The following is a 66,089-nucleotide window of genomic DNA, read 5'->3' on the forward strand; positions in this document are numbered from 1 at the left end:
ACCATACCTTTGTCTTTACATTATACCTTGAAGCTATTTTATTGCCCCCAGAAACCTCCTTTTACTCTCTGTTCCAAACGTTCTAGACGACCAATTCTCATAGCTTTTAGCCGTACCCTTATCCTACACCTCCTCTGTTCCTCTGGTGATGTAGAGGGGAATCCAGGCCCTGCAGTGCCAAGCTCCACTCCTATTCCCCATGCGCTCTCTTTTGAATACTTCTGTAACCTCCAGGACACCTACACCACCCGATGTCACAGGAAGGCCATAAAGATCATCAAGGACATCAACCACCCGAGCCACTGCCTGTTCACCCCGCTATCATCCAGAAGGCGAGGTCAGTACAGGTGCATCAAAGCTGGGACCGAGAGACTGAAAAACAGCTTCTATCTCAAGGCCATCAGACTGTTAAACAGCCACCACTAACATTGAGTGGCTGCTGCCAACACACTGACACAACTCCAGCCACTTTGATAATGGGAATTGATGGGAAATGATGTAAATATATCACTAGCCACTTTAAACAATGCTACCTTATATAATGTTACTTACCCTACATTATTCATCTCATATGCATACGTATATACTGTACTCTATACCATCGACTGTATTCTTATGTAATACATGTATCACTAGCCACTTTAACTATGCCACTTTGTTTACATACTCATCTCATATGTATATACTGTACTCGAAACCATCTACTGTATCTTGCCTATGCTGCTCTGTACCATCACTCATTCATATATCCTTATGTACATATTCTTTATCCCCTTACACTGTGTACAAGACAGTAGTTTTGGAATTGTTAGTTAGATTACTTGTTGGTTATTACTGCATTGTCGGAACTAGAAGCACAAGCATTTCGCTACACTCCCATTAACATCTGCTAACCATGTGTATGTGACAAATAAAATGTGATTTGATTTGATTTAACCGTAATAGCCTTGGTTTCATGCATGTTAACATTAGAAGCCTCCTCCCAAAGTTTGTTTTATTCACTGCTTTAGCACACTCTGCCAGCCCGGATGTTCTTGCCGTGTTTGAATCCTGGCTTAGGAAGACCACCAAAAATTCTGAAATTTTCATCCGTAACTACAACATTTTCAGACAAGATAGAACGGCCAAAGGGGGGCGGTGTTGCAATCTACTACAAATATAGCCTGCAGACTTCTGTCCTACTATCCAGGTCTGTACCCAAACAATTTGAACTTCTACTTTTAAAAATCCACCTCTCTAAAAACAAGTCTCTCACCGTTGCCCCCAGCTGTGCTCTGATCACCATATGTGAACTGATTGCCTCCCATCTATCTTCAGAGCTCGTGCTGCTAGGCGACCTAAACTAGAACATGCTTAACACCCCTGCCATCCTACAATCTAAGCTTGATGCCCTCAATCTCACACAAATTATCAATGAACCAGGTACCACCCCAAAGCCGTAAACACGGGCACCCTCATAGATATCATCCTAACCAACTTGCCCTCTAAATACACCTCTGCTGTTTTCAACCAAGATCTCAGCGATCACTGCCTCATTGCCTGCATCCGTAATGGGTTTGCGGTCAAACGACCTCCACTCATCACTGTAAAACGCTCCCTGAAGCACTTCAGCGAGCAGGCCTTTCTAATCGACCTGGCCGGGGTATCCTGGAAGGATATTGATCTCATCCCGTCAGTAGAGGATGCCTGGTTATTTTTTTTAAATGCCTTCCTCACCATCTTAAATAAGCATGCCCCATTCAATAAATTTAGAACCAGGAACAGATATAGCAGATATATAGGAGGTTTCTGGGGGCGATAAAATAGCATCAAGGTATAATGTACAGACAAAGGTAAGGTAGGATGTGAATACAGTGGAGGTAAACCTAGGTATTGAGTGATGAAGAGAGAGATATTGTCTCTAGAAACATCATTGAAACCAGGAGATGTCATTGCATGTGTGGGTGGTGGAACTAATAGGTTGGATAAGGTATAATGAGCAGGACTAGAGGCTCTACAGTGAAATAAGCCAATAAACACTAACCAGAACAGCAATGGACAAGGCATATTGACATGAAGGAGAGGCATGCTCAGTCGAGTGATCAAAAGGGTCCAGTGAGTGGAGAGGTTGGTTGGGGGTCACGGCGATTTAGACAGCTAAATCGGTAGCAGCTAGCATAGGAGCAAGCTAGCATAAGATGGAGGTCTGTTATTAGCCAACTCTTGCGTTCCGTCAGTAGATTAGTGGGTTTCCGTGTGGTAGAGGGGATGAATCCAAATCACACAACAACAACAAAAATAAAAACAATAGATATAGTTATAGAGGCCCAAGAAGAAAAATAAATAAATAAAATAAAATAAAAATTGTCCGATTGTCTATTCAGATAGCAGCCGATAAGATAGCCAACGGCTAGCAGGCCGCAGATGGGCGCCCAGGCAACGTTGCGCCGGAGGAGCCAGCCGGACAGTTCCCTCAGGTAGACAACGTCGGCAGTCTAGCCGTGAAGGCCCGGTGGGGCTCCGCGTAGGCAGCAAAACGGGTCCGGATAGGTGACTGCAGCCCAGGAGTGATTGATGGAACTCTTCAGCTGGCTAGCTCCGGAACAATTGATGGAGGAGAGTGTTCTGAAGATGAGTTTTTGGAAAATTAAAAATGTATGTGAAAAAAAAAGTTGTAAACATATATATATACGGGACACGACAGGACGAGGACAAAAATACGTCTGAACTGCTATGCCATCTTGGGAGGAATATAATAATATATAATAAATAAAAAAATAAAATAAAAAAAGGTACAAATTAAAGGTACAACATATTATATTCAAAGTTTGCTTATGCTGAAATTTGGTTACCATGATGACATTACCCTGTGGTTGACATTTCACCCTTTTTTCAATTCCAATGTATTTTCTACGTAACAATACATTGACAAATTACATTGAAACAACGGATTCAACCAGTTTGTGTCCAGTGTGTGGCTACTGGGACCACTTAACAGCACTCAAAACCGAAAATTCCTTTCACAATATCCAATCATTACAGGCCAAGTCAAGCTGAATTTGTGTACTGTATTTATGAATCATCAAGCTGGGGTGGCACACACATAATTACAAGGTGTCTGTATGCATAAAACAACAGGATATTCCATCTCATTTTCATATTCTAGACTTAAGATCCTTTGATTGCTGTTTATACACTACAGGCAGGATGTCCTTCCTAGCAAACCTCACCAAACATCTTACTCATTCTATTTCTGTAGTGTTATATCAAACTAGAGTATTCTGACTTGCTCCACGCATCTCATACTTAGGTTAATGACACACTGGGTGCCGATAGCAGCCACGATGCAATATGATTCATAATAGATTCTCCACAGTTTTTGTTGTATTCCACATTTGACAGATAGGAGCAGTTATGTTTATTTTTAGAGAAAATCTCAGAGGGAAAATGTTTACATAAACAGTAATGTAAATAGTGAATTGACTTAAATAGATATCTGTTTTTGAGTATTTTGTGGCGAATGCCTGGTGATCAGAAGGTAGAGTGATTTTTATTTGTCCCCCCCCAATCCTACCCCTTCCTATACATGTACAGTAGACCTAAGTAAGTTCCATTGGAAAACCCACACCCTATAGGAAGAGATGCTTTGGCTTCTTCCCCAGGAATTCACCAACCCATAGGGCAAGTGATACAGTAACATCTATCACTGCCCCCTTTCCCTACCTAACTTGAAGAAATGCAAGCAGTGTAGAGTTCACATGAGCGTCACACTTCTACAATAAAAGGTGATCCTCTTTTCTACAGCTTATTTAGACTAGAGAACTACCCGAGAGAAGATAGTCACAGACACACAGACAGAGATTAATCAAGGGGGAGGGACTGGAGGTTTATCACTTCATACAAACGCCCCACAGACACAGGTGAGCTGATAAGGCTGTCCGGGGCGCTCATTCAAACACAGAACGTCTGGAGAGCTGTGTGTTCTAACCCAACAGAGAAGAGTGAAATATATTGAGTGAGCATAAAGTTACCTCAGGATATAAAGACAGACACAGGTAAACTTTCAAGACTTTTAAGCAATAAGTGAATGAACGCCATGCTTCAGAAAGAAAGGTGCTATCTAGAACCTAAAAGGGTTCTTCTGTTGTTCCCATAGGAGAACGCTTTGAAGAACCCTTTTTGGTTCCAGGCAGAACCCTTTTTGTTTTCAGGTAGAACTCTTTTTGGTTCCAGGTAGAACCATTTCCACAGAGGGTTCTACATGGAACCTAAAAGGGTTCTACCTAGAGCCAAAAAGGGGACAGCCGAATAATCCTTTTGGAACCGTTTTTTTCTAAGCGTGTACAGTAAAGGTTTTTCCTCACTACAACTTGATCAAACGGTGTGGCCTATACACGGCTTTAGTTAGTGGTTACCGTGTTGACTTTGTCAGTAGAACAACTAACTTTCCAAAGAAATTGTTTATATTAATCTGGAAACAGCATAACAAGTTGTCAGTCCTACTGGATTTGAATCATACCAGCCACCTCAGTTTACCTGAGGCAGTATCTGACACATTGTCCTCATAGCTGCAGTAAGTAACTAACCACTATCAAATATCCCGATCTCTGAGAAACCTTTAAAAGCCACATACAAATCTTAGATAAATAATTGGGTCTCCATTGGAGCTAATTTGTTGAGGATCCATAATTGGAACTATCATGAAGTTTGTTGAATCTTGTACTAACTGTACAGAACTGTACAACTTGGATTTCTGTATTGTCTGAAAGATAGGGCAAATTCCTTAAAAGCAGCATTTTTTTTTGGGGGGGGGGGGGGGGTTGACTAACAATACAAGCAAGACAACATAACCTTCACATTTTAGACAAATGAAGAAAGTCCCTAACCAGTTTGTCTTCCAGTCAGGAGTGAACGTTTTCCTTAGAATTCCCAACTGTTGTTCCATTACAGGTATATGAATATGAAACACTAACCTTGGGGAAAAAATATGATCTTTCCAATCTTAATCTGAGTGAAATGTGGAACTACCAGTTAGAACAAGCCATGATTGCAACACTATCTCAAAAGTTCAAGGAGCTTTAGACACATATGGTGTGAACCAGTGGAGGCTGCTGAGGGGAGTACGGCTCATAATAATAGCTGGAACGGAGCAAATGGAATGGCATCAAACACATGGAAACTTCAGCCATTACCTCGAGCCTGTCCTTCCCAATTAAGGTGCCACCAACCTCCTGTGGTGTGAATGATGACATTGAGTGAAATCAAATCTAATGTAATCATAGCAACATTCAAAGAAAAAAACGTTTTTTAATGCTTTAAAGTAATAAAAGCAAGCCTCCAAGATTACTTATTAACAAACTAAGGTACCCCAGTGTTCACGTTCCAGTACAAGAGGTCAGAGGAGGCTGGTGGGAGGAGCTTTAGGATCAATGTAATGGCTGGAATGGAATCAATGGAACAGAGTCAAACACGTTATTTCCAGGTACCCTTCCATTGTTTCCATTGCAGCCATTAACATTGAGCCCCATCCTCCTATAGCTCCTCCCCAGCCTCCTCTGTACGAGGTTGTTTAGACTTTTCCCTCTGTGAGACAATTAATTCAACATTTTTTAAGCATCAACTCTTACTAGATTAACCTTTGTGCAGAAAGCTATGTGTGTGAAGTTAGAAGAGTATTACAGTGTGTTAGCTTTGACATGCACAATAAAAACGGGTTCCTATATTATACAGTCACTGCTGCAGGAACCAGTCCATAAATGGACCAATCTCAACCTGGAATCCAAGGTCATGGCAATTGGTTGGAATTTGGGGTGTATCTATGAAATGCCAAAATGAAAAATAAAACTATGGAATGATTATCAGATAATTATAAATGAGTTTTCTCTATCTATTTTGTTTGTCCTCACAATTTCAGAGTTGCCCAAAGGCCAACTTGACCCTTCAACTGAGTGACCTTGAACTCACTAACTGACGTTACACACAATCAAGTCAATGCCTCTGAAGAATTCCCTGTACTTGAAATCGGCCACGATGCGCTGGCCCCGCAAGCAGAAGCGCCGTGAGCTTCTGTCAGTCAACATGATCAGCCTACCACTGGGCGACTTCCGTCACCTCTCCCACATCGGATTGGATGCCCACGGTGATACCTTCGGCGACCTCACAGCCTTTCACCGGACTGGTAGTCTCATCCTCCACAGCTCTCAAAGCCACCAGGACCTCTACTGCAAAGGGACCTCCCCAGCCCCACCCAAGCCCCCACGACTCCTCAGCCCAGAAGAGATGGATGCACAGTCCGCCGAAGCCAGAACCCTACCCCATGCTTTCAGGCACAATAAGTGCCACTCCCTGCCTTTACTGGATGATGTGGAGGTGGTGGAGCATGATGGGTTGTACCAACGAGAGGAGGTAAAGCAGGAGCAGGAAGAGGAGGGAGGGTTAACTATGGGTCCGGATGGATTTGAATTAAATGCGGCCCCCCAGCAGGTTCCTTGTCCCCCAGTGGAGGCCTCTCCAGTGGTCGAGGAAGACTCATCTTTTGCCCTGAACCTTGACCTGGGGCCATCCATACTAGAAGATGTCCTGCAGGTGATGGACCAGCTTTACCAGTGAGACTTTGAGAATGGTGCCCCTCATACATATGATTGTAATATATTTTGTTCTAAGGGCCTTTCAATAAACCCAAGACACTGTACCAGACACTATACATAGGGAGAACTCCAAACTCCTTCCTTTCTAATGGGAATTGAAAGAGTTTGTGCCATGGATGGACAAATTGGCTGAATCATTGTCAACTGTCAGGATGCTAATCGGCACAATTGTTTTCAATTACTGCCTACATAGAGGACAGATTGTATAATATTTCCTTCTTTTGGATGCAATATTATATCATTAGAGGGATGTGTCATATCTGGGTCAACGCATTGGACATTTACCCTTCTCAGGTGAAAGCTCTGTGAGCCAATGACACCACTCCACCTGGGTCATGTGACCTAATGACAGACAATGTCACATATTTGTATCTAGAGGAGACATGTTGTGAAAGGGAAGAAAGACAGACTGTAAACTATGAGACAGGGCTGTGAGACAGACATTTATGACTGAAGCTTGTCTGACAACTTCTGTGGTGAAACACCGAAAGAACACTGGTTGCTAATGAGAACTAGCTCTCCCATAGTATCTAAGTCAGCTACAGTATGACTCACTCAAGTGTATACGTATAGACCTATCTCTTGTTTTTCTTACCAAGTACTCAAGGGGAAAGTTCACTAACAAACCTTTATAAATATACTACTGTATACGTCTTTATGACATGGTTTATGGCTTGACTGTGAATAGTATCAGTCTATAAAAGTTTCTTCGGAAAAGCAAAGATCACCAACAATCATTTTCCCATATCATAATCTGTTAGACTAAAGTGGAGCATGAACTCTGCCCAGCACAATGAAAGCACATTGTGTTTAAACTCTATAGAATAAGCTTTCATTTGTGAAATAAAAAACAGAAAGGTAAGATAGTGCTTACTTTTTGCATCTGAGCCACTTTATTCTTTAACATCACTGCTTCCTCCTGGTGGCCCATCTTGTAACAACTATCACATCCATTTGTCTTTCTACACCACCTGAAGGAGATATTTCACAGCCTTATATTGGCTGGCATGTGCATCTTCAGTACTTCATGGTCCAATGGGTCAATGTCCATTATTTAAATATATTAGTTTTATAAATCTCCCTCAAGCTTTTTGACAGAAACTATCAAGAATAATCCAGAGCAAATTACAGTTGAGTACCTACTTGTTTTACTTGTTTTTACTAGGGACCACAACGCTACTTTGCCCCATAACAAATATACATTTAATAAGATCTATAGTCAGTATGGCCATCCATGTTATTATAATGTATTCTTTATTTATCACACTCATTTCACTCCCTGTATCCTATGTAATATCCTCCATTTTGTTCCCTCGACTCTTGGGATTCATGCAATCTCAACAATGGGACTGAGGCACAACCACACCAATTATTGTGTTCTGCATCTGTGTGAGATAACATGAATCAGCTTGTTGTCTGTGGAAGATACACTGTGTTTACCCGCTGCAAACCCATTCAAATACACGGCTGTTCTCAACAAGTCTTTTTGAGCAGACTCTCCTTCACATGCTTGGTAGAAGCCTGGGCACGGCATAGGTTGTCAGAAAACCGACGCTGTTCCAAAAACATCCGTTGTGAATGTTGACATGGCCATTTTATTGGAATAATTCATCCAGGCTACTGTTTTATGGGTTGGCTTAAATAAAGGTAACTGATGAAGGGTTATCGTACAGTTTTATTGACTGAAATTGTATTGGTCACATACACATGGCCAGCAGATGTTAATGTGAGTGCAGTGAAATGCTTGTGGTTCTACTTCCGACAGTGCAGTAATATCTAACAAGTAATCTAGCAATTCCACAACAACTATCTAATACACACAAATCTAAAGGGATGGAATAAGAATATGTACATATACATACTGTATGGATGAGCGATGGCCGAGCGGCATAGGCAAGATGGAATAGATGGTATAAGATACAGTTGAAGTTGGAAGTTTACCTTGGCCAAATACATTTAAACTCAGTTTTTCACAATTCCTGACATTTAATCCTAGTAAAGATTGCCTGTTTTAGGTCAATTAGGATCACCACTTTATTTTAAGAATGTGAAATGTCAGAATAATAGTAGAGAGAATGATTCATTTCAGCTTTTATTTCTTTCATCACATTCCCAGTGTGTCAGAATTTTGGCCCATTCCTCCTGACAGAGCTGGTGTAATTGAGTCAGGTTTGTAGGCCTCCTTGCTTGCACACATTTTTTCAGTTCTGCCCACAAATTTTCTACAGGATTGAGGTCAGGGCTTTGTGATGGCCACTCCAATACGTTGACTTTGTAGTCCTTAAACCATTTGCCACAACTTTGGAAGAATGCTTGGGGTCATTGTCCATTTGGAAGACCCATTTGCGACCAAGCTTTAACTTCCTGACTTATGTCTTGAGATGTTGCTTCAATATGTCCACATGATTTTCCTGCCTCATGATACCATCTAGTTTGTGAAGTGCACCAGTTCCTCCTGCAGCAAAGCAACCACACAACATGATGCTGCCACCCTCGTGATTCATGGTTGGGATGGTGTTCTTCAGCTTGCAAGCATCCCCCTTTTTCCTCCAAACATAACGATGGTCATTATGGCCAAACAGTTCTATTTTTGTTTCATCAGACCAGAGGACATTTCTCCAAAAAGTACGATCTTCGTCCCCATGTGCAGTTGCAAACTGTGTCTGGCTTTTTTATGGCAATTTTGGAGCAGTGGCTTCTTCCTTGCTGAGTGGCCTTTCAGGTTATGTCGATATAGGACTAGTTTTTACTGTGGATATAGATACTTTTGTACCTGTTTCCTCCAGCATCTTCACAAGGTCCTTTGCTGTTGTTCTGGGATTGATTTGCACTTCTCACACCAAAGAATGTTCATCACTAGGAGACATAACGCGCCTCCTTCCTGAGCAGTATGACAGCTGCATGGTCCTATCATGTTTATACTTGCGTACTATTGTTTGTACAGATGAACGCGGTACCTTCAGGTGTTTGGAAATTGCTCCCAATGATGAAGCAGACTTGTGGAGGTCTACAATTTTTTTTCTGAGGTCTTGGCTGATTTCTTTTCATTTTCCCATGATGTCAAGCAAAAAGACACTGAGTTTGAAGGTAGGCCTTGAAATACGTCCACAGGTACACTTCCAATTGACTCAAATTATGTCAATTAGCCTATCAGAAGCTTATAAAGCCATGACATCCTTTTCTGGAATTTTCCAAGTTGTTTAAAGGCACAGTCAACTTAGTGTGTGTAAACTTCTGACCCATTGGAATTGTGATACAGTGAATTATAAGTAAAATAATCTATCTGTAAACAATTGTTGGAAAAATTACTTGTGCCTTGCACAAAGTAGATGTCCGAACCGACTTGCCAAAACAATAGTTTGTTAACAAGAAATTTGTGGAGTGGTTAAAAAAACAGTTTTATTGACTCCAACTTAAGTGTATGTAAACTTCCGACTTCAACTGTACATATGAGATGCGTAATGTAAGATATGTAAACATTGTTAAAGTGGCATTAATTAAAGTGAGTAGTGATCCATTTATTATAGTGGCCAATGATTTGAGTCTGTATCTAGGCAGCAGCCTCTCTGAGTTAGTGATTGTTGTTTAACAGACTGATGGCCTTGAGATAGAAGCTGTTTTTCAGTCTCTTTCAGCTTTGATGCAACTGTTCTGGCCTCGCCTTCTGGATGGTAGCGGGGAGAACAGGCAGCGGCTCGGGTGGTTGTTGTCCTTGATGATCTTTTTGGCCTTCCTGTGACATCAGGTGCTGTAGGTGTCCTGGAGGGCAGGTAGTTTGCCACCGGTGATGCATTGTCCATCCTCTGGAGAACCTTGCGGTTGAGGGCAGTGCAGTTGCCTTACCAGGCGGTGATACATTCCCAACAGGATGCTCTCAATTGTGCATCTGTAAAACGTTTGTCAGGTTTTTAGGTGACAAGCCAAATTTCTTCAGCCTCCTGAGGTTGAAGTGGTGCTGTTGCGCCTTCTTCACCAGTCTGTCTGTGTTGGTGGACCATTTCAGTTTGTCTGTAAAGTGTAGCCCGAGGATCTTTCCACCTTCACCACTACTGTCCCGTCGATGTGGATAGGGGGTGCTCCCTCTGCTGTTTCTTGAAGTCCACAATCCTCTCCTTTGTTTTGTTGATGTTGAGGAAGAGGTTGTTTTCCTGACACCCCACACGAGTGCTCTCACCTCCTCCCTGTAGGCTGTCTTGTCATTGTTGGTAATCAAGCCCACTACTGTAGTGTCGTCTGCAAACTGGATGATCGAGTTGGAGGCGTGCATGGCCATGCAGTCATGGGTGAACAGGGAGTACAGGAGGGGGCTGAGCACGCAACCTTGCGGGGCCCCAGTGTTGAGGATCAGCGAAGTGGAGATGTTGTTTCCTACCTTCACCACCTAGGGGCGGCCCGTGAAGAAAGTCCAGGACCCAATTGTACAGGGCAGGATTGAGACCCAGGGCCTCAAGCTTAATGATGAGCTTGGAGGGTACTATGGTGTGGAATGCTGAGCTGTAGTCAATGAATAGCATTCTTACATAGGTGTTCCTCTTGTCCAGATGGGATAGGGCGAGGGTTAGCCTTGCGAGGGTTAGCACGTTTAAATGTCTTACTCACGTCGGCCACGGAGAAGGAGAGGGGGGTCCTTGGTAGCGCGGCGCGTCGGTGGCACTGTATTATCCTCAAAGCGGGCAAAGAAGGTGTTTTAGTTTGTCTGGAAGCAAGATGTCGGTGTCCGTGACGTGGCTGGTTTTCTTTTTATAGTCCGTAATTGCCTGTAGATCTGGCCACAAACGTCTAATATCTGAGCCGTTGAATTGCGACACCACTTTGTCCCTATACCGACATTTCAGTTGTTTGACTGCCTTGCGGAGAGAATAACTACACTGTTTATATTCGGCCATATACCCTGTCATCTTTCCATGGTTAAATGAGGTGGTTCGCGCTTTCAGTTTTGTTCAAATGCCGCCATCTATCCACGGTTTCTGGTTAGGGTAGGTTTTAATAGTCACAGTGGGTACATCTCCAATGCACTTCCTTATATACTCACTCACTGAGTCAACATATAAATCGATGTTATTCTCTGAGGCTTCCCGGAACATTTCCCAGTCCATGTGATCAAAACAATATTGAAGCGTGGATTCCAATTGATCAGACCAGCGTTGGATGGTTCTAGTCACGGGTACATCCTGTTTGAGTTTCTACCTATAGGACGGCAGGAGCAAAATGGAGTCCTGATCGAATTTGATGCTGTTCTGAAGCCGAAAGGGGGGTCTTCCTAATGTTTGGTATACTCAGTGTGTGATCGAAGAATGTTGCTATTATACAGTCTGTAATGGGATCTGTATTTGGAACTTTTGTGCTGACATCATGAGAAATAATGATTGCAGTAAGCATGACTCAATGTTCACACACCCACGGCTGAAAAATCTATTCAGCTTCTATCAAATTTGGAAGTTAAAGTAGTGTTCCTTTTACAGGTGCATTGACACAAAGTTTCAAATACAGATCCCATTACAGACTGTATAAGAGCTACATCTTTTGATCACAGACTGAGTATACCAAACATTAGGAACACCCCCTTTGGCTTCAGAACAGCCTCAATTCGTTGGGGCATGGACTCTAAAATGTGCTGAAAGCGTTTCACAGGGATGTGGCCCATGTTGACTCCAATTTTTCCCATAGCTGTGTACATCTGGCTAGATGTCTTTTGGGTGGTGGACCATTCATGATCCACATGGGACACTGTTGAGCGACGGACACTGTCTCATCGACGGGCTGTGGTGGAACAGGTTGAGAGCTTCAAGTTCCTTGGTGTCCACATCACCAACAAACTATCATGGTCCAAACACACCAAGACAGTTGTGAAGAGGGCATGACAACGCCTATTCCCCCTCCAGGAGAATGAAAGATTTGGCATGGGTCCTCAGATTCGGAAAAAGTTATACAGCTGCACCATCGAGAGCATCCTGACCGCCTGGTACGACAACTGCTGTAAGTTACATTTTGCTTCTTGAAAATCCTATATCTTGAAAACTTGACTGCTGACATGCAAAATATTTTGGGACTGTATCAACAGTGGACTAATAAAAAAATAAATCCACAAAGTTTTTTTTTCTTTTAACGCAAGACATCAATGACAAACGATGTAAGGAATAATAGCGCCATTTTGTGGCAGCAGGGCTACTACCTAGAGTAGCCAATATTAGGGTAAAAGCCAGTAAGCACACGGATACAACGCATACAAGCAACAGTACAACCATCATGACTACTTTTAATTTTAAAAAATGTACAGTTATTTGTAACAGTGAAATATGACTCAGACTCATCCCCTGGCTTTAAAACAGAAGTCCAAACTCCCGTGGTAAGGCAGTTGCATGGTTAGTAACCTCATCCAAAGAGGAACAAGTGAAGTGAGAGATTTTGCACACACCAAAATATGTCCAAAATAAGCCCAATTAATTTCTATGGGCTTAATATGCAGACCTAGGCGTGTCACCTGCCTTCCTGCCTTTGGGACAAAAACTCCCATTGTTAGTGCAGAGACATGAGCATCTCGTCATTATACACAGATCTCTGCTTCATCCCCAGGCTATTGCGCACAGAGCATATAAGCCTTGGATATTATCAACCACTCAATGTGGTAAGAGGTGAGAGGTGTTGTTGATTCTTTCTGCCCAGAGGCCAAATGCAAGCACTCCAGCAATCACTGACTGGAAATGAGGATGCTGCTCTCAGATGCAGGCTAGGCCATGTATATGGTCATATGCAGCAGTGTGTAGGAGGGAGATTCTGAGATGTGAGAAGTATGCAGGGCATGGGACAAAGGAATGTCTAGTATCGGTGGAAAAATCTGTGTGTCAATTGGGTGCCCATGTTGTTGGGGATCAGAAGTCCCCGGTGCGAGAGAGACAGGTTGAGGTTGCCAGGGTCCGAGTAGAACAGAAGGTGTCATATGCTGAGGCAGTGATGAGAATAGAGGATGATGGGTCAAGGGTGAATAGTTGGTCTAAGCCAATACAGAGTGAAACACATTTTTACTTCAGTGAGGTTGGCTTCTTAGCATTCATTGCCATAGTTATCACCTGTACCTCAGAAATGGAATGTAAATCACAGAATTATAGATGTTGTGATGGAAGCTGCAGAGAAGTATGTGGATGCCTGATGAAGACCTAAGGGTCGAAACGCTGTAAATAAATATAACCTGGGAGCATGAGCAGCAGTGTGCAGCGTTTTCCTTTCTGTTTTCCAAGTATGTGGGTGTACAATGTTTTACTGCAGAAGAGTTATAAGGTACCTTTCCATCGACACAGCTCCATCCATTACCATGTGCCTGTCCTCCCCAATTAAGGCGCCACCCACCTGTGTTGTAGGGTTTTTGAATCACAAAAGGTAACATGATCGACCACACACTCCCGCACAGTAGGTGGCGGAATGCACAAACAAAATGTGCAAGCACCATGATATCAAAGAAGAAGAAGTACCACTTAAAGTTGTCCTGGTTGATGCATGCAATGTCTGAGCAGGGGAACGCAACCCTAGTATGTTTGGAGAACAGCGCCGCAAGGTTTGGCCAGTGTATTTCTACCAAAGCGCGCACACAGGAATTGTATGAAATTGGTAACTACAAAACGTTACCTTCGATTCGCTGTGGAAATCGAGCAGTTGAAGGGATAAGTACGGTAAGAGTAACACACGTTTTGTAAACAGGGCGAAATTGGTCTGTAATTTGTTAAACTCATGCACTTGGACGGGGAAAAGGACTACTTCACTCGCAAACAACTTTTTGGCCAGCATGTATGCTGTATCGTGATACACATTGTGTTGTCTTGCTCATGCCAAGCCTGGGCGAAGTTATCTTGGCTAAGTCAAGTACCACTGTCAACATTTCAGTAATACAATGCGCAACGTTCTGCCAAGCTTGTGGATGTCATGACAATGGGTACAAAGTATTTGCAATTAGTAATACAGATAAAAGGGCCAATCCACCAATGGAGTACATTTTGGGTAATGTAACTTATAAAAAAACGAATTACACCTAATTTGTGTTCTATAACGAGTACATGTTCAACTTCATAAACATGTTGTCTCACATCAACGTGGTTAAAAAAAAACGTGACTAGTAAGTGCCAAGTAACAGGGTTTTCATCTTAAATTAGACAAATTCTGTTACATGGGGAATGTAAGTGTGTGTGCAACAGGGAGGGGCAATTGGATGCAGACTTCAGAAATGAAAGGCTAGACATGTTAACAATTTAAGTTATCTATGAGTAATGGTGTTATGCTCAGTTTCCCACCACAAAACACTGGGGGGACAGAAGCTTGTAAGTTACCAGCAACCGTACAACACTACATTACCAAAAGTATGTGGACACCTGCTAATTGAACATCTCCATTCCAAACTCATGGGCATTAATATAAATTTAGTCTCCCCTTTGCTGCTATAACAGCCTCCACTCTTCTGGGAAGGCTTTTCCCTAGATGTTGGGAAATTGCTGCAGGGACTTGCTTCAATTCAGCCACAAGTATTAGTGAGGTTGCGTGATTAGGCCTGGCTCGAAGTCAGCAGTCCAAAGATGTTCGATGTGGTTGAGGTCAGGTCAGTTAAGTTCTTTCACACCGATGTAGACACTGTTTCTATTTGGACCTTATTTTGTGCACGGGGACATTGTCATGCTGAAACAGGAAAGGCCCTTCCACAAAGTTGGAAGCACAGAATCATCTAGAATGTCATTGTATGCTGTAGTGTTAAGATTTCCTTTCACTGGAACTAAGGGGCCTAGCCTGAACAATGAAAACAGTCCCACACCATTATTACTCCTCCATCTAACTTTACAGTTGGCACTATGCTTTGGGGAAGGGAGTGTTCTCCTTGCATCTGCTAAACCCAGATTTGTTCGTTGGCCTGCCAGATGGTGAAGTGTGATTCATCATTCCAGAGAACGCGTTTCCACTGCTCCAGTCCATTGCGGTGAGCTTTACACCACTCCAGCCGACGCTTGGCATTGCACATGGTGATCTTAGGCTTGTGTGCGGCTACTTGGCCATGGAAACTCATTTCATTAAGCTCCCAACGTACAGTTCTTGTGCTGAAGTTGCTTCCAGAGGCAGTTTGGAACTCGGTAGTGAGTGTTGCAACCAGCCAGAAATTTGACGAACTGACTTGTTGGAAAGGTGGCATCCTATGACGCATTGAAAGTCACTGAGCTCTTCAGTAAGGCCATTCTACTGCCAATGTTTGTCTATGGAAATTGCGTGGCTGAAATGGCCAACTCCTAATTTGAAGGGGTGTCCACATACTTTTAGATATATAGTGTAGGTCTAATAGACACCTGGATTCAGGATATGGTGCATATACATTGGAAATATAAATGGGTTATGTCCACGGAAATCTAGTGTAGGGATGGGCTACTTTGATAAGGGTGGGTGCCACAATTTCTGAACTCATTAAGCGGCTGCAGTGGCTCGTGGGTCTGCTTACCCATATCCACAAATGCAGTCAACTGATTTGTGAAATCAATCCATTTGTGCAGTTAAACTGCTTAACTCTCCTTTTGGGTGCCCAAAGCGAGATTTGGTTGGTTGGTTTTTTTTAAAGTACATTTTCTGTAATTCTACACTTTTGCCATGGGGCATAGACAATGTTGCTATTTTTTTTATAACATTTCCTACAGTTTTACACGTTTTGCCATGACTGTTGACGTGTTACTATGAGGGTGACTAACAAAATCAATGGGGGGGGGGCCCTGGAGGTCACGGCCCCTGGGCACGTGTTTAGATAGCTGGCTAGACTGTAAATTAGTCTCAAAATTGTTAGTGACTGACAACTAAACTGCTGGTGCACAACCAAATTTAGAAACTGCACTTTGTGTATTCTACTATTGTAGCTCTCAAAAGTAAGTTGAGTCCTCGACTGAGTACCTAAGGGTACTCGGCAGTGAGTGTTGCAACACGGCAGACCCTGCTCTAGGAGGACTAATGCCCTTGGCCATGTATTGGTGATAGTCAGTATTACCATGGCATTACCCACCTCATTCACAACTTATGACAGGCTGGTGTTTTCTACAGCACACGGGAACACATTGCATTAGATGAGAAGAGGTATGTGTGCGCCCGTGTGTTTTATGCTGTACTGTATGCAGTTGCTCACACCCATGCATTCTGTGAACAAAAATAAACACAGTTGACCCTCGGCTTTGCGTTCTTTCTGCCACACAAATGCAGCTGATTTTTATTGTAAAAAATTGTGTAGAACCAAAGACAAAGGGAGGAAAGAATGGCCCCTTATGTTAGAATGAATTTGGTTGGTTTAAGATGGTTATGTTCCTCATTAACATAGCGATTTGTATTTTAGTGAGTTCCCAATACTAAATTGATGTAAGCACATTTTCTGAGAGGATGAAATTTGTTGTGTTGGCAATAGTGATGCTGACTAACTGCTGACTGGGTCCCAGAGGGTGGTGGCCTGGATATATAGGGAAGATAATCTCCACTAGCAGTTCATCTGCTGACAGAGGTGAATGCAGCTAACTAGGAAGGTCAACAACTGTTTACGGATGTTACTGCACCAGATATGAGACGGCTATAAACCATTCTTTTGCATGAGATAAAGGTTTATTATTGTTCAAACTTCCATGGCTACTGAAATGGTATCACTATAAAATATAAAACATCATTGTAAACTGTGTACATTTCTCAATTGCTCTGTAAGCTTTCACAAGGTCCAGAAAGGTAGATTAGCAGGCCACTCGTGTTGTATTTTTGTCAGGATGTATTGGAGTTAACAGATAGCCTACCATAGGAAAATGGGAGGGCTTCTTCTGATGGTGATTGTGGATCATCATCAGTCTCCCAAGTTAAACTATAATGTGGCCACCAATATGCTGACATCCCTAGTTATTCAGAAACGCTCAACGTGCGCTCTGCCTCTCCCCTCCTAATGGCTATTTCTTGCGTACCTAAGAATGCTTCAGTAGAACACGTTTTTGGTTGGAGGGAGGAATTCGCTCAGTGATTCCAACGATGGCTATCCTCCACAATTTTTGTAGTATGAATGCTGCTGTTTACTTGAATTAGAATAACTTTTTCTAGTTATTGTCTTTGGTGTGGACGGCCCTGTAAGAAGTCACATCACGTAGCCCAGAGCCTTGTTCCTTATTTCACATGACCCAAGGAAGATTCTCTCTGCCAGGGTCATGCTGGTCTAGCATTTCTCAAAAGTGCTGGCTAATGATAATCTTGACAAGAATTTGCATTGTACAGTATATGCAGCACATTAACATTTGCATCTTCAGGAATGTCATGCTACACATTCTAAGGGACGTAATTTGCCTCTTATCAGATATGTGAATGAAGAAGCAGAGAAGAGTTTCTGCGTACTTTGCATGTAGGCTTATAACAATACTGAATGGCATGTGAATGTCTTAGACAAACACTTTTGTGATGCAATTTACTAAATTGATTTGATTCAGTTTACCACAACCCTGTTGATAACTGCAAGGTGTTGCCATCGAGGCCTCAATAACCCAATAATGATGTCAAGGTTATTTCAGAAATCTGTCCCTATAGTCAGACAACTCCTCATATATTATCTCAGGTCAGGTTTGGGAGGAATGTGACAGAGAATAACACAACAAAAGTTAATCATTTACAAAGCATGTTAGTCTCGGCCTCTGTCTGTCGCAATAAACTGGTGTTCCTTTGATTTGAAGACATTGGGGGCTTAGTCCAAAGCCAGTGTGTGGGGGGGACATCCTTCTCCGTCAAAGAATTTCAACAGCAAAATGCATGCATTTTGTGCACTTTGAGATTTTATTTTGTTCAGGTAATTTGCACCTTTCCATCTGCCATAGCAGACACTGCCAGTAGTCCATTACAGTAGCTACTGTGGATCTCTATTCTGGAACACTGTCATTTTCTACATGTTTTATCCCAGGTTCCCAGAACATTCCCTTATTAAAACTCAGAAAATTAAAACTTGTAAAATTCTCGTGTGTGTGTGTGCATCCCTTTAAGATATCGTGGCTCTAGAAAAAATGGGAATCTCCTCAAACCCAAAGGAAATAGTACACATCAATCCATATATAGACTGCTCCAAAAAATAAAGGGAACACTAAAATAACACATCCTAGATCTGAATGAATGAAATTCTTATTAAATACGTTTTTCTTTTTACATAGTTGAATGTGCTGACAACAAAATCACACAAATTATCAATGGAAATCAAATGTATCAACCCATGGAGGTCTGGATTTGGAGTCTCACTCAAAATTAAAGTGGAAAACCACACTACAAGCTGATCCAACTTTGCTGTAATGTCCTTAAAACAAGTCAAAATGAGGCTCAGTAGTGTGTTTCCTCCACGTGCCTGTATGACCTCCCTACAACGCCTGGGCCAACTCCTGGACAGTCTGTGGTGCAACGTGGCGTTGGTGGATGGAGCGAGACATGATGTCCCAGATGTGCTCATTTGGATTCAGGTCTGGGGAACGGGCGGGCCAGTCCATAGCATCAATGCCTTCCTCTTGCAGGAACTGCTGACACATTCCAGCCACATGAGGTCTAGCATTGCCTTGCATTAGGAGGAACCCAGGGCCAACCGCACCAGCATATGGTCTCACAAGGGGTCTGAGGATCTCATCTCGGTACCTAATGGCAGTCAGGCTACATCTGGCGAGCACATGGAGGGCTGTGCGGCCCCCCAAAGAAATGCCACACCACACCATGACTGACCCACCGCCAAACCGGTCATGCTGGAGCATGTTGCAGGCAGCAGAACGTTCTCCAAGGCGTCTCCAGACTGTCACATGTGCTCAGTGTGAACCTGCTTTCATCTGTGAAGAGCACAGGGCGCCAGTGGTGATTTTGCCAATCTTGGTGTTCTCTGGCAAATGCCAAATGTCCTGCACGGTGTTGGGCTGTAAGCACAACCCCCACCTGTGGATGTCGGGCCCTCATACCACCCTCATGGAGTCTGTTTCTGACCATTTGAGCAGACACATGCATATTTGTGGCCTGCTGGAGGTCATTTTGCAGGGCTCTGGCAGTGCTCCTCCTTGCACAAAGGCAGAGGTAGCGGTCCTGCTGCTGGGTTGTTGCCCTCCTATGGCCTCCTCCACGTCTCCTGATGTACTGGCCTGTCTCCTGGTAGCGCCTCCATGCTCTGGACACTACGCTGACAGACACAGCAAACCTTCTTGCCACATCTCGCATTGATGTGCCATCCTGGATGAGCTGCACTACCTGAGCCACTTGTGTGGGTTGTAGACTCCGTCTCATGCTACCACTAGAGTGAAAGCACCACCAGCGTTCAAAAGTGACCATAACATCAGCCAGGAAGCATAGGAACTGAGAAGTGGTCTGTGGTCCCCACCTGCAGAACCACTCCTTTATTGGGGGTGTCTTGCTAAATGCTTCCACCTGTTGTCTATTCCATTTGCACAACAACATGTGAAATGTATTGTCAATCAGTGTTGCTTCCTAAGTAGACAGTTTGATTTCACAGAAGTGTGATTGACTTGGACTTGGATTGTGTTGTTTAAGTGTTCCCTTTATTTTTTTGAGCTGTGTGTGTATTTTAAATATACAATCAACTAATAGTTCTACACTTTGTTGCGTGTGGGTATTTGCAACACCTAGGTTAACAACATTTCCAGTCCTTTTCAATTTCGTTAGGATATGCCTCGATCTCACTCATTCCCTCCAAGATTACAGCCCACTCATTTTCCCAGAAAACAACACAACCACTTGGTCAGCATTCATTATACTACACCGATTCAGAAACCCAAACTACGAACAAAACCTAATGATAATTCCATTGTACTCCCTCCAATCATTAGTTTTAAACTTCCTCAATAGTTAATGTACTTAATTGAACATGCGCTACCCTTGGATACAATACTGTACTTCCAATCTATGGAAATCCCCCAATTAGGGTACAGTATTGTATCCAAGGGTAGCGCATGTTCAATTAAGTACATATAAACACAACTTTTACGATGAAATAAACTGAACTATTCAGACCTGAATCCCTTACAGCCAAATATAGCCCGGCGAGCACAACTAACTCACCTATTCTTCCCAGTAGGCGAAAACATAACCCCTACTCAAACAACGTTCTGCCTTACCTCTATTGTAAGAGTAAAACCAAACTGTACAACTTTCCCTTCTCTTTTGGCTTCACCCTTATGAAATGTCCAAGACTTAAAAGTAACATGCAAATCGCCAAATTTATAACATACATCAGTCAACCCTTTAGAATAAAAAAAACTTTTCGGTGTGCACAACTCTATCTGCATTAGATTTAGGTAACTGTTCTGTGATTCAGTTATTTAAATGTGACTCCTATTCTCAATACAATATTCCAGCAGACCATTTAGGCAACAGACAACGTATTACATCGAAATCGCCTCGCTATTATTTTTAATGAATTAGTCTTTCAATTGAACCTAAACAATTTATTAACGTTCAGTTTATATCTTAAACACTAACAACCGTATATTTCCAGGCAAAACATACCAATAGTTGAATTTCAATCCGAAATCCAGATTTTAGTCTATTGGTGCATAGGCTGGGAAACGAACCCGAGTCTCCCGCATTGTAGGCAAGAATTCTACCACCATTCTACCAACGCTATTGTAATGGTGGAGACTCCTCGCAAATAACACTATTTATAATTGTCTATAGTCCTTCAGGCACATATTACCGAGACAATTCCCAGAAAATAGCCCTAATTTAAAGGTCCAAGCATTTCTCTTGCGATAATTCTCATTACTCTCTTTCTCTCTCTGTTCCCTTATCTTCTCTTTTCTGTTCTTTTCCTTGACTTTTGTCACTCTTTATCTCCTACTCATAATTTAGGAATAATTACTATTGACTTTTGTTAAGTTAATTAGGTCTCACACGCAAGTCAGTTAAGAACACATTATTATTTTCAATGACTGCCTAGGAACGGTGGGTTAACTGGCTTGTTCAGGGGCAGAACGACAGATTTTTACCTTGTCAGCTCAGGGATTCAATCTTGCAACCTTACGGTTAACTAGTCCAACGCTCTAACCACCTGCCTCAGGAGGAGCCTGCCTGTTACGCAACTGCAGTAAGAAGCCAAGGTAAGTTGCTAGCTAGCATTAAACATATAAAAAAAAATCAATCATCACTAGTTAACTACACATGGTTGATGATCTTACTAGTTTATCTAGCTGTCCTGCGTTGCATATAATCAGTGGGCATATGTGAAAAAGGACTGTCGTTCAAGCCTATCAACTCCCGAGATTAGGCTGGTGTAACCGATGTGAAATGGCTAGCAAGTTAGCGGGGTGCGCGCTAATAGCGTTTCAATTGGTGACGTCACTCGCTCTGAGGCTTGAAGTAGTTGTTCACCTTGCTCTGCAAGGGCCGTGTCTTTTGTGGAGCGATGGTTAACGATGCTTCAAGGGTGGCTGTTGTCTGTGTTCCTGGTTTGAGCCCAGGTAGGGGCGAGGAGAGGGACGGAAGCTATACTGTTACACTGGCAATACTAAAGTGCCTATAAGAACATCCAATAGTCTAATAGTATATGAAATACAAATGGTATAGAGCGAAATAGTCCTATAACTACAACCTAAAACTTCTTACCTTGGAATTTTGAAGACTCGTGTTAAAAGGAACCACCAGCTTTCATATGTTCTGGTGTTCTGAGCAAGGAATTTAAACGTTAGTTTTTTTTAACATGGCACATATTGCACTTTTACTTTCTTCTCCAACACTGTTTTTGCATTATTTAACAACCGTTCCACAGGTGCATCTTCATTAATTGTTTATGGTTCCTTGAACAAACATGGGAAACGGTTTTTAAACCCTTTACAGTGAAGATGTGAAGTTATTTGGATTATCTTTGAAAGACCGGGTCCTGAAAAAGGGATTTCTCTTTTTGCTGAGTTTATATTAATATGGGCTATTTTCAGCCCTTTCCTGGGTAGCTTATCAGAGACAATCTGGAAAATAGCAAACAAATCTAGATAATTTACATTCAGCAGTCCTGTAATCAATTAGTGTGTGTGCTGCGGGTGTGAAGCTACGAAATGTCATTTAGTCAGTTCTACCACCTCAACATTGCCAATTTTTAAACGGGGTTCATGTAAAGTTCCGCTTCAGTCCACATGGGGGCACTCTGTCACTGTCAAGATACTTGCTTCAGTCAAAATCTTCTGTCTCGGCTAGCTAGCCAGCAAAGCTAGCTACAGAAACACAACCCATCAAATACACTTGCTGGTAATGAACACTTTTTCTAATACCATGACTTATGTCAATGTCCTTAGCTTGCCCGTTCACTAAATATACTGTTAAATAACTGACACCCAATAGCTTAAAGAGTGACTGCCTTTAAAAAAAAATGTAATCCCTTAAATGGTCTGTCATTGCTATGAGTCAGTTATTCTAGTGTAAACTTGACCGTGTAAATAGGATAATTCTGGTCTTAAAGACTGTCTTGTTTGGAACAGCCATGCGTCAACATTTTTTAATGTTGGGTTTTGATTTGACGATGTCCATTTGCCCACAAACATGGGGTGAACAGCTGCAGTGATTGCTCTCTATCCAATAGCATAGACATGGTCCGCAGCTTTGACTGTTTACATAAGACAACACCTCACTTTTTTTATATAACTTGAGAAATACTGCCCCAAGCACCTTTAGTTGTAGCAACTGAAACATCCTCTGCAAAAATGTCAATTAATTACTCAAGAATTCTGTAATTTTGTATCTTAGATTCATTCTGGGGATTTTGAGGAAGTGAAATATAGGCTTCCACATCTCCAGTGTCTCATGGGGATAAATATCATGAATCACACCTCCAAGACTGAATTCTTGTGTTTTTCCTGTTGCTCAGTAAAAACAAAGCACTTGCTTATTGGCCTGTTCAGTGGCTCTCTAAGGATGCTGAGCGCTAATGCTAGCTTATTAATATTAGCCAACCCTTATGCTGATGGAGACTAGTGTTCGCTACCACTGACTTTGCAGTAACTGCTGCTGCTCCTGCTGCACTTTAATTTTCTGGTTCTACCCTCTTCCACCACATTCGCAGCTGCCTGCTTGTGCTCAACCTGCTTTCTTTTTTTGCTTCCCTTTCGGAAGAAATTCTAATAATCCATATTTGCTCTGTGCTATACTGCAGACTGACTGTGACAGGGATTTTGCTGAATTATGACATTGACATCTAAGCGGTGCTGTGGGAGAGGTGTCAAGGGACCATGAGCGTTCCACTGCCTTGTGAAATCTTGACCGATCACATCAGCTCCCTCATCACTCCAGGAGCTTCTTGCAGGTTTCCACTTGATAACACAGCCACAAAGTCTAAATTGGGGGGGGGGGGGGGGGGGGGGGATTGCTTTTTGATCTTTAATTCAAGGTTAGCAGTGTGGTTTGGTTTAAAATCTGATTTAAAAAAAAAAAAAATTGTAAGAAGATGCATTGTAGAAATGGGCAGGGTTTAGCCATAATTAAGACTTTGGCTGTAACTAGTGACAACCCTACCACTGCCTAGAGCAGTTTATTTTTGTCATAAAAATTTCAAACTTTTTTAATATACTGCATAATGCAAGTGATGTGTGCTAATGGAAACTCCTATCCTATGGCTGGTGGCCCATTCTTAATACACAACTGTTGAGCATGGAAAAACCCAGCGGTGTTGCAGTTCTCGACAAAAAAACGGTGCACCTGGTGACTACCATACCCTGTTCACAGGCACGTAAATCTTTCCTTGCCAATTCACACTTTTGAATGGCACACATACACAATCCGTGTCTCAATTGTCTCAAGGTTTAAATGCTATTTTAACTTGTCTCAACCCCCTTCATCTACCCTGATGGAAGTGGATTTACCAAATGACATCAATATGGGATCAAAGCTTTCACCTGGTCAGTCCATGTCATGGAAAGAGCAGGTCTTAATGTGTTGTATTTACACTACCGTTCAAACGTTTGGGGTCACTTAATGTCTGTTTAAAAAAAAAAAAGAAAAGCACTTTTTTTGTCAATATTTTTTATTTATTTTTTTAAATAACATCAAACTGATCAGAAATACAGTGTAGACATTGTTAATGTTGTAAATGACTATTGTAGCTGGAAACGGCAGATTTTTTATGGAATATCTACATAGGCGTACAGAGGCCCATTATCAGCAACCATCACTCCTGTGTTCCAATGGCACGTTGTGTTAGCTAATCCAAGTTTATCATTTTAAAAGGCTAATAGATCATTAGAAAATTGCAAAAGGGGTTATGTTAGCACAGCTGAGAACTCTTCTCATTAAAGAAGCGATAACTAGCCTTAGACTAGTTGAGTATCTGGCGCATCAGCATTTATGGGTTCGATTACAGGCTCAAAATGGCCAGAAACGAACACCTTTTCTGAAACTCATCAGTCTATTCTTGTTCTGAGAAATGAAGGCTATTCCATGTGAGAAATTACCAAGAAACTGAAGATCTCGTACAACGCTGTGTACTTCTCCCTTCACAGAACAGCGAAAAATGTCTCTAACCAGAATAGAAAGAGTGGGAGGCCCCGGTGCCCAACTGAGCAAGAGGACAATTACATTGGTGTCTAGTTTGAGAAATGCACGCCTCACAAGTCCTCAACTGGCAGCTTCATTAAACAGTACCAGCAAAACACCAGTCTCAACGTCAACAGTGAAGAGGTGACTCCGGGATGCTGGCCTTCTAGGCAGAGTTGCAAAGAAAAAGCCATATCTCAGACTGGCCATCAAAAATAAAATATTAAGATGGGCAAAAGAACACACAGAGGAACTCTGCCTAGAAGGCCAGCATCCTGGAGTCGCCTCTTCACTGTTGACATTGAGCCTGGTGTTTTATCAGGCAGTTGTCCTTTGAAAATGGATACCTTGCTTTTACTACCTCCAACTTTCCTGTCTTCCAATCATATTTTGTAGTTACTCTGAATCCAATCAATACATAATTTAGACTTATTTTTAAATGTTCTTTCTGTTGTTGTCGGTCTGTTTTCACGTGTCACAACCCAAACACTGCACCCTTTTTTCTTTAGCTCCCTTTTTTTTTGGTTGCTATGGCAGCCAAGGCATCGAAAGGGAAGTGGGGGGCCCTGAAGGAACACCTGACTAGCAGCCCCCCCGACCGAGATGCTCACCTTGAGGCCAACTTGGAGAACTCAGTTCCAGAGCTATGCATACGACTGCTACAGGTACCCACAGTGGTCAACTACTCAGGGGTGCGGAGGCGTCTAGAGGGGAGTGACCAGGAATGGATGGTGCAGTTCCTGGAGCTCAACGGACTGGATCTGCTGATGGAGGCCCTGGAGAGGCTGTCTGGCCGGGGTTGTGCCCGCATCGCTGACGCCCTCCTCCAGCTCACTTGTGTGGCCTGTGTGAAGGCAGTGATGAACTCCTCAGCTGGGCTGCACTTTATACTGGACAATGAGGGCTACGTCAGGACCCTGTCACAAGGTGAGAAAGAAGGCTAGTAAGCAGGGTGGCAAAGGAGCTTGGGAGGAGGTGAACAGGCCTGTTTGTCTGTCCGTTGGGACATAATCTCTGTTTTGATTGGCAGCCCTGGACACGTCCAACACCATGGTAAAGATGCAGGTGTTTGAGCTGCTGGCGGCCCTCGCCTTGTTTAACCCACAGGGACACCACCTGGCCATGGATGCCCTGGAGCACTATAAAGTAAGGCCATCTTTTTTCATACAGCATAACATCATAAATGTACATAGAAAAATGATTATTATACTCATTGTTCACTTTCAAAGAAATTGCCAGATTGAAGCAGCGTTGATAACCCATGTGTTCATGCAAAGTATTAAAAGGAGGCTTATGGAAATATGTTTTCCCTCATCTAAGGGACGGGAAACATATTTTTAGAAAATACTTCTATTTGTGATTTAGGGATGATAACCATAAGTAATCTTTATAACTGTCTCTGACAGAGTGTGAATATGCAGCAGTACCGCTTCAGCGTCATCATGAATGAGCTGCATGCGACTGACAATGTTCCGTACATGGTCGTCCTCATGAGTGTGGTCAATGTGATCATCTTCGGGGTAGAAGACCTGAGGAAGAGGGACAAACTACGCAAAGAGTTCATCGGTATCACTCTTAAGCTTTTTCAAAACTCGTGTAATAGAGAAACACCGGTATTGGTGTGAATAGGAGATGAAGCCCCTCATTGTCTCTTGAGAAAGGTTTCAATTGCCATGTGTACAGTACCAGTCAAAGGTTTGGACTCAACTACTCATTCCAGGTTTTTTCTTAATTTTTACTGTTTTCTGCATTGTAGAATAGTGAAGACATCAAAACGATGAAATAACACTTATGGAATCATGTAGTAATCAAAAAAAAGTGTTAAACAAATATATTTTGAGATTCTTCAAAGTAGCAACCCTTTGCCTTGACGACAGCTTTGCACACTTGGCATTCTCTCAACCAGCTTCATGAGGTAGTCACCTGGAATGCATTTCAATTAACAGGTGTGCCTTGTTAAACATATTTGTGGAATGTATTTTCTTCTTGCACTTGAGCCAATCAGTTCTGACAAGGTAGGGTTGGTATACAGAAGATGGCCCTATTTGGTAAAAGACCAAGTCCATATTATGGCAAGAACAGCTCAAATAAGCAAAGAGAAACGACTGTCCATTACTTTAACACATGAAGGTCAGTCAATTCAGAATAATTTCTCAAGTACTTTGAAAGTTTCTTGAAGTGCAGTCACAAAAACCATCCAGCACTATGATGAAACTGGCTCTCGTGAGGACCGCCACAGGAAATGTAGACAGAGTTACCTCTGCTGCAGAGGATACATTCATTAGAGTTAGCAGCCTCAAATTGCAGCCCAAATAAATGCTTAGAGTTCAAGTAACAGACACAACTCAACATTAACTGTTCAGAGGAGACCCTGTGAATCATGGTTGAATTGCTGCAAAGAAACCACTACTAAAGGACACCAATAATAACAAAAGACATGCTTGGATCAAGAAACTTCAGCAATGGACCTTACACTAGTGGAAATCTGTCCTTTTGGTCTGAGTCCAAATTCAAGATTTTTGGTTCCAACCACTATGTCTTTGTGACTCCGAGTAGGTGAACGGATTATCTCCGCATGTGTATTCCCCCCCCCCCGTAAAGCATGGAGGTGTTATGGTCTGGGGGTGCTTTGCTGGTGACACTGTCTGTGATTTATTTAGAATTCAAGGCACACTTAACCAGCATGGCTACCACAATATTCTGCAGTGATACGCCATCCCATCTGGTTTGGGCTTATTTGTTTTTCATCAGGACAATGACTCGGCACACCTCCAAGCTGTGTAAGGGCTATTTAACCAAGAATGTGCGTGATGGAGTGCTCCATCAGATGACCTGGCCTCCACAATCACCCATCCTCAACCCAATTGAGATGGTTTGGGATGAGTTGGACCGCAGAGGGAAGGAAAAGCAGCCGACAAGTGCTCAGCATATGTGGGAACTCCTTCAAGACGGTTGGAAAAGCATTCCAGGTGAAGCTGGTTGAGAGAATGTCAATCGTGTGCAAAGCTGTCAAGGCAAAGGGTGGCTATTTTGAAGAATCTCTAAAATATATTTTGATTTAACAATACTTTAAAAAAAAAAATACTACATGATTCCATGAGTTTTGATGTATTCACTATTCTACAATGTAGAAAATATAATTGGAAACCTTTTGAATGAGTAGCTGTCATACCTTTGACTGGTACTGTATGTCTAATTGACGTGGAAACAGTCGAGGCTTAAGGAGTGTCTGAACTCTTACAAGCTAGAATCCATAGTTGCTACATACATTGTTGGACTTAATAATGAGAGAGACCCATTTAATTCTTGAAGAACATAGCTTAGAAATGCCTCATGAGCTTAGTTTAACTGTCGTACCCCATCAGAACCCAAAATATAAGTTTGGTTTTTTACACCAATGTTTGTCAAACACTGTATAGCCTCAACATGGATAAAGTCATAATTTTTGTTATCATGGATGGTCAGTTTCTGCATCCATAGCTCTATGAATTTCTGTGGATACAGTTCTCCATGCCCTTCCTCAGCTTTTTACCAAAAGAGGCTGCTCTATTTTTGTTTGAATTAAGAACTCTAGCTTTAAAGATCAACCTTGCACAAATTGATTACTAGTATCAATAAGTACCACACCAGTGCTTGCTTGGTGTTGTGTGACATATGTTGCAAAAATAAATCCGAATGATGAAGATATTGCAATCGTTATAAGCAATGACTTGAATACAGGAAGTGGAGATGGACATATCAAACTGGTTACAAATGTTGAACCTAGCTGTGCCATTATTTGTCTCCCAGGGCTTCAATTACTACAATTACTTCCAAAACTTAGGTAAGTTAAGTCTATTTTTTATTTTTTTACCCCCCCATTATTTTCGATCATTTAAAGTATTTCACAGGTTCTGAACTTTTTGTAAATTAGCAAATGCTTTGTTCTGCGCTGTACACATTTTCTGTCACACTGCGACTTGTTTTATCCTGTGGAAATACATATTTGGGTGTGTTACAGAGAGACCGAGGATGTGGACCTGAACATCCAGTGTGAGGCCTTTGAGGACACCATGGCAGAGGATGAGGAGGAGATGGAGAGGGTGTACGGGGGCATCGACATGAGCAGTCACCAGGAAGTCTTCACCACACTCTTCACCAAAGTAAGCACCAATAGTCTATTTGTAAATGGAAATCCACCACAGATAATACAAATAATATAACGTTCTCTCCCCCTCACTCCAGTTGAGTAGCTCCCCTGCATCGGTGCAGCTGCTGTCGATCCTGCAGGCTCTGTTGTTGGTAGGTCCGGAGCAGAGCGAGGTGTGGCTGGCCCTGGAGGCCCTGGCTGACCGCGCTACTTTGCTGGCACAGGACCGTGAGTCTCGCATCAATCACCTTCTCATGGTCCATAAACATTGTGTGGCCGTGTACGCTGACATGTTATGGCCGGTTTGTCTGTGCGTGTGTGTTCTTTAGCTGATGTTGACTCCACCAAGCGCCTGATGGAACGTCTGGTGTCCTCCAAGGGTCAGCAAGGGTCACCTAAGGTCAAGACCACAGACCGGGGCGTTCAGATTGACCGATCAATCTGTCCATCGGGTCTATCAGATGTCCTCATTAAAGAATCTACCACCCCTGTTGCCACTTCACCTCCTCCTCATCTACCACCACCCCTACCAAGCATGAGAACTTTTGTCCCACCACTTCCTGGCTTCTCTGGGATGCCTCCCCCTGGCCTCCCTCCTCCGCCACCACCTCTACCACAGATGAGACATGGAGGTCCACCGCCTCCCCCACCCCTGCCAGGCATGATGGGTCCACCGCCTCCCCCACCAGGCAGGATGGGTCCACCGCCTCCCCCACCCCTGCCAGGCATGATAGGTCCACCGCCTCCCCCACCCCTGCCAGGCATGATGGGTCCACCGCCTCCCCCACCCCTGCCAGGCATGATGGGTCCACCGCCTCCCCCACCCCTGCCAGGCATGATGGGTCCACCGCCTCCCCCACCCCTGCCAGGCATGATGGGTCCACCGCCTCCCCCACCCCTGCCAGGCATGATGGGTCCACCGCCTCCCCCACCCCTGCCAGGCATGATGGGTCCACCGCCTCCCCCACCCCTGCCAGGCATGATGGGTCCACCGCCTCCCCTTGGTGGCGATGAAATTATAGTGGCCCAGAGTGTGCAGATGCGATCCTGCTATGCCTCTTCACCCAAGGTGGGCCGCTGCCCCACACTGCGTATGAAGAAGCTCAACTGGCAGAAGCTGCCATCCAGAGTGGTGACTGGTAAGGGACCTGTCAGAATGTCACCTTTGAATTAAACTGACACATACAGCTGACCTTGATAAGTGCCCATTGGATTAATTCAAACTCTATGTAATTTATGAGTCAATTAAAACACTGTCCATTATTTTCTCTTGCTAAAGATAGTCACTCCATGTGGACCTCGGTACAGGTAGATTCTCTGGAGCCTGACTACTCCAGTATTGAGGAGCTCTTCTGTCTGCCAGTGACTGACTCAAAAGCCAAAGGCAGCACCCCTGCAGTCAAACAGGAGCCCAAAGAGGTAGATGTGGTCTTACCCTATCTCATTGTAGTCTTTGAAAGGGTCTTCTAATCGTACTCTCTCCACTGCGATCGTTGTCATTTTCCTTACCTCATCCCCTGTTTTAATTTCAAGCTTCATGCTTTTTCTCCATCTACAGATTTCTTTCATTGATGCCAAGAAAAATCTTAACCTGAACATATTCTTGAAACAATTCAGATGGTGAGTATTTTCAGAGAAGGTAATATGAAGAAGAGAACCTTAGTAGAGGAAGCATCTTAAGACTATTTACAGTAGGAGAGTTAAAAATACATGTTGTCCCCTACCAGCTCACATAAGGACTTTGTGGCCATGATTCAAAAAGGTGACCGGTCCAAGTTTGATGTGGAGGTGCTGAAACAGCTGCAAAAGCTACAGCCAGAAAAGCATGAGGTGCGTGCCAGCCACAGGAACCCCTGCCAAGTCGATGGTTAAGCCGAAGTGGCTATACTGTATTTTTAGATCTATATACATTTTCAGTTTTGATAGATGTAGTGTTGGAAACCAAATGTTTGTCAGATTATGGTCATAGAAAAATGATATTATTTCCACCACAGATTGAGAACCTGAAGTCCTACCAGGGAGAGCGGGAGAAGTTAGCTGGTGTGGATCAGTTTTATCTCCAGCTCCTAGCTGTTCCATGGTAAAGTTCTTGACAGCGTTCAATAAGCTAGGACTGATTCACCCTAGATGTTGACCTTGGTCCTGTGTATGTATTTTACCCCCAGCTACGCTCTGAGGATCGAGTGCATGTTGCTGTGTGAGGAAATCAGCTCAGTGTTACAGATGATGCAGCCTAAAGTTAAGCTGCTGGACGAGGCCTGTGAGAGTAAGTCGAGGCATCAGGCTAGCGGCTGTACCACCTTCATCTCCCCGACCGCTAATTAAACGTCCTTTTTATTTTATTCTCTTTAATGTGTTATTTGTATCCTGCAAGGTCTGAGAGTGAGCACTCGACTGCCAAGCTTCTGCATGCTCATTCTGGACGTTGGAAACTTCCTCAACTATGTAAGAATACCTAATGTGATACCATACAATACATATAACCAAACACACACACAATAGGTTCTCACAACAACGTTTTTAGTGAGGGAACAACGACTCCTGACGCTGGTCTGTCTAACTTTGTTCTACAGGGAAGCCACACAGGGAACGCTGAGGGCTTCAAGATCAGCACACTGTTGAAACTCACTGAAACCAAGGCCAATAAAAGTCGCATCACGCTGCTCCACCACATCCTAGAGGAGGCTGAGCAGAACCATGATGACCTGTTGAACCTTCCAGATGATCTCGAGATCTGTGAGAAGGCTGCTCGGTAATGGGGGGGAGGAAGCTGTATACAACTTTTGCAATTTTTCAGTGGTGCCAACATTGTAGAGTAATCAAAGCTTGACACGGGAGGCTATGCTAATCTTACCAAGTTTGTAATTTCTTTCCACAGTGTGAATTTGGAGTCTCTCCAGTCAGAGGCGAGCTTGCTCATCAAGCGGTTGAAAGATTCAGAGAAGAAGGTGGCTTCCTCCTCTGTGGCGGCCATCAAAGAGCAGTATCTCACTGCCATACAGGTGGGTTGCTATACCTCTCCTCATCACCAGAGAGCAGGTGACTGTGGTTTCACGCAAGCGGCCCTGTAATGGTGTCAGAGATTAGCATGCCATCAGGTTGGTTGCCAGATCATAACTAAATACAGCTCCCTGAAATGGCTGTCTACTCTAGGGAAGCCAGGAGGCCTGCAGGGAACTGGAGGTGAGGTTTGCCTCCATCGACAGGAAGAAGGAGGATCTGGCACAGTATCTGTGTGAGGACTCATCCCGTCTCTCCCTGGAGGACTTGTTCAGCACTTTACATTCCTTCAGGGGACTCTTCATCAAAGCTCTCAAGGTGAGAGAAACAAATTACTTATGGACACTTTGTGTCTATTGACTTTCCTATATAAAACTTGAAGCATTTATTCCAAAAACTGGGCCATAACTTTGGACTGGATAGGTCCCCAAGTTTTGTTTAGAGACTAAATATCACATTGCTATGGTTTCACATTTGCATTGTGGACACCTGTGCTGCTCTGTTTTCTCTTGCTTTTTACGTTTTTATTTTTATCGTAGGACAATCAGACCCGCCGAGAGCAAGCGATTAAGGCTGAGAAGAGGAAGAAACAGCTGGAAGAGGAGGATTCCAAGAGACCAAGGGGGGAGAACAGGAAGATAAGTAAGTATAACCGGCAGCCAACACTCCAAATAAGTGTTACCTCATGGCCATCCCTGGTAGAGCCCTGCACAGGCATTATTTTAAAGCCTACCCATGCCCACGATGTTCAGGCCCCACCCTACCCAGGTCCAATTGCTTCTGCCAAATTTAAGGCCCTGCCCGAATCAGAAATAACTTCCTCCGTTAATATCCATTAGCTGCTAGTCTCTGTCCCTTGCTCCCTGTGCTGCTCGCACTGCAAGCACACTGCATGCACACTGTGCATGTCTCTGCTAGTGTGAGTATCCCTAGCAATGCCTCTGTTCAATGACAGAGAACAGTTGATTGTAAACTAGCTACTTTATCACTCTAAACTCAGTCAACTCAAGGAACATTATTTTCAGTAAAATAATCTTTCATGTGGACTCGTACAATGTTCTGGTCTTATATTTTACAACATTGAAGAACTTCTGACGCATGATATGTACTGTGCAGCAGAGCATGAGCAAATGGCTCTGCTTATGTGTTAATGATCAATTTAGTGATGCATGAGCCCTACCCGTACGTACCCTAGTTATAAAATAAAAAAAACAGGCCCCATCCGGCCCTAACCCTATAATGTCGGGTAGCAGAGCTCTACTTCCTGGTAACTAGTCACGTGTCCCATTACCAACTTCAGACTGCTTCTGAAAGGGTTTCTGCCTGACTGTCTTGATACTCTTCAGAAGATCCCTTTCCTGGTCCTCTCCTTTATCTGCACTGATCTAGAAGAACTGGGGAAGTGAAAGCATTGCTCACACAAGACTCTTTGCTTTTAAATATCCAGCCTTTCATCGCTCAGTGCAGATGAAGGAAAGGAGACTAGTAAATGATAGAGCTTTCGAGGACGGTCAACACCTGATAGTTGACCAGTGCAAATTCAAACACACTACCAGAACATTGCATGTATTAAGAGTGGACTGTTTTGAGATTCACCCCCTCTCTCACCCCCAGTTCGTAAAGCCCCCCCGGTCCAGGAGGGCTGCATCATTGACCACCTGCTGTCTGACATCAGGAAAGGCTATGCGCTGAGGAAAACCAAGCACCAGGCCGACAGAACCAGCCTGCCTTCTGAGGACAAGAAAGGGGACAGCATTCAGCCTGGTGGTGAGCATGAAGATGGCACCGGTCATTGATTCTGCTGCTGCCCATGGCTGTTTTTGAAATGCAGTATATTATTAAGGCCCTGTTCAGTAACTTGGGCTGGGACGATACCAGTATCGCGATACTAATGTTGGAAACAAACATGTTATCCATTCACATATTTATTTTCCAACCTTTAGCACCCAATATTTTACATACAGGAGGATTTTAAAGGACCAAAGAGTTTGTTCAGCTTCCAGTTTTCATTTTTGCCATGGAAGAAAATATTGTGATACTGGGATCACAGCCCTACCAGTAACACTCCCTTACCTCTAACCACTAGGCACTTGGAGATCTAAAAGGGTTGAATGTAGAGGAGGTTTGTAAAGGAGGTAACTGTTGTTAAGCGTGCTTTATGTCAGTCTTTAATGAATCTTTTTCCTTTCCCTTCTCCCTTAGAACAGTGCACCAAGCTTAAGGGAACATCTGCTATAGATGCCAAAGAGGAAGTTGAAAAGGGGACTTCACCCATTGACCTAGGACAACAAAGCGGAGATCCGGTCGTAGTGGAGTCCGGCCTCCCCACAGACCCCTCACTTCAGTCGAGTTCTCCCAAAACACCAGGCCCCTCAAACCTTCATACCACCACCAAGGATCACATCCAGAGTGAAGACCTCAAGCCTGGGATGGATTCCTCTACTGACCGCCAGCTCAAGGAGTCCCCAGAGGGGGAGGGATTTAAGGCCGCTGAATCCAAGGTTGAGAATGTGAACAGGAATGCATTCTCAGCTGCTGGGGATGGTCCAAAGAGCAGAGATGCAGAGACCGATGGGAATAGAGAGAGTGGAGCTGATGGAAATGGGTTAGAGAAGACTCCATCATCAGAGTCCCCCTCAACCACAGCTGATGTCGACGCAGAATCCAAACATGCACAGAAACGGGGGAGTACTAAGAGACATGGCAAAGGTAATGTATTCAAAACTAACCCCATCTCGATAGAAAATTAACCATGCTTGGGAGCATATCTTGATTTCATATTTCTTTAGGCCTGTTAGAAAAACATTGTTTCTTGTCTTTAATTCTCTAAAAACAGCCAAGCGCAAAGGAAAAGACCACACTAAACTTAAAAAGGTGTGTGTGTTACAATGAGGGAGGTTCTCCTCCTTTCAGGCTATCAGAAACACCATCCACTAAGCTTGCATGGATCTCACTGGATCCTTGGTGATTTAAGGGTCCTGTTTCACTGGCTATTCTGCATCTTGGCCATCCTGCACATCCCTCCCTTTTCCTTAGTGACCTTTCTGAAGCTATTTGCAGTTACTGTTCCTGCTTGAGCTCTCTTCCATGTCTGTGGTATGGTTAGCCTGGCTGGCTTCCTGTTGGTGCTTTATGGTTGACTTCCAGGGGCTTTTTGGTGGTTGTATATTGTCTGTCAGCTAATACCGGGTGGTTGGAGATTCATAGGCTTGCCATCATTGGATCCCCCTAGTACATGAGGTGCCCTTATGATGGGAGATGTGATACCCCTCGCGCCTGACGAAACGCATACCGACTCACTGAACATTGCGGGACCTCAGCCAAACTATGGACCTTAGCAGAACTCTGCCTGTTCTCCCTACCAACACACATAGATCAGATCTGGGCCAGTGGTTTTTGTGGGTCATGACAGTGTTGTTGATTCACTTGGTTTGAGTAACTTTTTGTGGATTTCACATTTTGTCAAAGAACATTGCCTCTATAAATGTTGCATTTGATGTGAACACCAACTACTGATTTTTGCCAGATTGTTCTCCATTTCTTTTTTTATGATGAACATGTCAAGAAAGTAGTTAGTGTGTTGTAATTCTTTGTCACTGCCAAGGGATGTTACAATCACAGATGTCCCCTAAAGATGACATCACTTCATGTTAGGTGTGGGGTCTATGGATCTCGTCTCTTCTAATAGCCAGTGTGCAGAGTGCACCGAGCAAGCGGCTATGGCTCTGTCAAGTTTAAATGTTTTTGCCTCATACACAGGATACAATGGGTGTAAAACATTACTCTGTGTGCTTTTTAAATGCACTTTTCTTGATTGATTTAGATTTTTATTAGGATCTCTTTTTGTCCTCATTTGGACTAATCGTCCAAGAGTCCTTAAACTTTAAAATACAATCCAGTTTTCACAAATAACATGCTGGTACAAACATACCATAATATATAAAGTAAATTAGAAAAAAGAACTAATGACGATCTGAAAAGAGGTTGGTTCAGTCATCTACCATAGTCGTGCACAACATCACAATCCTATTTCCTAGTGGTTCTAAAGTATTCCTGAAATGATTTATGGTTTCTCAATTTGTATTTTCTTCTTTTCGCTTTGAATCTAAATGTTTTACTTCTTTGCTGGTGTAAGACATGGATGGTCGATATCCCATTCTTTGTATTGACTGAATGTCTCTTATCAACTGAATCCTGCAGTGAATAGATTTTGGCCATAATAAAAAAAAGGGTGCTCACTTTATTATCTTGTTGATTGCTGACCACTTAAGAACATTGCATGACTACAACAGAATAATCATATCACCGCCTTGCACAGAAGAAAGCAGCAATCTGAAGCCTTCTCACTTGTTGATTAATTTCCCCACACCACAGAACGGTAGTTCACCCAACTTCCAATTAATATTTGGGTTGTTTACCGAAGAATCTTTCCCAGTTTGATATATAGCTATCCTTCTGACCATGTACCCGGTCTTCATTATTTTATCAAATCAAATGTATTTATATAGCCCTTCGTACATCAGCTGATATCTCAAAGTGCTGTACAGAAACCCAGCCTAAAACCCCTAACAGCAAGCAATGCAGGTGTAGAAGCACAGTGGCTAGGAAAAACTCCCTAGAAAGGCCAAAGCCTGGTTCCTCTCTAGGTTTCTTCCTAGGTTATGTGGGGTGACCAGTCCTCTTCTGCCTGTGCCGGGTGAAGATTATAACAGAACATTTTTTTTTTACATAATGTTTCCTTTGACTGAAAATAGCTGTTCTGATGTCCAGAAGCGATCATTAACCTCGAACTGGATGAAGAATTCTACTTCAATGCCTCATCCGTGCAGGACATACTGCTCACCCGGGACCAGGCCCTAATCCCCGACGCTCAGAAGTGGAAAAGCCGGCAAACATGGGGGCACCTTGATTAAATAAACCGCCTCTACCCTCTGTTCTATTGGTGAATGTACAATCACTGGAGAACAAACTAAGCTCAGTTCGAGACTATCCTGTCAACAGGACCTGAAGAAGTGCAGTATCCTATGCCTCACAGTATATTAACCAACGAGGACAGTTAGTATTCAGACGCCTTGACTTTTTCCACATTTTTGTTACGTTACAGCCTTATTCTAAAATGTATTAAATATAAATGTTTAATCAATCTACACACAATACCCCATAATGACAAAGCAAAAACATTTTTGCAAATGTATTCAAAATAAAAACCGATACCTTATGTAAATAAGTATTCAGACCATTTGCTATGAGACTTGAAATTGAGCTCAAATGGCTCTTCAACTTGATTGGAGTCCACCTGTGGTCAATTCAATTGATTTGACATTTATAAAGGCACACACCTGTCTATATAGTGCATGACAGAGCAAAAACCAATCCATGAGGTAGAAGGAATTGTCCGTAGAGCTCCGAGACAGGATTGTGTTGAGGCACAGATCTGGGGAAGGGTACCTCAACATTTATGCAGCTTGGAATTCCCCAAGAACACAGTGGCCTCATCATTCTTAAATGGAAGAAGTTTGGAACCACCAATACTCTTCCTAGAGCTGAGCAATCTGGGGAGAAGGGCCTTCGTCGGGGAGGTGACTAAGAACCCGATGGTCACTCTTGACGACAGAGTTCCTCTGGAGATGGGAGAACCTTCCAGATGGAAAACCATCTCTGCAGCACTCCACAAATCAGGCCTTTATGGTAGAGTGGCCAAACAGTAGCCACTCCCCAGTAAAAGGCACATAACAGCCCGCTTTGTTTGCCTAAAGGACACTGACCATGAGAAACAATATTCTCTGGTCTGACGAAACCAATATTTAACTCTTTTTGGCCTGAATGCCACGCTTCCTGGCACTATCCCAACTGTGAAGCATGGTGGCAGCATGCTGTGTGGATGTTTTTCCGCAGCAGGGACTGGGAGACTAGTCAGACAATGTTTTTGCCCAAATGCATCTTCAATTTTTGATGTCGGATTAAAATTGGGAAACAGCGTCCATAGAGTAACCATTTAGATTTAGATCCATTTGGACTGAATAAGTTAAGTTTTTTATTACACTCTCAATTTACCACTCTCTCGTGCACATTTCTGCCCACTATAAACCAATGATGTGCTTGCTTTTGTAGTATTTCTGAAAATGCTAACATCCTTTCAGCTAAATCTCAGTTCTAAAAACCGGATGCTACTCGGTTGCTTCGCTCCGTACGCTCTCTCTGTCACTGCAACTATCTTTGTGTAATTATAATTCAATACAGTGTCAAGTTACTTTTTGTGTTCCCGCAAGTAAAAAGAAGCAAGGGTGCAATTGCAAACGAAGCACACAGATAAAACAACAACATAATAATCGTTGTTTGCTTGCGCAGTCAAAAGAGAACGCCATGCTTGCTAACTTGATTAACTGTGATAAAACGAAACTGTTTTCAACACAACTGTTTTCAACACAACTGTTTGGGATTATAATATTTATTTTTTTACCAATCAAGAGAAATAAACATTCGTTCAGTGAGTGAATGAACAAAAAAAATAATGGAACGAACACGTGCTGTCATCAAACCATTTAAAATGATGTCAACTTGACGTATTTATAACCGAGTTCGTAGCATAATGTGATTTTGAAGGTCCTGGGTTAGCCTACCGGAGTTTTTATTTTATTTTTTTTACCATTCTGTCATTTTCATTTATTAGGTGTCTCTTAACCCTTGTGTAGTCTTAACATTCTGTGTACTCCCCTTGTCCTAAGGGTCAAAAATGACCCGCCTTCACCAAACCGCTAATTATAAAACGGCTTAATTTAATTTTAAACCCCAAATTTATTTTGCATGAAGAAACAACCTGTCATTCATCAAAAACTTTGAATATCTGGGTTTTCCTTCTTCACAATGCAGAAAGACTGCATTTTAATCTGTGGACAACACTCATTTTTTTTTATTACAACACAACTGTCATTGTTTTCACTAAAGTAGAGGATTATTATTATTGCTAGAGGTACTGCATAAGTGTGTAAACAATTATTTATTTTTTTAGCAAGAGATAGCACTTGTATAGCCTAAGAAAGTAGTTTCTAATGCATTTTATGGAAGGGAAACATTGACAGTCTTGAACTTTTTTTGCAACATAGTGATAGGTTCTGTACAATGAGGAATTCAAATACTAGTCTTCTCCAAAAAAAATGTAACCATTGCCCCCACCCACAAGGTGTATTAAGAATAAGATACAAACACAAGAACTCTAATCAGCACATGTAGGACAGTGTGCATGGACTTTCTCAGATGTATTTCTCACATGTACAGCACCTGTATTTGTTTTACACTCATTCTTTGGAATACATAATTGGCATCTCCTCCTTTTTACCTGCCCCAGCTGCAGCCTCAAGTGGATCAGGACAAGATTCAGCCCCCTGAACAGCTTTCACAAGCGCTGCAGTGGCTGCTGTGTGGGGGAGATGCTCCCTTTGAATTAATAGGGTTACCAGTGTCTTTCCCAGTTGCTCCAAGAACACCTTGTTCTGCTTATCACTAAGGCATTGTATGAGGACATTTCAATGATGTTATGGAAGATAACCAGGGTCCAGCGGGCAGTCATCTTCCTGCAGCTGTAAGTTCCAATCACCTTGTGCAGGTTGTCCAAGCCTCCTTCGTTGTGGTTGTAGTCCAGGATGATGGCTGGCTTCCTGTCCTCACGATCACTGATCTCAGCTATTTTGTGCAGTATGCTCAGGAGCACCACAGTCTTGTTCCTCTTTGGGGGCTAAGAAACTAGTGGTGGTGGGGGTGAAGGCAAACTTTGAGAAGGCCTCTCTCCCCCTTGTTGCAAGGAGTGCAGGGGGGAACTCATCTGTCAGATGCGCGCCATCCCTACGGTACAAATGCATGCGATAAGGCTTGAACAAGAGAGCCTGCAATAACCCTGTAGCTCTTCAAGAGCAACTGTGGCCATCCCTGAATTGTACGTACAACATTTACTGTATCTGATGTACGTTTTGATTGTGATATTTTGTATTTCAAACTGGGAGGTTTGAGCTCTGAATGCTGATTGGCTGACAGCCGAGGTATATCAGACCATATACCACGGGTATGACGAAACAATTATTTTTACTGCTCTAATTACATTGGTAACCAGTTTTAAAATAGCAATAAGGCAACTCGGGTTTGTGATATGGCCAATATACCACGGCTAAAGGCTGTGTACAGGCACTCCATGTCGTGCAAAAGAACAGCCCTTAGCTGTGGTATATTGGCCATATACCACACCACCTCTGGCATTATTGCTTAAATAACTCTATTGTTTACAGGTAATGTAGTATAAATGTTGATTTAAAAAAAAAAAAATTTAATGTTTTTTTCTGGGAGCTTTCTCAATTGTCTTGTTAAAGTTCAGGGAACATTTTTCTAGTTTACTCCATATTGGCTCAAGTTTTTGTTTTGTTTTTTCACTTCCCTCTTACTATTAAATAATGACTAGTAACTACATTTTTCTTGCCATTTGTCATTGTGTACTTTCACTTTACTGTTATTGCTTTGTTTTGCAGTATTATGTTGTATAATCACCTTCCGGTGTAAAAACCATGGAGAAAAAGGGAAGTGTGCATTGGTCTGAAGGATTGGTCTGAAACTGAAAATAAAGGAAACTCACATGAGCACCATAATATGTACTTTCCCTCTACCAAGTTTTTCCAGTTCACAGGTTTTACCTACTAAAGTCTTCAGAGGGATAATGAACTTTAGTGTCCTGCTAATGAAGTTATGTATATAAAGTGCATTCAGAATGTATTTAGACCCCTTGACTTTTTCCACGTTACAGCCTTATTCTAAAATTGATTCAAGTGTTTGAAGTGAAATAATATACCCACACTATCCAATAATGACAAAGCAAAACTGTTTTTTTTTTTTTTTACATTTCTGCACATATATTAAAAATAAACTGAAATATCACATTTGCATAAGTATTCAGGCCCTTGACTCAGTACTTTGAAGCACCTTCGCCAGCGACTACAGTTTTGAGTGTTCTTGGGTATGAGCTTGGCACACCTGTATTTGGGGCGTTTCTCCCATTTAAAAAAAATAAATAAAAATTCTGCAGATCCCCTCAAGCTCTGTCAAGTTGAATGGGGAGTGTCGCTGCACAGATATTTTCAGGTCTTTCCAGAGATGTTCGATCTGGTTCAAGTCTGGCTTCGGCTGGGCCACTCAAGGACATTCAGAGACTTTTCCCAAAGCCACTCTTGCATTGTCCTGGCTGTGCGTTTGGGGTCGTTGTCCTGTTAGAGGGTTAACCTTTGCCCAAGTCAGAGGCCCTGAGCAGGTTTTCATCAAGGATCTTTCTGTACTTTGCTACTTTCATATTTTCCTCGATCCTGACTAGTCTCCCAGTCCCTGCCGCTGAAAAACATCCCCACAGCATGATGCTGCCACCACCGTGCTTCATCGTAGGGAGGGTGCCAGGTTTCCTCCAGACGTGATACTTTGCATGCAGGCCAAAGAGTTCAACCTTGGTTTCATCAGACCATAAAATATTGTTTCTCATGGTCTAAGACTTTAGATGCCATTTGGCAAACTCCAAGTGGGCTGTCGTGCCTTTTCACTGATGGCTTCTGTCTTTCAGTGGCTTCTGTCTGGCCACTACCATAAAGGCCTGATTGGTGGAGTGCTGCAGAGATGGTTGTCCTTCAGAAAGGGTTTCCCATCTCCACAGAGGAACTCTGGAGCTCTGTCAGAATGACCATCGGGTTCTTGATCACCTCCCTGATCAAGGCCCTTCTCCCCCAATTGCTCAGTTTGGCCAGGCCGTCAGCTCTAGGAAGAGTCCTGGTGGTTCCAAACTTCTTGCATTTAAGAATGATGAAGGTCACTATGTTCTTGGAGACATTTTCGATGCTGCAGAAAGGTTTTGGTACCTTTCCCCAGATCTGTGCCTTGACAATCTTATCTCTGAGCTCTACGGACAATTCCTTTGACCTCATGGCTTGATTATTGCTCTGACATGCACTGCCAACTGTAGGACGTTTTTATATAGACCGGTGTGTGCCTTTCCAAATAAGGTCCAATCAATTGAATTCAACACAGATGGACTCCAAGTTGTAGAAACATCTTTTGACCTTGATGTTTCTACAAATTGATTGGAGTCCACAGGATGCTCCTGAGCTCAATTTTGAGTCTCATAGAAGAGGGTCTGAATAATTATGTAAATAAGGTATTTCTGATTTTGTTATTTTTAATACATTTGAAAACATTTCTACAAACCTGTTTTTGCTTTGTCATTAGGGTTCATAGTGAGTACATGTTTTATTAAATCAATTTTTGAATAAGGCTGTAACGTAACAAAATGTGGAACAAGTCAAGGGGTCGGAATACTTTTAAAAGGCACTGTATCATTAGGATGTATGTATTTTTACACAGGCCTGTTGTAAATGTGTATTGTAGCATCTTAATTGCAAAAAGAAATATGAATACACAACTTTTAGCTACGGTCATTTGACAGATAATGAACTGTGCATTGTTCAGCACAGCAATTGATAAAACAGGACCATGTTTTAAAAAACAAGTGGTTCTGAGCTCATGTCAATATTAAAGCAGACAGGCAGTCGAACATACCTGTTATGTTGGGTACCTACTGACCAAAATATGTTAACTTTTTAAAAAACAATTTTTTTAAAGTGAGGCATAACTTTAACTTAGGTGACAGAAGACTGGACAATCATCACAGGGAGCAAAGGTTATCAACTGTCTCCTCTTGTAGGGCAAATTAAATGCTATAGCTGTGTTGTGTATGGGACAGCACTGATCTTTTATCTCTATTTCTAGGTGGACGCAAAAAGAAGGATGAGCCCAAAGGAGTCAAAGTTCATTGCTTCTTTTTGCCATCTTCCAGTGCTCTGTTTTAGCTCTGCCAAACAAATTCTATGGCATAATATACATTTTTATACTGTACTTACAAATATCTATGTCAGCCATGTTTTTCTCACTGTTTTCAAAAGGAGTAGGCCTACCTAGCGAACCTAGGTTTGTTTTTCAAATGGAGACCTGCCTTATTACACCCATATAGAGGGGTCTTTGTATTATTTACTACATCAATAAAAGGTCATGTGGCAATGATATTACAGAAACCGCTTGGCAACCAACCACTGCATCATGATGATGGGACCATTTTGCACTTTATACTTTCATCATGGACCTTCAATGTATTGGACACAGTTTCATTGAAATATGATACATTATTTTAAGAAAGTCAACATTTCTATGTGTTACGGATACAGGTATCCTGTGTCTGTGTGTATCCTGTGTGTTTCTTTTCTCTCCGTCTCCCCTCACAGGTGAAAGTCATCACTCCCCAATCAGTCAACAATCAACCCATCAATCAGAAGACACACCTCCTCCTGTTTCCTACCCTATCACAGTTCCTTACCCATGGTTTAAAAACCCCATCATTTGTTTGTTCAAGAGCTCAATCTTTGTAATGCCAAGTTGGTAGAACTCTGCTCTTGATAGATTTCAGAAGCTCAATCTTTGTAATGCCAAGTTGGTAGAACTCTGCTCTTGATAGATTTCAGAAGCTCAATCTTTGTAATGCCAAGTTGGTAGAACTCTGCTCTTGATAGATTTCAGTAGCTCAATCTTTGTAAATGCCATGTTTGTAGACCTCTGTTTTGCACGCGCTCTCTGTGTATTAATTAACCTCTCTTTTGTTTGAGCACCTCCATAGCACTTTGTCATCACCTGTGAGTATTGTTTTGGTTATGGTGTTTGTTTGTTTGCTGGTGGGAAAAGGGGGAAACCAAGACAAGTCGCCCATGGGCATACATTACCCGTAGGTAAACTTTGTTAACACACACTAGTTAGAACTGGGCGGACCACCCACTGTATTTTGGTTAGTTAGTTAGCTGTTGTTGAAATAGGCTAGTCTAGCTTAGGGGTGTTTTTGCATATTTGTTTCTTTCCTTGGGTCCAGCTCAGCCCCTTTTTCCTGCTCCCCCCATTACCGTGTGTTTAGAAATAAACCCTGAGTTTGACGGTATTATTTCGGTTGTCGTGGTTATTTCGTTCACTTTTACTTTGTCACTATTATAATTTACATGAGTTATGTTACGGGTCTCACTACCATTCCCCCTAGACTGTCGGGCCAAAAGGGATTCGTAACATAAGTGGAGCCTCATCCGGGATTTGTCTTTACTGACACCCATACCGCTCATGTAGATTGTTGTAGTGATATAGTTCAGTGTTGAGCGTCATAGCTGAAGTAGCATTAGTGTTTGCTATTTTCGTTGGCTCTTGTGAAGTAGTGTAAGATGGCTACTTTTGATTTGAAGTCCTTTTTGGATAATCCTTCGTGGGAGGTTTTTGATAAATGTCGTAGAGTTGATTTAGTGACCTTGGCTGACCATTATTCAGTATCGATTCCACAGAATGTATTTAAGTCGGAGGTTAAAAAGCTGGTGTTAAATGTATTGTTGGAAGAGCAGGTGCTTGTGTTACCGCTGCCTGAGTCTACTAACCCTGTAGGGGATGTAACTGCTCCTATAAGCCAATTGGTGTCTGATAATGAGGGCGAGGCTAAAACACCAGCCACATTGTCCCATTTTGATCCACTATCCCCACTGTCAAACGGTGATGCCAGAAGGGATGTCCGTTTAGCACAGTTACAACTAGAGGTGGAAGAGAGAGCCCAAATTAGGCGAGAGACTCTCCAGTTGGAGATGTGTAAAATTGAGGCAGAAAGAGAACAACGGCAGATGATGTGTAAAATTGAGGCAGAAAGAGAAGAACGACAGATGATGTGTAAAATTGAGGCAGAAAGAGAAGAACGGCAGATGATGTGTAAAATTGAGGCAGAAAAAGAACAGCGGCATTTAGATTTGGAGATGGGTAAAATGGAGGCAGAAAAAGAACGAGAACAGAGGCAGATGACGTTTAAAATGCGCCAGATGGAACTGGAGGCAGAGACAGCGAGGCTAACCTTCGTTCCTACTGTTCCTGTTAGTGAGTCGTCCTCACCAGCTGTGTCCTCAAACACGTTTGACATTAGTAGGCAGATTGCCTTAGTACCTTTGTTCAGAGAGTCGGAGGTTGACTCCTATTTTTGTGTATTTGAGCGTATAGCCGTAGCATTGAAGTGGCCTGAAGAGGTATGGTGCCTATTACTTCAGTGTAAATTAACTGGTAAAGCCCAAGAGGTTTTGTCAGCGCTACCTCTGGAGGACAGTTTGAATTATGAAGTGGTCAAAGCTACTGTTCTTCGTGCCTATGAGCTTGTGCCTGAGGCATACCGACAGAGATTTAGGTCTCATAGAAAGTCTTCTAGTAAGACTTATGTGGAATTTGCTAGAGACAAGGGAAATCTGTTTGATAAATGGCATGCTGCTAGTAAGGTAACTGATTTCAACTCTCTCCGGGAGTTAATCTTGTTGGAAGAGTTTAAAAATTGCTTACCCGAACGCATTGTAGTTTACCTAAACGAACAGAAAGTATCCTCCCTGGCAGAAGCGTCTGTGTTGGCAGACGAGTTTGTGTTGACGCACAAGAGTGTGTTTTCGGCTCAAACTGAGAGTAGATCCACTGAGTTTCCTACCTTTAGCCCTAGTCGGCCCGCAGTAGTATATCAAGCACGCCAGAAGAATGAGCGTTCCTGTTTCTATTGTCATAAAGTGGGACATATGATTAATGATTGCTTCCTGCTTAAACGCAAACAAGGGATGCCTCTTCGTGCCAAGCCGCCAACAGGTGTTGGTCTAATTCGTACGGTTGTGAGGTCTGCAACAAAACAGGTGCCTCAGGGTAACTGTAGTTTGAAAGACTCAGTCCCCGACCGCAGTTATGAACCATTCATTTTCGAGGGGTTTGTGTCCCTAACGAATGACGAAGCGTCTCAGCGTCCGGTTAAAATCCTTAGAGATACTGGTGCGGCGCAGTCGTTTATATTGCATGATGTGTTGCCCTTATCTGACGATACATACTGTGGTTCCAGTGTGTTAGTGCAGGGTATTGAAATGGGTTTTGTCCCAGTGCCGTTGCACTTTGTGAAAGTACACTCTGAGTTAATCAGTGGAATATTCAGAGTGGGGGTACGTCCTAAGTTGCCAGTGAAAGGTGTGACCTTTATAATGGGTAACGATATTGCCGGAGGAAAGGTAGTACCCGTATTGGAAGTATTGGATAAAAGTGACCACTCTCTCTCGAATGAGTTGGCACAGAGTTATCCACATGTGTTCCCCGCTTGTGCTGTCACTCGTGCTCAGGCACTACAAGAGGGTGACGTGATAGATTTGTCGAACACTGTTCTGTTCAAAGAGGATGATCAAGAGGATGGATTGTGTGATACCTCTGAGAAGCTGATCACCTCTGACAAACAGCCCAGGAAAGAATCAAAGTACGTTGAAGTTATTGCTGATGCAATACAATTACCAGTCACTCGTGAGCAGCTGATTGCTAACCAAAAGGTTGACAACAAGCTTGCTAAATGTTTTTCTAGTGTTGTCTCGTTAGAAGAGGTGAAGAAGAAGAATGTGGCTTACTTCATTGATGGTAATCTCCTCATGCGTAAATGGAAATCCCATGTTGATGCAGGTGGAGATTGGAATGCTGTTTACCAAATAGTGATTCCTACAGCCTTTCGACAGAATGTGTTATCCCTTGCTCATGATCACCAGTGGTCTGGTCATTTAGGAATTACAAAGACGTATGATCGGATTCTTCGACATTTTTTTTGGCCGGGTTTAAAACAAGATGTGGCTCAGTTCTGTCGGACATGCCACACCTGTCAGATAACAGGAAAACCAAATCAGGTTATTCCTCCCGCTCCTCTGTGTCCTATACCTGTCATAGGTGAACCATTTGAGCATGTGGTGGTTGATTGTGTCGGACCGTTACCGAAGACAAAATCGGGTAACCAGTTTTTGTTAACGATAATGTGTATGGCTACAAGATACCCCGAGGCTATTCCTCTGAGAAGGATTACAGCTCCGATAGTGAGTAAAGCCTTAATAAAATTCTTCACGACATTCGGGTTACCGAAGGTGGTACAAAGCGATCAAGGTACCAATTTCCTATCCAAGCTCTTCAAGCAGGTGTTGAAATCCTTATCAATTACGCACCGTGTATCAAGCGCCTATCACCCAGAGTCTCAGGGTGCGCTTGAAAGATGGCATCAGACACTGAAGTCTATGCTACGTAAATATTGTTTGGAATCTGAGAAAGATTGGGATGAGGGAGTTCCTCTAGTTTTGTTTGCTGCTCGTGAAACTGTGCAGGAGTCCCTAGGTTTCAGCCCGGCTGAACTAGTGTTTGGTCACACAGTAAGAGGACCAATGAAAGTCCTTAAAGAACAGTTCTTGTCCCAAGAGTTGTGTACCAGAGATGAGAATGTGTTGGACTATGTTAGTCGCTTTCGTGAGCGCCTACACCAAGCTTGTGCTCTTGCAAAGGAAGCTCTGTCTTCCTCACAGAGGAGCATGAAAAGACACTATGATAAAGAGGCTGTTTCTCGTCCACTACAGCCAGGTGACCAAGTACTGGTGTTATTACCTGTTCCAGGATCTTCACTGTCAGCTCGTTTCTCTGGTCCTTATTTAATTGAAAAGATAATAAGTGAAACTGACTATGTGCTTCAAACTCCTGATAGAAAACGCCAATCTCGTGTGTGTCACATTAACATGTTGAAAGCATACCACACCCGACCCATCACACAGTTAGATAGTTCAAAAACAGAGGAAGGTACTGCTGTCTCCTCTGCTACTACTGCGATGATAGTGGACTGTCAAATTGATGATGTTGATGGCTTGGAGTTGCGCAATACTCAACAGCAGTGTGTTAGATTGCCCAACTCAGAAATGCTGCTGTCTATCCAGTCAGGTCTGGTTCATTTAACGGATGGACAGGCTAATGATATTGTGAGGCTACTACACAGTTTTCCATGTCTCTTTAATGACGTTCCTACTCGCACAAATGTGTTGGAACATGACATTAATGTTGGAAATGCTACACCTATCAAGCAACACCCATATCGTATCAACGCTTCCAAGAGGAAGATAATGAGGGATGAGGTGAGATATTTGTTGGAGAATGACCTGGCTAAGCCAAGTTCAAGCCCTTGGAGTTCTCCTTGCATTCTGGTTCCTAAACCTGATGGTACGTCCAGGTTATGTACGGATTATCGAAAGGTAAATTCTGTCACAATGCCAGATTCGTTCCCGTTACCCAGACTGGACGACTGTATCGACACTATTGGTGCTGCTAAGTATGTGACCAAGTTGGACCTCTTAAAAGGTTACTGGCAGGTTCCGTTAACTTCACGTGCTTCTGAGATTTCTGCCTTTGTGACCCCAGACAACTTCCTTCAGTACTCAGTCATGGCTTTTGGGATGCGAAATGCACCAGCCACTTTCCAACGACTGGTTAACTCTGTATTAGCTGGCGTTCCTAATTGTAGTGCATACCTTGATGACCTAGTGATTTATTCGTCTGAGTGGTCAGATCATGTTGACTTGCTAAGGGTAGTATGTGAACGGTTGGCAACTGCTTCTCTAACCCTGAACTTGGCAAAGTGTGAGTTTGGGAAGGCTACTGTTACCTATCTCGGTAAAGAGGTTGGCCATGGACAGGTGCGCCCTGTTGATGCCAAGGTCTTGGCTATAACTGCATTCCCTGCACCTACCACTAGACGAGAGCTACGCCGCTTTTTAGGGATGGTTGGCTACTACCGTAGCTTCTGTAAAAATTTCTCTGCAGTAGTTGCTCCATTGACTGATTTGCTCAGTCCGGCAAGATCATTTGTGTGGTCCCCTGATTGTAAGAGCGCTTTTGAGTCTGCGAAAGCACTCTTGTGTAGTACACCTGTACTTGCTGCTCCAGATTTTGAACAACCATTCAAGCTTGAGGTAGATGCTAGTGCCAGAGGTGCTGGTGCTGTTCTACTGCAGCAGGACAAGGGTGGAGTAGATCATCCTGTTTGTTATTTTTCCCGTAAATTTAATAAATGTCAAACAAACTATGCGACAATAGAACAAGAAGCTCTTGCTTTGTTGTTGGCTCTGCAATACTTCGAAGTATACATTGGTTCCAGTGCCCTACCAGTGATTGTGTATACTGACCATAACCCCTTAGTTTTTCTCCACCGAATGTACAACCAGAACCAGCGCCTTATGCGTTGGGCGCTGATTGTACAAAATTATAATTTGGAGATCCGCCACAAAAAGGGTTCAGATAATGTGTTGGCAGATGCTTTGTCTCGTGTGTGAAAATGATTTTTGTATGTTTTGGCAAGGTTGACGTTGTTGTTGTTGTTAATTGTAATACTGTGGTCGCAATCCCTAGGGTTGCTCTTTTAAGGGTGGGAGTGTTACGGATACAGGTATCCTGTGTCTGTGTGTTTCTTTTCTCTCCGTCTCCCCTCACAGGTGAAAGTCATCACTCCCCAATCAGTCAACAATCAACCCATCAATCAGAAGACACACCTCCTCCTGTTTCCTACCCTATCACAGTTCCTTACCCATGGTTTAAAAACCCCATCATTTGTTTGTTCAAGAGCTCAATCTTTGTAATGCCAAGTTGGTAGAACTCTGCTCTTGATAGATTTCAGAAGCTCAATCTTTGTAATGCCAAGTTGGTAGAACTCTGCTCTTGATAGATTTCAGAAGCTCAATCTTTGTAATGCCAAGTTGGTAGAACTCTGCTCTTGATAGATTTCAGTAGCTCAATCTTTGTAAATGCCATGTTTGTAGACCTCTGTTTTGCACGCGCTCTCTGTGTATTAATTAACCTCTCTTTTGTTTGAGCACCTCCATAGCACTTTGTCATCACCTGTGAGTATTGTTTTGGTTATGGTGTTTGTTTGTTTGCTGGTGGGAAAAGGGGGAAACCAAGACAAGTCGCCCATGGGCATACATTACCCGTAGGTAAACTTTGTTAACACACACTAGTTAGAACTGGGCGGACCACCCACTGTATTTTGGTTAGTTAGTTAGCTGTTGTTGAAATAGGCTAGTCTAGCTTAGGGGTGTTTTTGCATATTTGTTTCTTTCCTTGGGTCCAGCTCAGCCCCTTTTTCCTGCTCCCCCCATTACCGTGTGTTTAGAAATAAACCCTGAGTTTGACGGTATTATTTCGGTTGTCGTGGTTATTTCGTTCACTTTTACTTTGTCACTATTATAATTTACATGAGTTATGTTACGGGTCTCACTACCATTCCCCCTAGACTGTCGGGCCAAAAGGGATTCGTAACACTATGTATAACATGTTATGTGGACTTGTTGATACAGCCGCCGTCATTTCATTTGACAAATACAGGGCCTATTTAGCTTACAGTCATAGTAGGAATATTGGTTCATGATCAATTAAGTATTACATATTGACCATCAACATTTCACCTGTTTTCAGACATGGTACCAGTTATTGTTTATTTTTTTACACTCTTTGCATTGCAAATAGATTGGATAATGTAATGTAGGCTATTATGAAAATACAATACAATTATACATTATACTTTTAACCACACCAAATTAGGTTGTCCTATATTTATGTGTAATAGGGACAGTATGTTCACAGTTAAAAAGTATTGCATTTTGGGTACATTGGTCCAACACAGTGCGCACGTAGTTTCATCCGAACGAGACTTGGAGAATGATTCATTGAAAATGCACACAAAAACACGGCTACACTATATGATTTCTCATTGGCTCTCACTTGGGTGGTAGCCTAACTCTTGAAACTGAGTGATAAGGGGATGACGGTAAAAATAGACACGAGATCATGTGTAGTCTATCGTGCACGTGTCTCTACATCAACAGGCGGATAACCCGTATTTGGTTACACCGGACTCAGACTTGAGGGGGTATTTTTCCCATCACATAGGCCTACGGGTTGTCGTTTCTACTGCGCTCGGTGCACTAGTGTAGGCAAAACATGTCTCACAAAGCTTGTTACACAAACCCAGGAGCAGGGGTTAAGCGACCCCGTAACGACACAGGGAACAAGTTGACAGTTGTACTTGGTGCACAATGGGGCGATGAAGGGAAGGGAAAAGTGGTCGACTTGTTGGCGACAGAGTCGGACATCATTTGCAGATGCCAGGTGAGGAAATAAGATTAAAACGCACTCTTTTTTTCTTATTTGTTCTTTGTAATATTTGTTTATTTTGGAGAAGTTGCACTTGCAAGATAATATGCGCAAAGGCGCATATTTTTTATTTTGCTGTACACCGGTTATCTTGCAAGTGCCTTAGTATATTTATTTCTGTGAGAAATGTTACACAGTGTACAGTATGTGCCATTGTGCAAAATGTATACATTGATTAATTGTGCAGTTAGGGGTCATAGCGCAATATTTAACTTTGTTTCCAGGCGCATGAAAGAAAACATACTAAGGCATTCACTATTTCAGCACGGCACCGTAGAATGTTGGGTTGAAAGACACTGCGTTTATAAATAAAAGCACATTCCGGTATGTTGTAATAAGAACCCGGCTCAACAGAAGTTTGGAGCTTGTGTTGACGTGCATAGCGTATCTTTGCAAGCTCTATTACAGTATGGGCTCGCGGAGACCAGTGCCACAGTGTGCTATACTTTGTTCCAGACAGCCCGAGTGGTAAAGGTCTCAGCGATGTCAGTGGCATGCCGCATTCCCTTCAGTCATATGGCCTGATAAATGTCAATGCGCATTGAGGTGCGCAACAGCGTAGGTCATCAGTGTAGTGGTAGACTAACCAACTGTGATTTACGGAAGGGGACATATTACAGATTTATTGGAAAAGCTGCTGAAAATATATTGCAACCAATAAATGTAACAGTGCGAGTTGAGCCTAGCCATCTAACTATTTGAAGAATTTGAACCATTTTTAGACCCCTGTTAGCCTGTCCTTCAGTGAATGGATCTCAAGCCTCTCACAGTTTGCACTAATTTATTTCAGTGGATCCTGGGAAACAGCTTACAATAGGTCTACATTCCTTTATGCACCTCTAGACCCACCATGGTGGACTGAATAGACACTATCTCTCCTAATTATAACACTGATGTCACCAGAGGGAAACTTCCTCGATGTCATAGTTAAGTGACAGAGACATAGGTTGTCATGTCGACTAGCATGGTATTCACTAATCATGGCATGTTTGATATAAAATATGTTAAAATCAAGAATCAATTTAAGAAGCTTTAGCATTTTTTACATTTGGTCACTAAAGAGGTACTGCAACAGAAAAATACTGTCTTTCTCCCTGGAATTCCATTTTCATCCAAATTTATCTGGATTTTCTTGAGATGCTTGGGACATCAAGTGAGCACTTTTTCCAGTGATAACACAATACAGGAAGTTAGAGAGAACCATTTATTTTGTGTATGTTCTTGTCGGCACTGTCGATACAGACCTCCAAAAGATGGAGGCCGAAATATTCTCAATCCAATAAAGAAAACCATGGCATTTTTTAAGAGTGGTGTTCAATTATCCAAATTGAGAGTGTTGGGCAGTGACAATGGGCAGCAGTGTCCTAAGGTCCCAAGGTCACGCAGACTATCATTCTGAGGACTGCTTCTGTGAAGATAAGCCTGTTTTAGTGCATAATGTAATCAAAGAGGAATTTGGGCACAGTAAAGATACGTCACTGAACTATGACAAACGTGCTAAACCCTCAAGGTTCCAAATTTTACATTCTTCTGAAATAAAATCTTCCTTATTGAAAATGTCAAAATGGTGTTTTATCTCCAAACTTTTGTTTGCATGTCTTACGGATATTGTATACTGTAACTATTTTTTCTAGATTAATTATTTGATTCTTGCTTCATATTGTTCACTCTGTATTCATTTTCAGTGCTACAGTAAAAATATTTGGATCAGGACATTCTGGTCTTTTGACTGACAAATCAACACTGGTTGATTTGTTAGAAAGTAACCTTAGAAATATAGCAGGGTGAATCTATATGAAGCTTCTGCTGATGACAGAGATGCCTTAATGTTTATTTATGTGATTGGCAATAAAAAGTGTTAGCATTTGCATGTTTAGTTTCCTCTTTGGCATTGAGAAAGGAAGGGATTGAGACTGGTATTGGTAAACCCAGCCAAGAGCTTCCCAGTGACGCAAGCCTACCAGACTAACTAAAAGCTTTTTATGCTTGCTTCGAGGTAAGCAACACTGAAGCATGCATGAGAGCACCAGCTGTTCCGGACGACTGTGTGATCACGCTCTCCGTAGCCGATGTGAGCAAGACCTTTAAACAGGTCAACATTCACAAGGCTGCGGGGTGTCAGGGAAAAATTACATACTTACTTGATTTGTTTGATATTAATGGTAAACAATTATATATTTAACTAAGAGTAAGGCTGAGTTTTTATGGTGTCCACTAGCTTCCTGCAGATAGTCTGTGCATTGAGGAAATTGATTTTACTAGAGGGCTATAAAACTTTACAGCCACATTCCTTTCTGTGACCAGTGGTGCACTGGGGAGATGTATTCCATGGAAAGGATGTGGGGTGGTTGTAACTGGGATAGAGATGGACTGGAACAAAGGGTCCTAGACATCCTGGCATCAGGGAAATTAAGCCAGGGTTGGGGGTTAGAACAACACCAATGACAGGATGAACCCAACGTGGCTTATGATGTTTTTGATCTGCCTGAGAAGGATGGAACTAAACATTCTTAGTGTCCTACATAAGATGTCTGTTTTTCATATTTAGGGAAGCTCTCGGTAACACAACTTAGAGTGTGCGGTCGATGGTTTCATTATTGCAATAACTAATCGATGTTGAATAAAGATGATTGTTTGAATAATTGTCCGTCAATAAAATGTATTTATAAAGCCCTTTTTACATCAGCTGATGTCACAAGGTGCTGTACAGAAACCCAGCCTAAAACCCCAAACAGCAAGCAATGCAGGTGTATAGGAAGGTGGCTACAGGTGTATACAGGTGGCTAGGAAAAACTCCCTAGAAAGGCCAGAACCTAGGAAGGAACCTAGAGAGGAACCAGGCTATGAGTGGTGGCCAGTCCTCTTCTGACTGTGCCGGGAATTTTAACAGAACATGACCAAGATGTCTAAATATTCATTAGATGAGGGTCAAATAATAATAATCACAGTGGTTGTAGAGGGTGCAACAGGTCAGCACCTCAAGAGTAAATGTCAGTTGGCTTTTAATAGTGTATCATTCAGAGTATTTCTACCGCTCCTGCTGTCTCTAGAGAGTTGAAAACAGCAGGTCTGGGACAGGTAGCATGTCCGGTGAACAGGTCAGGGTTCCATAGCTGCAGGCAGAACAGTTGAAACTGGAGCATACCCCCGGACAAGGCCAAACAGGCAGGATATAACCCCACCTACTTTGCCAAAGCACAGCCCCCACACCACTAGAGGGATCTCTTCAACCACCAACTTACCATCCTGAGACAAGGCCGAGTATAGCCCACGAAGATCTCCCCCAATGCACAACCCAAGGGGTGGCACCAACCCGGACAGGCAGACCACGTCAGTGACTCAACCCACTCAAGTGACGTACCCCTCCTAGGGATGGCATGGAACCAGCACCAGTAAGCCAGTCACTCAGCTCCTGTAATAGGGTTTGAAGCAGAGAATCCCAGTGGAGAGAGGGGAACTGGCCAGGTTCAGGAGGCCTGTGTCTTGTGACCGTACGTGTAGGTATGTATGGCAGGACCAAATCAGAAAGATAGGGAGGAGCAAGCCCATGTAATGCTTTGTAGGTTAGCAGAAAAACCTTGAAATCAGCCCTTCCCTTAACAGGAAGCCAGTGTAGAGAGGCTAGCACTGGAGTAATATGATCAAATGTTGTGGTTATAGTCAAGATTCTAGCAGCCGTGTTTAGCCCTAACTGAAGTGTATTTAGTGCTTTATCCAGGTAGCCGGAAAGTAGAGCATTGCAGTAGTCTAACCTAGAAGTGACAAAAGCATGGATGAATTTTTCTGCATCATTTTTGGACAGAAAGTTTCTGATTTTTGCAATGTTACGTAGATGTAAAAAAGCTGTCCTTGAAACAGTCTTGATGTGTTAATCAAAAGAGAGACCAGGGTCCAGAGTAACGCCAAGGTCCTTCACAGTTTTATTTGAGATGACTGTACAACCATCAAGATTAATTTTCAGATTCAACAGAAGATCTCTTTGTTTCTCGGGACCTAGAACTAGCATCTCTGTTTTGTCAAAGTTTAAAAGTACAACATTTGCCGACATCCACTTCCTTATGTCTGAAACACAGGCTTCCAGGGAGGGAAATTTGGGGCTTCACCATGTTTCATCGAAATGTACAGCTGTGTGTCATCCGCATAGCAGTGAAAGTTAACATTATGTTTCCGAATGACATCCCCAAGAGGTAAAATATATAGTGAAAGCAATAGTGGTCCTAAAACAGAGCCTTGAGGAACACCAAAATGTACAGTTGATTTGTCAGAGGACAAACCATCCACAGAGACAAACTGATATCTTTCCGACAGATAAGATCTAAACCAGGCCAGAACTTGTCCCTTTAGACCAATTTGGGTTTCCAATCTCTCCAAAAGAATGTGGTGATCGATGGTATCAAAAGCGGCACTAAGGTCTAGGAGCACGAGGACAGATGCAGAGCCTCGGTCTGACGCCATTAAATGGTAATTTACCACATTCACAAGTGCAGTCTCAGTGCTATGATGGGGTCTAAAACCAGACTGAAGCGTTTCGTATACATTGTTTGTCTTCAGGAAGACAGTGAGTTGCTGCGCAACAACTTTTTCAACAGCATTGAGGTCTCTTCGATATTGCACGGTAATGTCTTTCCAAGCTAGTCGGGAGACTTCCAGTTTGGTGTAGCGCCATTTCCGTTCCAATTTTCTGGAAGCTTGCTTCAGAGCTCGGATATTTTCTGTATACCAGGGAGATAGTTTCTTATGATAAATGTTTTTGTTTTTAGGGGTGCGACTGCATCTAGGGTATTGCACAAGGTTAAATTGAGTTCCTCAGTTAGGGGGTTAACTGATTTTTTTGTACTCTGACATCCTTGGGTAGGTGGAGGGAGTCTGGAAGGGCATCTAGGAATCTTTGGGTTGTCCCAGAATTTATAGCACGACTTTTGATGATCCTTGGTTGGGGTCTGAGCAGATTATTTGTTCTGATTGCAAACATAATAAAATGCTGGTCCGATAGTCCAGGGTTATGAGGAAAAACATTAACATCCACAACATTTATTCCACGGAACAAAACTAGGTCCAGAATATGACTGTGGCAGTGAGTAGGTCCGGAGACATGTTGGACAAAACCCACTGAGTCGGTGATGGCACTGAAAGCCTTTTGGAGTGGGTCTGTGTTCACTTTTCCATGTGAATATTAAAGTCACTTGTAGTCATTATCTGCCATGACTACAAGGTCCGATAGGAGTGTTCTGCGCGGGGTATATGGTCACTAGTGTAACCAGGAGGTGAGGCCTCTTTTAACACAGTAAATTCATCAGGCTTAAGCCATGTTTCAGTCAGGCCAATCACATCAAGATTATGATCAGCGATTAGTTCATTGACTATAACTGCCTTGGAAGTGAGGGATCTAACATTAAGTAGCCCTAGTTTGAGATGTGAGATATCACAATCTCTTCCAATAATGGCAGGAATGGAGAAGGTCTTTATTCCAGTGTGATTGCTAAGGCGATCACCGCCATGTTTAGTTTTGCCCAACCTAGATCGAGGCACAGACACGGTCTCAATGGGGATAGCTGAGCTGACTACACTGACTGTGCTAGTGGCAGGCACCACTAAACTGGCAGGCTGGCTAACATCCTGCTGCCTGGCCTGCACCCTATTTCATTGTGGATCTAGGGGAGTTAGAGCACTGTCTATGTTCGTAAATAAGATGAGAGCATCCCTCCAGCTGGAGTCCATCACTCCTCAACAGGCCAGGCTTGGTCCTGTTTGTGGGTGAGTCCCAGAAAGAGGGCCAATTATCTTAAAATTCTATCTTTTGGGAGGGGCAGAAAACAGTTTTCAACCAGCGATTGCGTTGTGAGACTCTGCTGTAGAGCTCATCACTCCCCCTAACTGGGAGGGGGCCAGAGACAATTACTCGATGTCGACACATCTTTCTAGCTGATTTACACGCTGAAGCTATGTTGCGCTTGGGACCTCTGACTGTTTCATCCTAATATCATTGGTGCAGACGTGGATAACAACATCCCTATACTCTCTACACTCACCAGTTTTATCTATAGCCAGCACCATCTTCAGATTGGCCTTAACGTCAGTAGCCCTGCCCCCTGGTAAATAGTGTATGATCGCTGGATGATTCGTTTTAATTCTAATACTGTGGGTAATGGAGTCGCCAATGACTAGGGTTTTCAATTTGTCAGAGCTAATGGTGGGAGGCTTTCGGCATCTCAGACCCCGTAATGGGGGGAATAGAGACCAGAGAAGCCTCTGCCTCTGCCTCCAACCCATTGCTTAATGGGGAGAACCGGTTGAAAGTGTCTGTCAGCTGAATGAGCAACACCGGTTGAGCATTCCTACAGCATTTCCTTCCGAAGCCATGAGAAAATTGTCCAGCTGCAGGGACTGTGTGAGTGGATTTATACTACTATCTGTACTTACTGGTGGCACAGACGCTGTTTCATCCTTTCCTACACTGCAATTACCCTTGCCTAACATTTACGTCTGAAGCTGGGCTTGCAGCACAGCTATCCTCGCCATAAGGCGATCATTCTGCTGTATATTATGAGTACAGCGACTGCAATTAGAAGGCATAATGTTAATGTTACTACTTAGCTTTGGCTGATGGAGGTCCTGACGAACCACGTCCAGATAAAGCATCCTGGGTGAAAAGGTGGAATGAAAAAAGTTGAGCGAGGGAAAAACAAAAAATATAAACGGTAATTAAAAAGCAAAAACCATAAAGTTGGCAAGTAGCAAAGTAAGGTTAGCAACAAACCGCACAGCAGCACGTAAACAAGTCTACAAGTTGTGACCGGTGTCTCTCTTAGTACTGAAATTTCCACTACAGGGGCCAGACATATTACCAGGACGTGTATTCAGAGCATATGCGGACCAACTGGCAAGTGTCTTCACTGACATTTTCAACCTCTCACTGACGGAGTCTGTAATACCAACATGTTTCTAGCAGACCCTCATAGTCCCTGTGCCAAAGAAAGCAAAGGTAACCTGCCTAAATTATTACTGCCCCGTAGCACTCACGTCGGTCGCCAAGAAGTGCTTTGAAAGGCTGGTCATGACTCACATCAATACCATCATCCCCGAAACCCTATATCCACTTAAATTCGTATACCGCCCCAACAGATCCACAGATGACGCAATCTCAATCGACTACAGCTCAGCGTTCAACACCCTGTGCACACAAAGCTCATCACTAAGCTAAGGACCCTGGGACTAAACACCTCCCTCTGCAACTGGATCCTGGACTTCCTGACGGGCCGCCCCCAGGTGGTAAGGGTAGGCAACAACACATCTGACACGCTGATCTTCAACAATGGGGCCCCTCAGGGGTGCGTGCTTAGTCCCTTCCTGTACTCCCTGTTCACCCACGACTGCGTGGCCAGGCATGACTCCAACACCATCATTAAGTTTGCTGATGACACAACAGTGGTAGGCCTGATCACCGACAACGATGAGACAGCTTATAGGGAGGAGGTCAGAGACCTGGCAGTGTGATGCCAGGACAACAACCTCTCCCTCAATGTGAGCAAGACAAAGGAACTGATTGTGGATTACAGGAAAAGGAGGGCCGAACAGACCCTCATTAACATTGACGGGGCTGTAGTGGTGTGGGTTGAGAGTTTAAACTTCCTTGGTGTCCACCAACAAACTAGAATGGTCTAAACATTCCAAGACAGTGGTGAAGAGGGAACAACAACACCTTTTCCACCTCAGGAGACTGAAAAGATTTGGCATGGGTCCCCAGATCCTCAAAAAGTTATACAGATGCACCATCGAGAGCATCCTGACCAGTTACATCACCGCCTGGTATGGCACCTGCTCCTCATCCGACTGTAAGGTGCTACAGAGGGTAGTGCGTACGGCCCAGTACATCACTGGGGCCAAGCCTCCTGCAATCCAGGACCTATATAATAGGCAGTGCCAAGTCATAGGCTGTTCTCTCCACTACCGCACGGCAAGCGGTACCGGAACGCCAAGTCTAGGTCCAAAAGGCTTCTTAACAGCTTCTACCCCCAATCCATAAGACTGCTGAACAATTAATCAAATGGCCACCTGGACTATTTGCATTGGACTATTTGCATTGACCCACCCCACCCCCTTTGTTTTTATACTGCTGCTACTTGCTGTTTATTGTCTATGCATAGTCACTTTACCCCTACCTGTATGTACAAATTACCTCAACTAACCTTTACATTGACTCGGTACCGGCACCCCCTGTATATAGCCTTCTTATTGTTTTTTTATTGTGTTACTTTAAAAAATATATATTATTATTTCTTAACTCTATTTCTTGAACTGCATTGTTGGTTAAGGGCTTGTAAGTAAACATTTCACGGTAAGGTCTACATCTGTTGTATTCGGCACATGTGACAAATACAATTAGATTTGATTCGATAAATCTGTGGTCCCACTGGTGGAGATGTAAGAAAGGTTCCTGCAGAAGGACAGGAGTGAAATGAAGCTGCAGAGGAGATACTGGAAGTAACAACATACACATTACTTTTAGGACAATGATAAAATGTCCTTATAGGTAACACTTAAAGTCCTCAAAGATTCTTCAAATGGGCTCATTTCTGTCTCCACCTATGCATCATTCAACAAGCAAAAGAAAATAGTGAACTGTATCCTTTGTGCTAAGGAAGAGTTTGGGCTTGTCACTAGTTTACTGCTAAGGATCTATTTGTCCCTGGTTGCACAGATAAGAGGGTGTCCATTTGGGATGCCCCTCTTTCTCTAGCGTGCCTGCCAGGCCCAGGGGATAAGGAGGAGTTACGTGCCTGGGGAATCATGGATACATCAGAAGGGCATACTGCCCCGATCTCTGCTGCTGCTAAAATAGCTCCTACTCTAGTACTGCAGATTGTGGGTTAGTTTGATGTGGGAAGACCTACTGTATTTCCCCAGGCACCCCGCAGGCATGTTATAGTGTGACCAACCAGTCTTGTGTATCTACAGACAGTGGATAATTGTTGGATGGGATAAACTAACCCATACAGTTATCACATTCCTGAGTGCCCTCTCTGTTCTTCTTGTTCTCTGGCCACAGGGCGGTAACAACGCAGGTCACACGGTGGTGGTGGATGGGAAGGAATATGACTTCCACCTCCTACCCAGCGGGATCATCAACTCCAAAGCTCTTTCCGTGATCGGTGTGTACATCCCTATTCCTTGTCTTCAGCAGCTTGCACTGACCAGTCACTCGGCTCTTTGGTTTGCCAGTTGTAGGCCTACCATCCAACCATAGCCCACTGTGTATTCTTACACAGATAATCCCTTCTGTCTCTGCAGGCAATGGTGTGGTCATTCATCTGCCAGGCTTGTTTGAAGAAGCTGAAAAAAATGAAAAGAAAGGTGGGAAGATTTTGATATCAACATTAAGTAGCGTAATTGGCCTATAGTTTGTCTTAGAATGTGCATGTTGATAATCCATTTAGAAAGGAACAGAAAATGAGAGAACAGAGTGATTTTTCCTAACTATTTTATGTTTCCATCCCACAGGCCTTAAAGACTGGGAGAAAAGACTGATAATCTCAGACAGGGCCCACATTGGTAACTAACACTCTTATTGGAAAACAGCTGCATTTAGAGGAGAGGGCAAAGGGCATATAGTTCAGATAGTGCTAAAAACAGATAAAACAAACACAGTTGTTTGTTGAGAGTAACAGATGTGGTGTGATAGGATATAATTGATTATTGCTGATTGCCTACCAATCAATTGCTGATCGATTTATGTTATGCACTTTTTACAGTTACTGTAGGTTTTGTAACAATATGGCAATGCAATATTTAATATAGTTTGTGTTGTGACAACAGTTTGACATTGATCACCAGCTGTGAGATGTGGTGAGATGATTTTAAGAATACTTTTTACAGTGCTGGTTAACAGTTGTTGCAGATAATTTTAGGACATGGGAGAGACATGAATCCCATACTCTTACATGTTGCTCACATGTTCCGATGGCATGTTCTGCTGATGACAGGCATATGTTTGTATCCGTGGTGGGAAATAACCTGTGTACCCTTTGGACAGTGTTTGACTTCCACCAGGCAGTTGACGGCCTCCAGGAGGTACAGAGACAAGCGCAGGAAGGGAAAAAGTAAGAACTGGAAATTACACCTTTTTTTCTGTAGGACTCAAACAACACTTTACTAAAGCCTGCAGGTGTAATGCATTACGATGCATTTAGAATGCATTGTAAAACGTGTCATAAATCGTGATACAGTATAAAAGCATGCGATGCTTGTAACATGTTGTTAAGCATTACCTGCATGCTTTAAGTAAAGTGTTACCAGATGAATTGTTTTATAAGAATCATAATTCCTGTAGTGTTGAAATGCTTATATTCCTCAAATATAGTGTTGTAATTCATAATTTACTTCATACAGTATTGGAACCACAAAGAAAGGCATCGGACCAACCTACTCAAGCAAAGCATCACGTACGGGGCTGCGTATCTGTGACCTTCTAGCTGATTTCAAAGACTTTTCTATGAGGTAAGTCTCACCTTCACTCACAGAGGCTGAGGGTTATGGGGAGTGCCAGTTTGGCATTTGGCTCTCTGGACAATGGGAACATTTATTATGGACATATTGCTACAGTATATTCATGTTCTTCTGATGGTGGCTTGGTTCTAGGTTCAAGAACCTTGCCCAGCAGTACCAGGCCATGTTCCCCACACTGGAGGTAGATGTTGACGGTCAACTGAAGAAATTAAAGGTGGATTTCATGAAGTGTGCATTTTTTATGTGTTTGTTTGTGTTTGTGTTGACATGTCGATGGGGTAAATACCCCTCAGCTAGTAGAAAAAGTATGTCAGAATTGTAACAGAGTGGACACACTCATAACACATCATCATCAACCCATAATAACCATGAAATCCTCTCAGTCATGGGGTGAGGTCTAAATTTAGCATCGGAGAAGCAGATGAGAATTACAGTAGCTCTGCTCTCATGATCCATCTATTCATACAGTAGGAACAAATCAAATCTTGCATCCTGTCTAATCATATAGGAGTATGCTGAGCGGATAAGACCCATGGTGCGAGACGGTGTCTATTTCATGTACGATGCTATTAATGGACCCCCTAAGAAGATTCTGGTGGAGGGAGCGAACGCTGCCCTGCTTGACATTGACTTTGGTAAGGGAATTCTATACTCCCCTATGGCTGACTGTATGAGACGGTTATAGACGCATGAATATGAGTAAGCACTGTTAGCCCAAGAGTCATGGTACTCACTACAGTTAGTCGCTCTGGATAAGAGTGTCTGCTAAATTACTAAAATATAATAGTTTGTTCATAGGCATGGTATGTTTCCTTAGAATGGGTTTGTGTTTGGTTTCTTAAGATAGGCTCAACAACTATTTGGGTCGACACAGTCCTTGTTTGCACCTGTTGACACAACCACATATACAATAGTCATTATAATGAAATAGGACGTTTTAAAGGAAGACATTCCCCCACACAGTTTGCTAGCAAATGGTCTGGTGCTCATCCTGGAGGCTATCAGAAATGCATCCCTTTAGAATGTTGCTCTCGTCTCCCAGGAACCTACCCATTTGTGACATCATCAAACTGTACCGTGGGTGGTGTATGTACCGGACTGGGAATCCCCCCTCTGAACATTGGTGATGTGTATGGGGTGGTGAAGGCCTACACCACTAGAGTGGGCATCGGGGCGTTCCCTACAGAACAACTCAATGTGAGTCAAACCCCAAACATGATACACTAAATGCAAGTAAGAGGAGCTATAGAGTGAAGAACATAATGTCAGAATTCAAACGCAAAGTAGTCAAGACTACACAGAATAGAGTAGTTGAATGTCTGATTGCTCAGACTTGCTTCTCTGCTGTCATCTGTCCTTACAGGAGGTTGGAGAGCTGCTGCAGACGCGGGGCCATGAGGTGGGCGTGACCACAGGGAGGAAGAGACGCTGTGGTTGGCTGGATCTGGTCATCCTGCGTTACGCCAACATGATCAACGGCTTCACTGCGTGAGTGTCGCTGCAGGGTCTGCCCTGCCCCGAATGTTGTGCAGTCCTGTTACCTTTATTGAAAATTTGGGCCACATTGCCACCTACTGGATCTTATGTGGGGGGTGGGGGGGCTGGAGAGGAGAGATACATGCTACATTTTTTCCTTGTTTTTCAATCACAGGTTTGCATTAACCAAACTTGATATCCTTGATGTGATGGATGAAATCAAAGTGGGAGTGTCTTATAAGCTCAATGGCAAAAAGATTCCCTATTTCCCAGGTAAGACTGACTGAATTTAGTAGTGTATATATTCCTGTATAAATGTATGTGATGAAAGAAGTTGTTGGCTTTATGTTGGCTTATAAGATTATTTTTTCCACTAAACCTTTCTCCATGGACTGTACGACCCATGTCTCCTCCCTGTCTTCTCAGCTAACATGGAGGTCTTGCAGAAAGTGGAAGTGGAGTACGAGAAACTGCCTGGCTGGAAGAGTGACACCTCAGCCTGTAGGAAATGGGAAGATCTGCCAGTCAAAGCCCAGAACTACATCCGCTTTGTGGAGATCCACGTTGGCGTACCCAGTAAGTATTCTATTCCAAATTCAGGACCTACCTGTTTTAAAAATAACAAGATCAATACATAAAAACTTTTCAATGGCTCTTAATCAACGTTTTCTCTTTCCAGTCAAATGGGTTGGAGTGGGCAAGGCCAGGGAGTCTATGATCCAGATGTTCTAGGACACAAGACCTTCCTCTCTCCATGAAGGTGAATTGAGGTGCTATGGCTTTATCTGCCCTGGTCAGATTTCCTCTGTTTTGAAAATGTTTTTCCTACTATACGGGGCTGGCGCAGCCACACAAAGTGAGCAAATATGAGACTTTGAGACATGTTCAGAAAATACTTATATTGATTGTGTCACAGTGGCCCTTCTCTGTCGCAATTTACAAACCATGAAATGATTTTAGGTGAGTTCAGATAGACTTGTTTATGTCCCAATTCCTTTCTTTGCACTGCTATAGCATTTGAGTATTTTGCAAAATATTGCTTTGATTTGACATTACTGTCATGTCAGGTAGCCTACGCTGTTTAGACTTGAATGAACCTTGGCCAGTATCTGATGCCTAATACTTGCATGCTGATGTAGAACCACAGCTGAAAAAACTATTTTGAACAATGTGTAATGGCCAGAATTATGTAGTCATGAGTATAACATTTAATTTTTTATTTAACTAGGCACTTCAGTTAAGAACAAATTCTTATTTGTAATGACGGCCTACCAAGAGGCAGGGACGTGGGCTGGGAGAAATAAAAAGTTGGACGAAACACACATCACAACAAGAGAGACACCACAACACATAAAGATACATATATACATAATAATAAAGATACATAAGATACAATACATAAAGAGAGACCTAAGACAACAACACAGTATGGCAGCAACACAACACAGCATGGTAGCAACACAACATGACAACAACACGGTAGCGACACAACATGGCAGCAGCACAACATGGTAGCAGCACAAACATGGTGCAAACATTGTTGGGCACAGACAACAGCACAAAGGGCCAGAAGGTAGAGACAACAATACATCATGTGAAGCAGCCACAAGTGTCAGTAAGCTTGTCCATGATTGAGTCTTCGAATGTAGAGATGGTGTGGTCTAGGTGTAAATGATGTGTCTTGTATCATGTTGTCCACATTTTGTTGAAAGCGCACAGATGATCCATTTTCTTTGCTTCTGTGACACATTTGATGATATAAAACAAATGTATTTTTGTACCAATCAAATCTCAGTCCCAATGTATTTTTGCACACGTCAAATTTCAGTTTTTCGTAATATTATGTCCTCCATTGATACTGTACTATAACAGCTAAGATGGCACTGTGATACCCCAAAAGTTATCTAGTGCAATATTGTTACAAGTAGAAATCTTTAAGAAGTGGAAATCTGATATGCAAATAAATCTGTTATATTGCACAATTGATCTGTTGTGTTTTGTCTATTTTGTCTCTGGCTCACCCTTCTGTCAAGAAAAAATACAAATAGTCACAACTCTGGTGAATACTGAGGAAATAGTGTCATCTGCTGGATTAGGTTATTTTACAGTGCCTTGCGAAAGTATTCGGCCCCCTTGAACTTTGCGACCTTTTGCCACATTTCAGGCTTCAAACATAAAGATATAAAACTGTATTTTTTTGTGAAGAATCAACAACAAGTGGGACACAATCATGAAGTGGAACGACATTTATTGGATATTTCAAACTTTTTTAACAAATCAAAAACTGAAAACTTGGGCGTGCAAAATTATTCAGCCCCTTTACTTTCAGTGCAGCAAACTCTCTCCAGAAGTTCAGTGAGGATCTCTGAATGATCTAATGTTGACCTAACTGACTAATGATGATAAATACAATCCACCTGTGTGTAATCAAGTCTCCGTATAAATGCACCTGCACTGTGATAGTCTCAGAGGTCCGTTAAAAGCGCAGAGAGCATCATGAAGAACAAGGAACACACCAGGCAGGTCCAAGATACTGTTGTGAAGAAGTTTAAAGCCGGATTTGGATACAAAAAGATTTCCCAAGCTTTAAACATCCCAAGGAGCACTGTGCAAGCGATACTATTGAAATGGAAGGAGTATCAGACCACTGCAAATCTACCAAGACCTGGCCGTCCCTCTAAACTTTCAGCTCATACAAGGAGAAGACTGATCAGAGATGCAGCCAAGAGGCCCATGATCACTCTGGATGAACTGCAGAGATC

The 66,089-nt window shown here is 42.8% G+C and overlaps 3 protein-coding genes across 3 annotated transcripts; all 3 read left to right on the forward strand.

Annotated features, from left to right (window-relative positions):
* The first annotated feature begins 5,970 nt into the window (after positions 1-5,970).
* Positions 5,971-6,765, forward strand: LOC139407810 (cdc42 effector protein 3-like). Its single transcript, XM_071151677.1, has one exon. The coding sequence runs from the start codon at positions 5,971-5,973 to the stop codon at positions 6,586-6,588; it is 618 nt and encodes a 205-aa protein (XP_071007778.1). The 3' UTR covers positions 6,589-6,765.
* Positions 6,766-14,139: 7,374 nt separating this feature from the next.
* On the forward strand, positions 14,140-35,154 carry LOC139407182 (inverted formin-2-like). Its single transcript, XM_071150721.1, has 21 exons — positions 14,140-14,290; positions 25,643-26,060; positions 26,164-26,279; positions 26,540-26,699; positions 28,923-28,956; positions 29,134-29,275; positions 29,358-29,490; positions 29,592-30,401; positions 30,542-30,681; positions 30,821-30,882; positions 30,990-31,092; positions 31,257-31,342; positions 31,428-31,528; positions 31,637-31,707; positions 31,836-32,014; positions 32,141-32,264; positions 32,416-32,580; positions 32,802-32,904; positions 33,877-34,029; positions 34,465-34,971; positions 35,099-35,154. The coding sequence occupies exons 2-21, from the start codon at positions 25,664-25,666 to the stop codon at positions 35,152-35,154; spliced, it is 3,642 nt and encodes a 1,213-aa protein (XP_071006822.1). The 5' UTR covers positions 14,140-14,290; positions 25,643-25,663.
* A 15,832-nt stretch (positions 35,155-50,986) lies between these two features.
* LOC139407183 (adenylosuccinate synthetase isozyme 1 B) lies at positions 50,987-65,311 on the forward strand. The gene is made up of 14 exons (XM_071150722.1): positions 50,987-51,303; positions 60,395-60,497; positions 60,637-60,699; positions 60,847-60,897; positions 61,379-61,445; positions 61,735-61,842; positions 61,984-62,065; positions 62,360-62,486; positions 62,894-63,048; positions 63,215-63,339; positions 63,503-63,600; positions 63,754-63,903; positions 64,007-64,087; positions 64,556-65,311. Exons 1-13 carry the CDS (start codon positions 51,136-51,138, stop codon positions 64,057-64,059), a joined length of 1,350 nt encoding a protein of 449 aa, XP_071006823.1. The 5' UTR covers positions 50,987-51,135; the 3' UTR covers positions 64,060-64,087; positions 64,556-65,311.
* The last annotated feature ends 778 nt before the right edge of the window (positions 65,312-66,089 follow it).

Source organism: Oncorhynchus clarkii, chromosome 4 (assembly GCF_045791955.1).
Source record: "Oncorhynchus clarkii lewisi isolate Uvic-CL-2024 chromosome 4, UVic_Ocla_1.0, whole genome shotgun sequence".
Lineage (NCBI taxonomy): Eukaryota > Metazoa > Chordata > Actinopteri > Salmoniformes > Salmonidae > Oncorhynchus > Oncorhynchus clarkii.

What these genes read in the sequence shown, in the direction of transcription:
- LOC139407810 (XM_071151677.1), top strand. Translation starts at nt 5,971, where the DNA reads ATGCCTCTGAAGAATTCCCTGTACTTGAAATCGGCCACGATGCGCTGG.
- LOC139407183 (XM_071150722.1), top strand. Translation starts at nt 51,136, where the DNA reads ATGTCTCACAAAGCTTGTTACACAAACCCAGGAGCAGGGGTTAAGCGA. An exon ending in CAAAGCTCTTTCCGTGATCG is followed by an intron (nt 60,498 to 60,636) that starts GTGTGTACATCC and finishes CTGTCTCTGCAG; the next exon opens with GCAATGGTGTGGTCATTCAT. An exon ending in TCCCTACAGAACAACTCAAT is followed by an intron (nt 63,049 to 63,214) that starts GTGAGTCAAACC and finishes CTGTCCTTACAG; the next exon opens with GAGGTTGGAGAGCTGCTGCA.
- LOC139407182 (XM_071150721.1), top strand. Translation starts at nt 25,664, where the DNA reads ATGGCAGCCAAGGCATCGAAAGGGAAGTGGGGGGCCCTGAAGGAACAC. An exon ending in TTCTTGAAACAATTCAGATG is followed by an intron (nt 30,883 to 30,989) that starts GTGAGTATTTTC and finishes GTCCCCTACCAG; the next exon opens with CTCACATAAGGACTTTGTGG. An exon ending in ATCTGTGAGAAGGCTGCTCG is followed by an intron (nt 32,015 to 32,140) that starts GTAATGGGGGGG and finishes TTCTTTCCACAG; the next exon opens with TGTGAATTTGGAGTCTCTCC.